At 51.9% G+C, this 66,467-nt stretch overlaps 5 protein-coding genes across 16 annotated transcripts in view; 4 read left to right on the plus strand and 1 right to left on the minus strand.

Moving 5' to 3' along the window:
- Positions 1-1,212: 1,212 nt before the first annotated feature.
- Positions 1,213-17,661, plus strand: ATP2A1 (ATPase sarcoplasmic/endoplasmic reticulum Ca2+ transporting 1). 2 transcript variants are annotated; one of them, XM_037140033.2, is made up of 23 exons: positions 1,689-2,032; positions 2,355-2,372; positions 2,772-2,854; positions 4,265-4,369; positions 5,082-5,220; positions 7,146-7,226; positions 8,077-8,162; positions 8,318-8,615; positions 8,790-8,956; positions 10,638-10,726; positions 10,986-11,088; positions 11,368-11,499; positions 13,406-13,528; positions 13,653-13,871; positions 14,582-14,917; positions 15,102-15,322; positions 15,446-15,648; positions 15,837-15,922; positions 16,007-16,140; positions 16,255-16,372; positions 16,568-16,685; positions 16,967-17,010; positions 17,376-17,661. In XM_037140033.2, the coding sequence occupies exons 1-22, from the start codon at positions 1,915-1,917 to the stop codon at positions 16,969-16,971; spliced, it is 2,982 nt and encodes a 993-aa protein (XP_036995928.1). In that variant the 5' UTR covers positions 1,689-1,914; the 3' UTR covers positions 16,972-17,010; positions 17,376-17,661. The 2 variants fall into 2 exon arrangements, with proteins under 2 accessions (XP_036995927.1, XP_036995928.1); XM_037140032.2 differs by lacking the exon at positions 16,967-17,010 and having other exon boundaries at positions 1,213-2,032.
- On the minus strand, positions 17,616-28,857 carry RABEP2 (rabaptin, RAB GTPase binding effector protein 2). Of its 3 annotated transcripts, none has more exons than XM_037140047.2 (13): positions 28,154-28,857; positions 27,479-27,688; positions 25,103-25,260; positions 22,911-23,021; positions 22,473-22,823; positions 21,487-21,582; positions 21,289-21,387; positions 20,336-20,491; positions 19,318-19,495; positions 19,164-19,175; positions 19,021-19,076; positions 18,716-18,793; positions 17,616-18,248 (listed from the first exon to the last, which is right to left on the minus strand). In XM_037140047.2, the coding sequence occupies exons 1-13, from the start codon at positions 28,212-28,214 to the stop codon at positions 18,147-18,149; spliced, it is 1,668 nt and encodes a 555-aa protein (XP_036995942.2). In that variant the 5' UTR covers positions 28,215-28,857; the 3' UTR covers positions 17,616-18,146. The 3 variants fall into 3 exon arrangements, with proteins under 3 accessions (XP_036995942.2, XP_036995941.2, XP_053527439.1); XM_037140046.2 differs by having other exon boundaries at positions 18,677-18,793; positions 28,154-28,846; XM_053671464.1 differs by lacking the exon at positions 19,164-19,175 and having other exon boundaries at positions 18,677-18,793; positions 28,154-28,846.
- A 2,910-nt stretch (positions 28,858-31,767) lies between these two features.
- Positions 31,768-38,262, plus strand: CD19 (CD19 molecule). Of its 5 annotated transcripts, none has more exons than XM_037140044.2 (15): positions 31,768-32,309; positions 32,577-32,819; positions 33,330-33,536; positions 33,659-33,952; positions 34,997-35,107; positions 35,398-35,446; positions 35,757-35,845; positions 36,212-36,352; positions 36,479-36,580; positions 36,671-36,742; positions 36,838-36,897; positions 37,009-37,065; positions 37,570-37,713; positions 37,814-37,915; positions 38,084-38,262. In XM_037140044.2, exons 1-14 carry the CDS (start codon positions 32,225-32,227, stop codon positions 37,903-37,905), a joined length of 1,746 nt encoding a protein of 581 aa, XP_036995939.2. In that variant the 5' UTR covers positions 31,768-32,224; the 3' UTR covers positions 37,906-37,915; positions 38,084-38,262. The 5 variants fall into 5 exon arrangements, with proteins under 5 accessions (XP_036995939.2, XP_036995935.2, XP_053527436.1 ...); XM_037140040.2 differs by having other exon boundaries at positions 31,769-32,309; positions 38,099-38,262; XM_053671461.1 differs by having other exon boundaries at positions 31,769-32,309; positions 36,239-36,352; positions 38,099-38,262.
- Positions 38,263-45,634: 7,372 nt separating this feature from the next.
- Positions 45,635-54,591, plus strand: NFATC2IP (nuclear factor of activated T cells 2 interacting protein). 3 transcript variants are annotated; one of them, XM_037140031.2, is made up of 8 exons: positions 45,635-46,005; positions 46,622-46,694; positions 49,689-49,809; positions 50,450-50,530; positions 50,622-50,808; positions 51,775-51,919; positions 52,050-52,159; positions 53,563-54,591. In XM_037140031.2, the coding sequence occupies exons 1-8, from the start codon at positions 45,688-45,690 to the stop codon at positions 53,719-53,721; spliced, it is 1,194 nt and encodes a 397-aa protein (XP_036995926.1). In that variant the 5' UTR covers positions 45,635-45,687; the 3' UTR covers positions 53,722-54,591. The 3 variants fall into 3 exon arrangements, with proteins under 3 accessions (XP_036995926.1, XP_036995925.1, XP_053527753.1); XM_037140030.2 differs by having other exon boundaries at positions 45,636-46,074; XM_053671778.1 differs by having other exon boundaries at positions 45,673-45,699.
- Positions 54,592-65,489: 10,898 nt separating this feature from the next.
- Positions 65,490-66,467, plus strand: part of SPNS1 (SPNS lysolipid transporter 1, lysophospholipid) — an 8,023-nt gene continuing 7,045 nt past the window's right edge. For 2 of the 3 annotated variants that reach the window (XM_037140024.2, XM_037140026.2), the window contains exons 1-3: positions 65,498-65,577; positions 65,783-66,088; positions 66,184-66,249. In XM_037140024.2, the coding sequence (XP_036995919.1) occupies positions 65,848-66,088; positions 66,184-66,249 (307 nt within the window). In that variant the 5' untranslated portion in view covers positions 65,498-65,577; positions 65,783-65,847. Of the gene's footprint in view, positions 65,578-65,782; positions 66,089-66,183; positions 66,250-66,467 lie in introns of all 3 variants that reach the window. The other variant, XM_037140025.2, reaches the window with a different exon arrangement.

Consider the following 66,467-nt stretch of genomic DNA (forward strand, 5'->3'; position numbering starts at 1 on the left):
CCCACTCTCCAAAAGTGGGGCTTCCCTTTCCTTTGCCTCGTTGTCTCCTGTACCACTGTCTGCTTAGGAACTTGAGCACCAGAGAGGGAAGTAGCCTCAACAACCCATTGAGTATACTATAATCCTCACTGTTCATTTCAGGAAATTGAGGCCTGAACCAAGGAAGGACTTGAGGTCAGGGTCGTGGGTGGGGCTGCATCCCCTCACTGACCTTTCACCATTACTGTCATCGAACCTGTCTCCTCTCTCTACTCTCCTTTACTGCCCCCACCACACCCCATGCTACCCTCCCACTGTTCCAGCAGCTGCCCTGGTACTAACCAAAAGATGCCCCCATCCCAGAGTGGGGGTGGGGTGGGGGGCTCAGAGCAGCTGCCTCTCTGGGGAAGCTGACACCAAGGCCAGCCGCTCAGCAACAACTTGTGGCTTTGCACCCAGCCCGTGGCCCCCACCTACCTGGCTGCCACATGCCAGCTCCCTGCTGTCCCTTTTCCCCACTGCTCCTCAGACTTCCCTCTGACCCTGGCAGCTCTGCTTCTGCTCCCCCAGCTCTGTTCTGGCTCTCTTTATTTTCCCTAGACTTGTCCCCATCAACCTGCCCCTGTCCATGCCTTTTGTCTGGAGCCTCTGCTGTATGCAGCTTCCCCAGGCCCCTTTCCCTGATGTCCCTTCTCCTGTGCGTCTTCCGATGGGGTGTGCCCAGGCCCAGGCTCAGAGCTCGGATCCTCCCTCTGAGGACAGATACTTCAGGGCCAGGTGGGGTGCAGACCACAGGCTGTCTGGGGGTCTGCCGGGTAAACCCCTTGGGTTAAAGAGAACAGTGTAGAGTGAGGTAACCCTTATTGCATGACTTGGGGTGACCCCCACCCCCATCCTAAAACACTTATCCCTCCCTCTCTGCCATCAGCACATTCTGTATGTAGCCTCTTGGGTTACCTTACTGCCTGGGTATCCCATTTTCTTCAGGGCGGGGATTCACTTTTAGGGATGGGGGGGCCCTGAAGGCTATGTTCCCAGAGGCTGAATTAGAGCAATGGGGGTGGGGGGGTTTAGGGGAGAGACAGGCAGTCCTGGCTTTGCTCGCCAGGGCCTGGACACTAAATCCCTTGTTGATGGCTGCAGCAGCCCCTCCCTGGGGTAGGGTTACCATCTTCTGCTCTGTCCCCTTGACCCTCTCCCCTCCCTGCTTCCCCTTATTCCTCTGGAGCCGCTTCCTCTCGCCCCCAAAGGATGTCCTCCCCCTCTTCTTCGATCCCCTTAAGGTTGGAGTTTCTCTGCTGTACTTTAAACCGACTAGGTGAGGAAGGAGGCCGGCGGGGACAGACAGGTTCAGGGTGGATGAGACGGGAAGTGGGAGCTGTGAGGAAAGTGGAAGGTGAAGTCCTGAGAGTAGCAGTGGGCTTAAGGGAAGAACTGAAGGGATGAGTTTGGAATAGGAAACTCAGTGCAATCGGGGAAGTTGAGGCCACTGGGGGAGGGGTCAGAAGCAGAAGACAGAAAGCGAAGTCTCTCCCTAAATCCCCCTCCTTCCCTGTGGCTGGGGCCACCTTAGCTTCCCTCTGAGTGACATCTCAGGCTGCAGCCCCACTGTTCCCCCTCTGTCAGCAGAAATATCTCTCTTCTGACCCCTCCTGCTGGAGTCTCTGCCAGCCAATCCCTGATCTGGGCGAGGGGGGAGCCCGGCCCCCCCCACTCCCTCATAAGGACCAGCTGGGGGCTGGGGGGTGGTGGCCGGCTGCTGCAAGTGGTACCGGGGTCAGAGCTTCGTGAAGGGAAGAGAAACCTGGGGGGGGGCAGGAGAGAAAACGGAAGAAGCCCAGACGAACAGGCAGGCGGACACACTGAGGAAGGCACCCCCCGCGTGAGGACCCCCCAGAAGGAACACCGCCCCCTGGCCCCCAGGACGGGAGCACCATGGAGGCTGCACACTCCAAGACCACAGAAGAATGTCTGTCTTATTTTGGTGTGAGCGAGACCACAGGCCTCACCCCGGACCAAGTGAAGCGGCATCTGGAGAAATACGGCCCCAATGGTAAGTGTTCTTTGAAGGAGAGGCTGGCAGTGCCCTCACGAGCCCCTGCAACACCCACACTCGCAAACGGTGGAGCCTCTCCCTCCAGGGTATCTTAGGGTAGAGCCGGGCTGGGCTCCAATGACTGCAGCAGGGAAGAGGGTACGGACGGAACAGGGTCCCTGAGAGCCAGAGTTCGGGGGGTTTATGGGATGACCTTGGTGAACCTCAGATGCCCCGTCCATGGCCTGATTCTGCTACCTTAGTCACAAACTCCTGGGTGTGGAGGCCATTGGACCGAACCCCAAATGAATATGTCCTTTTCTTCTTTTTCCCTCGATAGAGCTCCCTGCTGAGGAAGGTAAGTTACTGGAATCCCTGAGCTGTCATGTATGACTCCCTCTTCCCTCAGTGTCCCACTTCGTTCTCCCTGCCGTCTCCCTACCAACTCCTGTGCAAACGCCCCTCCCCAAAAGTTAGGGTCTGGTTGGGGGCAGAAGTTTCCGGGCACTTGCTCCTTGAGGCATCCAGCCCTTGAACAGTTGCCCGTTGCTCAGAGGAAGGAGCCTGTTTCTGAGGCCTTGGCAAGCCCCTCTGCCCTTCTGTAAGTTCTGGGCCCGTGGCCCCAGAGCCTCACTGTTCCAGGCTCGAAGTCAGGACACTCTCAGCCTCTGGACCCCAGCTCGCACCCGGAGTCCAAGCGGATCATCCACTAGGCCTTAACCCCGGGGCGGGCTCCTCCTCTTGCCTCTTCCCCCAGGGAAGTCCCTGTGGGAGTTGGTAGTAGAGCAGTTTGAAGACCTCCTGGTTCGGATCCTCCTCCTGGCTGCCTGCATTTCCTTCGTAAGTGTGCGAGCACATCTGGGGGACGGTGGGGCATGTGGGCTGGGGGATCTGGAGAGTGCTGGGGGTTGGGTTCCAAATCACAGGCTGCTGTGGCCCAAGCCCTCAGCATCCTATTCTGCAGACCAGACTGAGGGAGGTGGGGCTCGTTTTTGTCATCTTCTGTCCTTCCCCCACACCCCACAGGCAAGTTTTATTTTAAGCTTTAAGAGCGTTCTCAGCCAAAACACAGAAGCTAAGCCACCCCTGAAGCTTCAAGGGCTCTGACGGCTCAGGTTACCCCCTGAGCCGAGGGCTCCCCAGCTCAGAGACTGCTGCCACCCGAGCGAGGCACCACTACTCCCTGCATGCCCTGGGCACATGCAACAGCCTACCAATCCTGAGCATCCTAGCGCCCCTGCCCCGCCCTTCTGGCAGTGATTGGTGGAGGCAGACTCCCTCCCAGAGGCGGGAAAGAGCTGCTGGTGTGAGGGTAACTCCAAACGCTGGAAGGCCCAGACTCCTCACTCTGGCCTTGCCTCCCTACCCCTCCCTCATCAGGGCTGGAAGTCCTGAGATCCCCCTCCTCACCAGTGTGGCCTGACTTTCCCTTTCCCTGCCCTCCTCAGGCTCCGCACAGCCTCAGGGCTGGCCTCGCGCCCTCCTCAAGGTCCCGGCACCTCTGGTGTCCTGGAGTTCCCCTCGGCACCCACCTTCCCAGCAGTCCATTCTGCATTTGGGAATTTCTCCCTTAACATCTTAGTCCTGCTGGAAGACAAGACTCTGGAGGCAAATAAGCCTCCGTGTCCCCTGGTCTCCTTAATGGAGGGCCTGTGGGCCCCTGAGCACTCGTTGGCAGGGCCTCACTTCTCCCGTCTCAGATTTGCTCCTTGACATTTGCCTGTGGCTGTTGCCTTTGCCTGGCAGAGGCAACAGCTGGGGTGGGGTGTGTACAGGAGGCCCAGTAACACTATCCCCCCTCTTCTGCTCCCTCATGAAATTGGAGCTACCCTGGCTTGGGCTGTGGGGGAGGGGTGTGGGTGGGCCAGGCGCCTGTGAGGACCACAGGGTTTTTCCTACTGAGTTTTGGCTCCCGGGGGATGGATGTGGCTGTGGGGGTATTTGGCCTGGGTGTCCCCTGAGCTTCGTTTACAAGCCAACAGTCAGTCGGGGAAACCTGAAAGCATTCCTACTTAATCCCTGAGTTGTGCGTATCTGCGCCCGCCTGTTCGCGCTGACCATCAGCAGTGGCGGTGCCTGTGTGAGCATGCGCCTCAGAGTGCAGAGCCTCACGCCGATGAGTGATGCAGTACCCCTGTGATACCCGCCCCATGTGCTCCTGCGCATGTTCTCATCTTCATTTGCTTTTTTCTCTTTTTACCTCTTGGAGGGGCTCCGTTTCCTATTATTCTCCCTTTCCTTGCTTCCCAGGTGCTGGCCTGGTTTGAGGAAGGTGAAGAGACTGTTACCGCCTTTGTTGAACCCTTTGTCATCCTCTTGATCCTCATTGCCAATGCCATTGTGGGGGTTTGGCAGGTTAGCTTTGACCCCGCCTCACTCCTTCATATCCCCCCCTCCACACACTGAACAGGAAGCCGTCCTCCCCCCACCCTCCTCCATCACTTTCCTCAGGCTCACCTTGTTTTCTGGTCCTGTCGCTCCATTTGGAAATGAGACAGAGTATTGGAAAAAGTGGGGGACTGTCGTTCCCACTGTCACTTGCTGGCACTGTAACCCCGGGAAAGTCCCTCCATCCCCCTGGGCCCCAGTTTCCTCATCTGGAAAATGGAGCCGACAAGCCTGTCCCTCCGAGCTGTGGTGAACTCTCGCGAGATGAGGGGTGCGGAAGCCCTCGGCCCTGCGCCTGGCGTGCAGTAGGAGCTCGGCAAACACCAGTTTGAATTTCTTCTTTCTCCTACGGTAGCACCCTCTGCTTCTCCTGTCCCCTGCTTTCTGATTTTATTTGGTTCTCCTTTTTTGTCTCCCTAAAACCCGATTTTCAGCCATAAGTGACAGTTTACTCAACACAAGCACGCGGACGCTCACATGGAGCTTGTCTCTGTCCCTGTGCCAGGAGCCAGGCCTGCATGGCCTCCCTCCTCCTCTGTGATCTCCCTGTTGGCCCCAGGACTCTGGCCCCCGCTCCACCATCTCTACACGCCCCACGCACCCCACGCCCACCACAGCCTTCCCTCTCCACGACCTTCCTCCTGTGATGACCCTCCTGTCCTCCACCCTGTACTCCCAGGAACGTAATGCAGAGAATGCCATTGAGGCTCTGAAAGAATACGAACCCGAGATGGGGAAGGTCTACCGGGCCGACCGCAAGTCGGTGCAGAGGATCAAGGCTCGGGACATTGTACCCGGGGACATTGTGGAAGTGGCCGGTGAGTGATGGGAACGAGTGGTCCAGAATGGGTTCAAGGCCAAGAAGATGAGTATGTTGGGGGTTGGGGCTGGTCAGTCTGGTCCTGGTTTCCAGGAGGTGGCCAGAATGGTGGAGTCTTTGCTTCTCCTTCCCAGACTCCTCAGGAGGTCGCCCCAGGGCACTGTGGCCGAAGTACCCCCTCCCCATCAGAGTCTCAGCGGGAACAGCCAGTCCTGTCCCTGAAGCTGCAGGCAGACCCCCTGCTCCCCCCGCCTCTCACCCAATACTTGCAAGCAACAGGTGGAACCCAGTCCCTGCCAATGGTCCCATCTCCACCCCCCTCCTAAGGCCTGGCTTCCCTATCCTTTCACCCACCCCCAAGCTTGGTCAGCCTTAAATCTTGACCTCTCAGTGCCCTTGAGGCCTCTCAAAGGGGAAGGAGTGAGAGTAGAAGGGAGAGGGGGGGCCAAAGGCTCAAGCCCCCGACCATGTAAGGGAAACTCAGTCCCCAGCAGAGAACACGGGACCTGGGAGGAGAGCTCAAGGAGGGGCCCCGCCTCTCTGGTGAGGGACACTTAATGCCTGACCAGGGAGAGGTGGGGGCTGGGTGGCTAAGATTACTGGGATTCTGCCCCCTTCAGCGGTTTTTATATTTGCCCTTCGCAGGCCTTCCCACATCTCCAGGCCGCTGGCATAAGGGGATGTGTCTTTCTCATGGGCTTCCCTCCACCAGACACCTCCGTCGCCACCATGGGAAACTTGGAGCGGGGGTGGGCAGACTGAAGACCCCAGTGCCCCATCGCAGGGCTGTCTTGCTATGGAGACAGTTTAGAGTCAGCGCCATGAATGTCTATAAATATCACTTCAACTTGGGTGACAGGGTGTCCCGCCCAACTCCATGGCCAACCTCCTCCCGCCTCCATCAGTTTCCTCTGGCACAGGAGGTGGGACCTTAGCAATGAGGGAGGAAAGCAGTCAAACCCGGTCCCCAGAAGCATCCTCGGGACCAGGCAGGATTGGGCAGAGGTCCTGGGAGGCATTTAGACTCCTCGGAGGTCTCCAGTCTGGCAGGGCATCCGCTCCGAGGCTCGCCCCCAAGGTGGCTTCCGCACCGGGCCCTCCCCACGGCTTCTCGGCTCCAGGCCGCGTGCTGCTCTCCCGGTCCCTCCTTCCCTCTGCGCTGCGGGCCTCCCCTTCTCGTCTGCCCATCTCCCCAGGGCACTCACCCAGTCTCCTGCCCTTCCTCGGATGCTCGGACTAGACAGCGGTTTCAGACGTGTGTCTTCTCCATGTGGGCCTGTCCCCTCTGCCTCAGTGGCCCCCCCCCCCTCCTGCGTCTTCCCTTCTCACACTGCCTCTCCCTCACTCTCTCCTGCTTCTTGCTCTGCCTCGTGCCGCGGTTGATGTCGATTTTCTCAGTTCCCATATTTCCTCCTGTTTCTTCCCACTTTCCCTGGCTGTTCCACTTCACTCTCTTCCCCGACACATGTCCCTCCAGTCACCGTGTTTTCTTTAACTGTTCGCTTGCCTGTGCCTTCTCACCTTTCTCCCTCGTTTCCCGCTCTGTTTCGCGGTTCCGCATTGTCAGTTTTAGTTTCTCGTCATACAACAGGATTCTTCCTCATTTTCCCTTCAGTCACTTAACATAAGTTTACTCGGCATACCAGACAGTGTGCCAGACTCTTCCTTCACGGGGCTCAGAGCCCAGTGGCAAGGGGCACTTTCCACGACGGGGTCAACTGGCGTGAGCGTTAGGAGGGAGGTGCCGGGGCTACGGCAGCACCTGCTGAGGGCCTGGCTGTAGCGCGGGGGCGGGCACCTAGCCTAGGTGACCGCCAAGAGCTGAAGGATGAGGTGGGGTAGTGGGACGAAAATTGAGTATTTCTTAGGAAGGCAGAAAAATATTTTCTCAACTGACTTCACTCTTCTCCACTTTCTCCACAGTGGGCGACAAAGTCCCCGCAGATATCCGCATCCTCTCCATCAAATCCACCACCCTCCGGGTTGACCAGTCCATCCTGACAGGTCTGCGCCCGAGGGGGAGGGTGCATCCGGGGAGCATGGGGGAGGGTCTGAAGAGGAAGAGCTGGCAGACAGACAGGGATGAAACGCTAGGTGCAAAGAGAAGCCCCAGCAGCAGGGCCCGCTCCTGGCTCCACAGAGGCAGCAGGGGCAGCACCAGCAGCTTCATTCACTGCTGCAAAACTGCAGTATGAGGAGGGGGGTGGAGCGTTTGTGCCCATTCTCCAGACGGCCGTTGACCCGTCCCTTCCGCACAGACACACGGGTGCATATGCACCCAGAGAGCTCCTGTCTCCTCCAAAGCCCTCAAGTAAAGAGCTCCAGAAGCTAGGCCAAGGTGCACTTAAAAGGCAGCTGCCACTGTGTCTCCACTGGGAGAGAGGGTGGTGATGAGCCAGTAACCATGCCCACGGACCAGGGCGGCAAGGCTTGCCTGGCCTGGGCTGACTGTCTGAGCCCCTGCCGTCCGGGAGTGGCAGGTAGGATCCCGCGGGTCGGGGCCGCTCCCTCCCAGGAGCGTGCTCTTCAGTGGACAGTGCGCTGTCACATCAGTCAGCCTGTTTGATGCCACCAAAACCTTGTTTTGAAGTGTACATGTTGTCATCGCCACCTTACAGAGGACCGAATTCATGTAGCTTGTAAGTGGTAAAGCCAAGGCTGGGGCTGAGGTCTTTTTGCCCTAAGAGCAGTGACATTCCCATCTGCCTGCGGTGGTTCCTTCCAGATCCAGACTTCCTCTACGATTGCCACTTGGCCCTTACCAGGCCCTAGGCTGCCGAACAGAGTGGGGAGTTAGGGAAGAAAAGGGGAAAGACGTGACGTCATCTGAAACCCCCCATTGTCCCCTTCTCAGGCGAATCTGTATCTGTCATCAAGCACACAGACCCTGTCCCTGACCCCCGAGCTGTCAACCAGGATAAGAAGAACATGCTCTTCTCGGTGAGCCACCAAGGGCCGGCTGTTGCACACTCCTGCCGGAGGCCCTGGATGGGGAGACACACGTCAGTGTGACGAGAGATGAGCCCCACAGTTGAGGGACTGTTCCACGAGCACTGCCTCTCACCCGATTTCTCGCCTCTTCTTCACCCTCCCAGGGCACCAACATTGCAGCCGGCAAGGCCATAGGCATCGTGGCCACTACGGGCGTGAGCACCGAGATTGGGAAAATCCGCGACCAGATGGCCGCCACGGAACAGGACAAGACCCCTCTGCAGCAGAAACTGGATGAGTTTGGGGAGCAGCTCTCCAAGGTCATCTCTCTCATCTGTGTGGCTGTGTGGCTCATCAACATTGGCCACTTCAACGATCCCGTCCATGGGGGCTCCTGGTTCCGAGGTGCCATCTACTACTTTAAGATCGCTGTGGCCCTAGCTGTGGCTGCAATCCCAGAAGGTACAGCAGTCTCTCCCCACCCCGCCCCCTGCATTTGCTAATCTCACCTGCAAAGACCCTTTTTCCAAACAAGGTAACATTTATAGGTTCCAGGGAGCGGGGCCTGTTATCTTGGGGAGGTCACTCCTTCCCATCTCTGTTATTGTTCCTTAACCCCTCTTCTTCCCCCCACAGGCCTCCCTGCAGTCATCACCACCTGCCTGGCCTTGGGCACCCGCCGGATGGCAAAGAAAAACGCAATTGTCAGGAGCTTACCCTCTGTTGAGACTCTCGGCTGCACCTCTGTCATCTGTTCTGACAAAACAGGCACCCTCACCACCAACCAGATGTCTGTCTGCAAGGTCAGAGAAGGGTGGGCAACTCCCATTCAGAAGACCGCCCTTGGGTGAAACGAGCCTTCCAAAGATGGTGGTGCCCCTTCATCACTGACCACTCCTCATTTTGACCTGGGAAAGAAATGCTCGGAGGGCAGATAGAGCGCCATCCTGTGAGCTACGAGAGGGATCAGAGCGGCCCCTCTGTGCAGCCCAGTAGCTCTCTACAGCCACCTCCACGTGCCAGACATTGCCCTGTTCTCTCTAATCCTCCACAACAGCCCCATCAGGGAAAGGCCTTGTTCACCCCATTTTCTGGAGGAGGAAACTGAGGCTCTGGAAAACTCAGTGCACAGTTAGTAAGAGCAGAACTCGGTTTCAAACCCAAGTCTGTCTGGCCCAGAGCTCCTGCCTGTGCACCAGACCGCCCTCCGGAACGGTCATGCACCGCAGGGGCCGGGGGAGCCCGGCACACTCATCTCGAGAAGCATCTCCAAAACCGGGGCGCTTAATGTTTTCTGTGCCTTGGGCTCTGGCAGTCTGGACCTCTCGTCAGTATATTTTAAATGTATAAAATAAAAAAACATAGGATTCTGTTTTAAAAATACACCAGATTACAGAGGAAACGAGTGATGTAAACACAGTTACCAAAATCTTTAAAAAAGCAAATTTGTGATTTGGTAACACTTAGGCTTCTTTATGAAGACATTTAAGTAGCAAGTCTAGCAGGGGGTCTAAGCACTACTGCGATGCAGAAGCCGTAGTCCGCTGCCTGCTTCATGATCGAAAGGAGATGCTAACTGTTGGAGAGGCAATAAAAGGTGTCTTTTTTTGCCATCAGAGTTCACAGATCCCCCCCTTAGTGGGGTTGGGATCATCCATGGACTGACCCCTCAAGCCAAGAACCCCTGCCATAAACAGTGTTCTTGGAATAGCATGTCCATGAAAGATAAATTGTCGTTCCGGGAACTGAGGACTCTGTGGTCAGACCGGGATGAGAAAGGCTGTACCCTTGGCCCCTTGGGAAGACCCATTCACCTCTGGGCATTGGAAGGCCTCGGAGAAGGCTGACTGTAAAGAGGGTGGATTTCACTTTGTTTAACCCAGAGTTTCCCAAACTGGCTTTGACCACAGGACTGTTTTGTCTTGGAATATGTCTTAACCCCTGTCCCTTCCACACTTGCCCTGGTTCACCGTGGGCTGCTCCCCTCTGAGCACTACACACTCAACATCCTTCTAAAGCACAGGCTTCAAAGCCAGACTGCAGGCTTGTACAGCCTGGCTCTTGTCATGTTCCATAAAAAATGAATTCATTGCCTGCACTTGAAAGCCAAGAGATTCCATAGGAAAATAAACTGAATTTCCAGCTGTTACTGCAAAACTAGGAGATCTGGCCACAAGTGTCTGGACCTGTATATGGGCCATGTGCCAACAGGTGGACTGGTAGCCTCAGTCCCTGCCCCACCTTGTTGCGCATGTCTTACCTTTTGTCTAAGGCCACTGACCGAACATGGAGAATGATCGCAAGGGCGTGGTGGTAGAGGGGAGGATGCAGGGAGAAAAAGGAGAGGCAGGTCGGGGTGGTGGGAAGTTAGTCTGCACAGGGGGCCCGGCAGAGGGACGTTCAGAGCCTGGGCCCCCTCAGCGCAGACTGCCTTCGGGGCGTGGGGGGAGCTACACATCTGTGCACGTGCCCTTCCCCCCACAGATGTTTATCATCGACAAAGTGGACGGGGACCTCTGCGTTCTGAACGAGTTCTCGATCACGGGTTCCACTTATGCTCCAGAAGGAGAAGTGTAAGTTCCCCTGGGGTCTGCTCCTCAGCTCCTCATGCCCCCTCCACACACCCTGCCTTTCTCCTTGGGGCTCTCCATTTAGTTTTGTCTGCCTTTCTCTGTCTTCTGCCTTCCCCTGACCTCCTTCTCTGTCCCGCCTGATCTTGGTTGCCATCTCCCTGACTGCGCCTCGCTGCTTTCCCCTTGCTCTCTCTGTATCTCATTTCCTATTCTTCTCTACTTGTTTCTTTTCCTTCCTTCCTCCCCACCTCGCTGCCAGCTTGAAGAATGATAAGACAGTCCGGGCAGGGCAGTATGATGGGCTGGTGGAGTTGGCCACCATTTGTGCCCTCTGCAATGACTCCTCCTTGGACTTCAACGAGGTAACCTCTGCACCCCTGAAGCAGCCCCTCCTTCCCTTCCAGCTGGCTCAGAGTCCAGGTGTCCTCAGCAGGTCACAAGGAAGGGGTCATAGGAAGGGGGCCCCTGAACCGAGTCTTTCCTGGGTGGAAGAGGAAGGGAGTGGTTTGTTCCCTTCTCATTCTAGGTGGAAGGCAGGTATATTGGTGGGAGCAAGGGACCAGGAGCCCAGGGCACTGGGCTCTTTCTACTACTTTCTTCTACCCTTTCTACTACTTCCCCTTCCTCCTCTGCCCTCTCAGGCCAAAGGTGTTTATGAGAAGGTAGGCGAGGCCACCGAGACAGCACTCACTACCCTAGTGGAGAAGATGAACGTATTCAACACTGACGTGAGAAGCCTCTCAAAGGTGGAGAGGGCCAATGCCTGCAACTCGGTGAGTTTGGCTGCTCCCTCCCCTGGGGTCCTTCTTCGACCCCACTGCAGAATCCGGGCAGGACCCAATGAGCCTCAGGAAGCAGAGGCTGGCCAGGGTCCTTGTGCTTCATGCTGGGACCCCAGCCGGGACAGACAGGTGGCCTGTCCACAGGTTTTTCTCCGTCAGGCTGACTTCGAGTAGGACCTGCTGCCCCTGGACCAGTGCTGTTCTTTCCACTGCCCGGCCGCAGCATTCCTCGATGAATTTAAAATCACTTCCTCCTGTTCTGTCCCCAGTTGAAAAGGAATGGAGCTGGACACGGAAACCACAAGTGACCCATCCTGGGGCAGCCCCACCTTCAGCTATCACGCCTGTGTCTCTAGAAGCACATTTGTTTTTATAAGGTCTCAAGCCCTGATCTAGGGTTCGGGACACGTGACTACTGCACGTTCTTTCACTTCCCCTTGCCAGATAAGCACGCCCAGTTCTATTCCCCTCACTCTGAGTTCTTGCTCTTCGTATTTACTCAGTCAGTGTCTACACTGAACTCCTCTGGGGGCTATGTTCCCCGTATCACCCAGTCTTATATGTGTGCATGTGTGCAGGACACTCATGTGTATGTCAGTAGATGTTTGATATCAATTTTAATCATTGACAAATGACATTTTTACATTTAAAAAAATTTAAAAGTCCTAGCCCCGGCTGGTGTGGCTCAGTGGATTGTGTCGGCCTGCAAACCAGAGGGTTGCCAGTTCGATTCCCAGTCAGGGCACATGCCTGGGTTGCGGGCCAGGCCTCCAGAAGGGGGCACATGAGAGGCAACCACACATTGATGTTTCTCTCCCTCTCTTTCTCCTTCCCTTACCCTCTCCAAAAATAAATAAATCTTAAAAAAAAAATGTATAAGCCCTGACTGGTATAGCTCAGTTGGTTGGGCGTAGTCCTGCAAACTGAAAGGTCACCGGTTCAATTCCTGGTCAGGTCACATGCCTGGGTTACAGGCCCAGTTCCCACTCGGTGCATGAGCAGTAGGCAACCGATTCATGTTTCTCTCACACACTGATGTTTCTCTTCCTCTCTTTCTCCCTTCCCCTCTGTCTAAGAATAAATTAAGTATTTTTTAAAAACTTACAAGTGATAATATAAACACAAAGTTTATTTATTGTTATTTTTATTCTCGTTTTTATTTTATGGAGAAATATCTGTGATGCATTTGGTGAAAAAAGCTCTCATTCATTTTTTTTAAAAAGATTTTATTTTTTTTTTAGAGAGAGGGGAAGGGAGGGAGAAAGAGGGACAAAAACATCAATTTGTCGATGTGTGTGTGAGAGATATCGATCAGTTGCCTCTCGCACACCCCCAACTGAATACCTGGCCCGCAACCCAGGCCTGTGCCCTGACTGGGAATCAAACCAGTGACCTTTTGGTTCACAGGCTGGCATTCAATCCACTGAGCCACACCAGCCAGGGCTCATTTATTTTTATGGAGCACTTATTATATGCCAGGCACTAGTTCTGCACTGTCCCAACCGCACGTCTCAAGAAGCACACATGTGGTTAAATTAAAATTAAGTGTAAGAAAAACTTGATTCTGCAACTGCACCAGCCACGTGTCCCGTGCTCAGTGGCCGTCACTCAGTCGTACCACTACTAGATATTCTGTTGGGCAGTGCCACCCTACACATCTTCTCCTGTACTTTAAACAAGACACACTGTCCCACAGTGGTGGCACTAGCCTTGGAAATCTCTGTGTTGGTGCTGTTAGGTGCCACACTTGGCTTGACTGGGCTTGGGGTCCACTGGACCGCAGACCCTCTTGATTATGTTTGAAGGGGCCCGGGGCCATTCCCTTCTGGCACAGTGTCCTCGCTCTTTCACCACCCATCTCATGTCTGGCCTCCCCCTCCCTGTCTCCTCTCTACAGGTGATCCGCCAGCTGATGAAGAAGGAATTCACCCTGGAGTTCTCCCGAGACAGAAAGTCCATGTCTGTCTATTGCTCCCCAGCCAAATCCCGGGCTGCTGTGGGCAACAAGATGTTCGTCAAGGTCAGAAATCAGAATGTGCCCTGGCCCCTTTCCCTCCTAATCCCGGGTCCCCCTCCTATACCTGCCCGCTCACTGTGCCCTGGAAGGGAGATTGTCGTCTCTGAATGCCGTTCTGGTCTCCTAGGGTGCCCCTGAGGGGGTCATTGACCGTTGTAACTATGTACGAGTCGGCACCACCCGGGTGCCGATGACCGGGCCCGTGAAGGAGAAGATCATGTCCGTGATCAAGGAGTGGGGCACTGGCCGGGACACCCTGCGCTGCCTGGCTCTGGCCACCCGGGACACACCCCCGAAGCGAGAGGATATGGTCCTGGATGACTCTGCCAAGTTCATGGAGTATGAGGTGAGCAGCTGGAAGCCTCCCGTTGCCCCAGAGTCACCGCCTCACCTCCTCCACCACCCGTCACATCCTACTTTGTCATGGGCCATAGAATCACCAGGCATTAGAGTTTGAAAGAACCGCAGTGCCACTTTACGTGCGATCTGTGGACCTGTCTGTGATGAGGTGAGGTGCTTGGACACAGCAGGACAGAAATCAGCTATCACTAAATATACTCCAGTTCAGCTGACGTGTTTCCACAGTGAGATTTCCCTGATGCAAGAAGCAGCGTGTCGACCTACATTCTGGTACAAAGCTCCTTTTACCTGTAGTGGACTGGCTCTCTGGAGAGCACCAAGGTCCACACCCTTCCTTTTAGAGAGGGGACACTGTGGCATGACTGTTCACACAGATTCGCTCAGAGTTGTAGACCAAGCGAGTGGCCCTTCTGAAAGCAGAAACCACTGCCCTAACATTACATTCAGCTCTTCCTGTGACAGACACAGTCTGCCCCTTACAGTGGGTCCGGCGCTGCCAAGCCTGTGGGTGTGCGTGTGAACAAGGAGCTCCTCCTGCCCCTGAGTTTACAGGGCCCTGCTGAGGTTTAAACACCAGGCCCAGAGTCAGCTCTTCCCCCGGCTCAGGCCTTTCTCCCCAGCTCCCCAAGAGCACCCTCCACGGATCAGTCTTGGAGCCCCTCGCTGACCTTGCCACCCTCTGCTCTGTCTCCCCAGCTGGACCTGACATTCGTTGGCGTGGTGGGCATGCTGGACCCTCCACGGAAGGAGGTCACAGGCTCTATCCAGCTGTGCCGTGATGCTGGAATCCGAGTGATCATGATTACCGGGGATAACAAGGGTACAGCTATTGCCATCTGCCGACGAATTGGCATCTTTGGGGAGAACGAGGAGGTGACAGACCGAGCTTACACTGGCCGAGAGTTCGATGACCTGCCCCTGGGTGAGCAGCGGGAGGCCTGCCGACGCGCCTGCTGCTTTGCCCGAGTGGAGCCTGCCCATAAGTCGAAGATTGTGGAGTATCTGCAGTCTTACGATGAGATCACGGCTATGGTGAGACCAGTGGGGCTGCCCAGGCTGGGGCGCTGTGGAGTCTTGCATGGGGCAGTCTGCTTAGTGCCCACTGAGACCACTGTCTTCAGGAGCTGGGGGCCCGGGGAGGGAGGAGCCAACGGCCCCAGTCAGATGCACAAGAGGTGTGCGGGAGGGGCCAGGTCCCACCTCTGTCTCCCCTCAGACAGGCGATGGTGTCAATGACGCCCCAGCTCTGAAGAAGGCTGAGATCGGCATTGCCATGGGCTCCGGCACTGCTGTAGCCAAGACCGCCTCTGAGATGGTGCTGGCTGACGACAACTTCTCCACCATCGTGGCTGCTGTGGAGGAGGGCCGGGCCATCTACAACAACATGAAGCAGTTCATCCGCTACCTCATCTCCTCCAATGTGGGCGAGGTGGTCTGGTGAGCAGCCAGGGCGGCACCCACGAGGAGCCAGGTCAGGGTGGGGGATGGGCACAGGTCTAGGGGCAGGACGGACTTCAGGTCTAGGGGCAGGACGGACTTGTGACCACCTCCTTCTGGCAGCATTTTCCTGACGGCTGCCTTGGGGCTGCCTGAGGCCCTGATCCCCGTGCAGCTGCTGTGGGTGAACTTGGTGACTGATGGGCTCCCGGCCACAGCCCTGGGCTTCAACCCGCCAGACCTGGACATCATGGACCGGCCCCCCCGGAGCCCCAAGGAGCCCCTCATCAGTGGCTGGCTCTTCTTCCGCTACATGGCAATTGGGGGTGAGTAGGGTGAAACTGCGCGATCTTTTCCAAGCCCCCAAACTGACCCCTCTGGGACACCAGCCTCTCCAAAGCAGTTTCCCTGGTCGCTCCTTTTCCCCAGCCCGCTGTTTGTGGCCAACAGGTCCGTTTGATGCCTCCCATTTCCCAGCCCTAACCCCCCAACTCCCACCTTCTTTCTACCACAGGCTACGTGGGCGCAGCCACTGTGGGAGCTGCTGCCTGGTGGTTCCTGTACGCGGAGGACGGGCCTCATGTCACCTACAACCAGCTGGTAGGGAGGGACTGGTGAGGGAGGGTGGAGGGGCACAGGGTGGCCTGGAGGCTTTGGTGGGACCCCAGTTCCTTCCCGCTGCAGACCCACTTCATGCAGTGCACCGAGGACAACCCCGACTTTGAGGGTGTGGAGTGTGAGATCTTTGAGGCCCCTGAGCCCATGACCATGGCCTTGTCTGTGCTGGTCACCATCGAGATGTGCAACGCTTTGAACAGGTAGGACCCGCACAGCCTCCCCTGCCACCTTGCCCTCTACGCTCCTGTCTCCCCCTTCACCACCCGTTCTTCTGTGTTCTCCGCTCTCGCCTCCGCCTGGCCATCCACGTGCAGCCTCTCTGAGAACCAGTCCCTCGTGCGGATGCCGCCCTGGGTGAACATCTGGCTGCTGGGTTCCATCTGCCTCTCCATGTCCCTCCATTTCCTCATTCTCTACGTTGACCCTCTGCCGGTGAGCCTTCTGGCCAGGGTCACCCATTCCCCAGCTCACACGGAGCCTCTGTAGCGGCCCATGACCACTGTAACTACAAGCACTCACAAAGGGAAGGTGGGGTCAGGTTGGGGTGGCACTGGGTCCTCTGGCCCCTGCCTGCCCCCTCCTCAGAGGGGCACTTGGCCTTCTCACTGCCCTGACGGCCCCTCCCAGATGATCTTCAAGCTCCGCGCCCTGGACCTCACCCAGTGGCTCATGGTCCTCAAGATCTCATTGCCAGTCATCGGGCTCGACGAACTCCTTAAGTTTGTTGCTCGGAACTACCTGGAGGGTAAGCGGCTTCCCTCCTCTGAGCACCGCCAGCCCCTGGGCCCTGAGTACAGCCCCTTCCCCTCTGCGCTGCGAAGGCGCCCGCCCCCACCCTTTTCCTTTTCAGGTGGGTGTGTTATCGGTCCACCAGGGAGGAGCACCCCGGCCCCCTTCCTCCCCTCCCCACCCCTCTATGCCTAGAGCAGACACCTTCTCCTCGGTGCCCCCACGACCACCTCAGGCCTCTTAGCCCTACGTGCCCCCCTCCAATAACGGCTGTCTCTCTGTCCTCTCTGGCCATAGGATAACTCGTTCCCCCTCCTCCATCTCTTTGAACCGTGTCACAGGTATCTCCCTTCTTGCCCTCACGCCCAGCTGCTGTGGCACCCGAGGCCACTTGCGTTCGCACACCGCCACTGCCGTGCTTCCAAGCCAGGGGTGGGCTGCTGCCCTTTGTGGGTCGGCACTGCCCTGGCCTCCGGGCACCACTGTGCCTGCTGCGCTGCGCTGCGTTGCGCTCGCTGGGCATTGCGCTAGCTGGGCGCTGCGCTGTCTGCCGCTGGGGCTGCACTGGTTGGGCGTGGGATCTGGGGGCACAGGTGGCTAAGGGGGCGCTGGGCAACCCCCAGGTGAGTCTGCAGAGGGGGCAGCGAGCCTGAGACTGACTGTTCCCCTCCTGCTCCTCCCTCAGCCCTCCCTTTTCTCCTTCCAGATCCAGAAGATGAAAGAAGGAAGTAACCGGTCCTTTTGCCCCTTATCCCCACCCTGATAGTGACACATCTTCAGCCTGAGCTGTGGCACAGACCCCACATCCCCTCTCCCCCTCCACATTCTTGTTTATAAACACGGTGTCCCCTTCACTGTTCTTCCCCACCCCAGCAACCCTCCCTTTTACCCTATAACACCTCCCCTTCCCCAACCACGTGGGGCTTGCAGGGACAAGGCTACCGACTGAGCTGAGCTGCTTATTTATTGAAAATAAATGACAGAAAAGTCTGGCCTTGCCTCCATGCACATCTTGGGGCCTGGGTCTGGCCCTCGGGGACAAGCATCTTAGTGTCATGCAGTCCAGAAAGCAGCTGCCTGTCCAGGGCGCATGTAGGGACAGAGGCTCCCAGCCACCACCCACAGCCTGGCTATGCCTTAGGAAAGGGGGCGGGAGGGAGACTGGCAGTCTGGCTGGGGGACGGGGGCATGGGGGTGAGGGCCCAGGAGGCAGCATAGCAGCCAGAAAGTCACAGGGCTGAGCCTGCACCTTTGGTTCTAGGGGGTAGTTGGGACCCTCACACAGTGTCATCCTTGGGAGCAGAAGGCCCAGTCACTCCTGGGAGGAGGCCCTGGAGGGCCAGTGTGGTGGTGGCCCCATCCCCTAAACCCCAGGCTTGGAGAGGGGGAAGACTCCATCCTGAGACCCCCAAAGCTTAGGCTTAATGGTTCTGCAGTGGAGAAAGGCAGTCTCCCCATAGCGGGTGGGTTTGGCCTCTCAGGAGTCCTTGATGTCCCTGATGTCCCTGAGGGGCGCCTCATCCATGATGCTCCGCACTTGCTCCAGACTCTCTGCCTGGCGGATCTGTTCCAGGCGCACCTGGGAGGGTCCAGTGAGGAAAGCAGAGGGCCCTTGGTGCAGCCCTGACCCCACTTGCCAGCCCCCAAGGGGCAAGGGCCCAGTACCAGTGTGCCCAGGGGCCCCACCTACCCCAACCTATGGCAAAACCAAGTTCAAGGGGAAGAAACAGGTCCCAGGGGAACAGCCTGAGGAAGTACGGGGCAGGGGCAGATGATGTAATGAGCACGCCACATGTGTCCGTGGGCCAGGTCCTGGGCTGGGGGCTTCCCGTGACCAACAAAGATGCACACACAAGAGCTTTAACATTTTTGAGCAGCAGCTCAGAGGAAAGGACCATGCCAGCCCCAGGAGAAAGGAGACTCCCCTCATCGGGGCACTGTCCTTGCATGACCCAGGACAAGTCACCTGGAGTCATGGCAGCCTGGTGGTGAGGGGACATGCCCTACCTGCAGGGCCTGGGACAGTCGTACAAAATCCCTCTGCACCTGTTCACTGGTCTCCAGTTCGGCCTGCAGCCGCAGCACCTTTGCCCTCTGTTCTGAGAGGAGGTCTGTGAGCTGAGCCTGTGGGGACAGGACGCGGGCTGGGGCCTTGGGCCAGATGGGATGGTGTATGGCCAACCGGAGGGAGAGCCCCTCTACTCGCCCCCAACTGACCCCTCCTGTAGGGCCTGAGCCACAAGGCTTCCTGCTGCCTAATCTGAGACATGGAGGGCAGGAGGGTGTGGTAGGGTCTTCTCCACTCTGCCACCGCCTCCCTGTCATCACGTCTGGCCTGACTTCTGCCTCACCTTGCTCTGTTCCTGATGGATCCGCTCCATCTCTGTCCTCAGGCTGCACAGGGAGGCTAGGAAGTCAGGCAGGGACCAGGTGTCAGGCCCACGCCCTCCCTCCTTCACCCACTCCAGCCCCACCAGCTCCGGCCCATACTTACCTTCTAACACCTCTGTGTGCAAAGGAAAGAAAGAGAGGTCAGGTTCACTCTTGCACTGTCTCCTCTGTCCCCTCCTGGCACCCAAGTGGTCCACTGTGGAGAGGTCACCCTCCCAGAAAGCCGGAGTGGGGAGTCCCATCACTTCTTCTCTCACCTGTCTCCTCCCGCTGCACCCTCAGCTGCCCCTCCAGGCTGGCCCTTGCCGCAGTCTCTTCCTCCAGCGCCTCCCGCAGCGTCACAATCTCAATCCGAAGGCGCTCGGCCTCATGTTCCCGGGCCTGCTGATGGGCCCTTGCCTCCTGCCCCATGCGGCATACCAGCTGCTGCAGCTCCTGGAAGGGATGCAGTCACCTGTTGGGTGTGGGGTAGGAGGTGCAAAGGCAGCAGGGGCCAGCAGCTACATGGGATTATGGAGAGGGGAAAGGAAGGGAGGAAGGAAACTGTGAAAAGGGGAGATAACCCAAACCCCCAGTATGGGGCATCCATCGTCCCTGATAAAGCAAGTGGACAAGTACATTGTTCGCCAGTGACTTCTGCAGCAAGCAGCCCTGCCCTCAGCGACAGACGCCGAGGAATGGTGCAGGAGGTCACCTAGAGCAAAGATCCTTTAATAGAGCTCAGAAACACTGAAGTTAGCACTCCACTGTTTAGGCAGGCACATATTTGTAATAAAAATGGTAGCAGAGAAGAGCAAGGGAATGGTTGAATTCAGGAAGGTAGAAACAGTCAAGTGGTACAGGTACACATAAGAAGATTTAAGTTGTATTTTCAGGGTGGGCAAGGCTTCCGGGCGACCTTCATATTTTTAATACATTAATTTAACAATGTCAACAAAGATGGCGCATAGATCAATGAGGACAGATTACTATGAACCATGATGAATTTGACCTTGTGGATCTCGTGTTGCTTAAACCAAATTACTGCTTTCAAATTAAGCATTCTGTTAAATTATTTTCTCCTCATGCCGAGGCTGGCAGGGGGGTTTGGTCCCATTTTCAGATAAGGAAACTGAGCCTTAGAAAAGTTAAGTGAGTTGGACAAGGTGATGCAGTTAAAACAGCAGCCTGGACCTGTCCCCAAGCCCCAGGGCCCCAGGCCAAAGCTTTTCTGTGTATGAAGAGGAGGTGCCAACAGGGCGAACCCCTGGCTGTCAGTGCCTGCACCGCCCTTACCGGGATAGAGCTGGGCAGCGCCTGGTCCTGGCCCTCATCCTGCTCCAGGACCCAGGGGGCTGCAGGTGGCGGCTGCTCAGCCCGGAGCCCTTGGTTTTCTTCTGTCAGCCGCTTTACCTCATGGCTCAGGCACTTGTGGGAGGTGGCCAGCTCTGCCTGGGTATGGAGTGTCAGTTCAGGGAAATGAGGGGGGAAGGGTGTCCCCGTGCCCCATGAGGCCAAACCCTGTACCCTCCTCCAGACGTGCTGACAGCCAGAAAGCCCCCACCCCCCCTCCTCTCCTGAGAAAGGAACGAACACCCTTTATTATGTGTCTTTGTCTCCCAAGTCCTTTATACACTCAGTGACATGGAGGTCACACCATGGCAGCCACAGGTCAGGTTGGGTATTTTATTTGGTCGATGTTTTTTTTCTTAACGTTAAATTAGTTTCTAACTTTAGAAATCTGGAGACTACACACCAATATTCAGATTTCTGGCTTCTCTTGGCAAATCAGTACACCTGGCAGCATCGAGCTCAAATTCCCACCTGGGGAAGTCGAGGAGCAGCTGCCCCAGGGACCGGCGCTGTTCGCCACGCCACTCCTTCCGGCCTCACACCCAGCCCGACACAATCATTTACAGCTCTGGTCTGGCCTTGGGAAGTTCCTGATTTTATAATCCTTGCCTTTAATTGTCATGACTCTCTAAACTAGGTCCCATTATCTCAATTTCAAGGCAGCAAGGCGAAGGCTCCCTGATTGTGGGATCAGCTCAGGATCATCGAGCAGGTGTATCATGGGCTCTATCTGAATGCACAGCCCCAGTTCTGGCCACAGTGCCAACCCCTTTACCCACCAGGCACCATCTCCAGGTACAGCCCACATAGGACGGGGGCCTCCACCTTCCATGTGCCCTTCTCAACCAATTCCCATCACTCTCCTCTCCCTCTTGCCCCAGCTCCAAAGCCCTCACCATCTGCAGCTGCACCCGCTCCTGAGCCTGGCTCACAGTCCCCTGCAGGGTCTGCAGCAGCTGCTCTGAGTTCTGGACCTGGGCCAGGAGCACCTGCATCTGTGGGTGGAAGGGGGGCAAAGGCGAGGTGAGGCCGGGGCCCAGGAGGAGGCATGCAGCCAGAGGTCTTGCTGGGGCTGGAGTAGGGGCTGGACCCACCTGCTTGGCACAGTCCTCATTGCTTCGTCTCAGGCCCTCTTGCAGCTCATCCCGCTCCCGGCTGACGCTCTCCAGGTCCTTTTGCAGCTGCCTCCCCTGCCAAGACCTTGGCCTCAGTCTCAGCTTCCAGGAGAGGCTTCCCTCCTCACCATGCCTCTTATGCCTTACCTTTTCTCTTTTTGCATCTCAGTGGATGGTACCATCATCCTCACAGTTGCTCAAGCCAAAAGCCCAGGAATCGATGCCCTTCCCTTTCCTCCACTCCCCCTGTCTAACCCACCAGCAGGTCCTGCCAGTCTGCCTACAAAGTAGATTCTAAAACCACTTCTCTTCATCTCTGCTGCCATCTCCTGGTCCCAGTCACAACCCTCTTCTAAACTAGGTCAAGTGTCTACCAGCTGGCCACCCCACTTCCCCTGTTGCCCTCTCCCCCCACTAGCGCCCATTCCTACAGCAAGGCCCAAGTGGTCTCTTAAAGCCTAAAGCACAGCAGGCCTCTCCCTGGTTTAAACCCCTCCGAGGCTTCCCACTGCTCCTTGTCTGAAACGTGAGCTCCATGGGCCTGAGGCTGGCCTCGGGGACCCCGCCTTCCTTCCTGATCTCATCTCTCTTTTCCCTCTTGCTTGCCTTCCTGTTCCTCAGACACACCACAGTCTGCCCATCCTCGGGCCTCTGAACTTGCAGTTCCTCTGCCCCCAATCTTCAAAGATTACCTCTTTTCTACTATCCAGGTTAGTTTCCAGCATTGCCATGACCCTATATGTTAGTTCTGGGCCTGTCACCCTGTGACACTGACTTCCTCATGTGCTCATGTGCACGTGTGGGTCTGTCTCCCTCACTAGGAGGAAGCGCCAAGAGTGAGTTTTCTCTTCACTGTGAAATCCCCGGCTCTAGCTCAGCCTGGGCATAGTAGGAGCTCAGTAAGTACCGGTGCAGGGACAGATGGATGCATGCATGCAGACAGGTACCCCATGCACGCCACTCACCTCCATTTGCAGCTGCTCCCACTGGGTGTCTGGGACAAGCTGGTAACCAGGAGGTGGCAAGTAGATGCCCTCAGGGACCAAGGTGCCCGTGGACACCAGGGAGGCTGTCTCTTCCTGCTCGGGGCTCAGGGCCTGGCGGCTACGGGGCAGTGAAGTGCTGCTGCCAGTCCCGCCGCCAAGGGAGAAGGAGGAGATGGAGGCGCTGTCGTCACAGTTGTGGGCGAAGGCCTCGGCTGCTGCACCCCCATCTCCGCTCAGCTCCTCGAGAGGCTCCAGTGGGGGAGACAGGTCTCGGGACAGAGGCAGCAACTCCGTGGAGCCGTGCAGGGAAGGGGAATGCCGGGGACGTCTCTAGGGAAGGGGGTCAGGAAAGACGCTGGGGGGCCAGGGTCCTGCAACGCCCCTTCTTCCCTCAGTGCCACCTGGCCTCCCCCTTACCTGGATCTCTTGAATCAGCTCCTCCGCCCTCAACAGTTTCGCCTTCAGCTCCTCTATCTCCTGCTCCATGGGCAGCACAATCTCTCGCAGCTTCTCCGAGTCCTCGTGGGCCTGAAGTGGGTATTGGGCAGCAACATTCCCTCTCCTGACTTCACGGCCCCTCATGTCTGTTCAGAGCTTTCTTTCCAAGCACTTGTAATCCTCCTAAGAAGGTTCTGTCCACCCCATTTTAGAGATAACAAAGGCTACGGGAGTTCCACGACCCACCCCAGATCACATGGCACATAAACAGGTCAGAGTCACAACCATCTTCCTGTGGCCCACGGCCTCACCATACTTTTCTTCCCCAATATTCACTTTTTTCCTTTATCAAAGAACTTAACATTTTTACTTGGACACACAAGCCTACATTTTAGAAAGTCATCTCCATTTCTTGGCCTCCCTGTAACTGGGCCTGGCCATGTGACTAAGTTCCAGCTAACAGATGGAGCAGGTGTGCCAGTGCAACTTCCAGGGCAGCTCCTTCAAGGGAGACGGTGTGCTTTTCTTTCTACCTCACTGGCTAGAACCTGGATGAGGCTGGCACTCAAGCAGTCAGCTTAGACCCCGAGGCAGCAAGCCCCACCTACAGCAAAATAGCAACACAGAAGGAGCCTGAGTCCCTAATGGCTTTTAAAAAAATTTGTAGAGCAGTTTGAGCCAAACTGAAGACATATGCTGGGGAGCAAGATCTCAAATGCTCTGGAGAACAGCAGTTTTGCAGCTTCCCTAATGACTTGATGAGCTGCTGTATCAGTCCTGAAAATGTCTACCTCTGGACTTGAAGAGAAATAAACATTTACCTTATTTAAACCACCACTGACTTGAGTTTTCAAAGCTCATCCTAACTGGTATGTCCCCCCGCACTCCCGATCACCACCATATTGCTATTTTTTGGTCCCTTTTCAAGTTCGGGATCCTGCTGAACATGCACAGCCAACAGCTGCTGGACAGCCCCACTTGGCTGGTGTACAGGCTCCTCCATCCCAGTGTAGCCAGGTCTGAACCGAGTCACGGTGCCATTTCTCCTCCCATGAGTGCTAAGGCAGCAAGAATGGCCCTGCCAGCCACCCAGATGTCCAAGGCAGAAACCCTCTTCCAACTCATGCTGCGTTTACTTCTTGAACCACTAACAACCTGTGTCAAACAAGTTCAGTCTAACCCTCCCATCTCTTCTGCGAACCACTGCAACAAGAGGGTACGCCTGTGTGGCCCAAATGAAACACTCCCCATCTGAAGCCCTGGAATCCATGCTCTGTAGACACCTAGGCCATGGACGGACAATGGCTGAAGGCAGGAGTTGGGCCAGGACTGGAACTGCCCAACCCCAGGCCTGTAGCCCCTCCTGCTGTCGCAGGTGGCTCTCCGTTAGCAGAGCCCTCCTTCACCGCCCTGGGCGGTGGCTCCTGGAGGAACCCTCTGAGTGCAAGCAGCAGCCTCTGCTGGGTGTGGGTCAGGCACCCTCCTTTCTTGGGCTCCTGTTTTGACCTTTGTCTTTCTAACCAGCCAATGGACTCCATCTCTCTGGGCATAAAATGAGCTAAGCACCTGCTTCACAGGGCTTCTGTGAAGATTAAGTGAGGTAACGATGTGGACTTGCTTTGAAAGATGAAGGGTTCAGTAATATGTGTGTCCTACTATTGTCAATAACAACAATAATAAAGGAGGTGATACACTATCTTCACAACGAACTTTACAACCAGATTGCTTAGATTTTTAAGCCCCAAATCTCCTTTCTATGTGCAAAACCTGGAGAGAATTACTGGAGAGAATGAGCCTCACCTTTCTCATCTGTTCCACGGATCTAAAGGGCCTTGTTTTGGGGAGAAAGGCTGGGCAGTCTGAATCTGACAGGCAGTTAGCAGAGTACCTAGTGCATGAGAGGCATCCTTGAGTGTTAGCTCCCTTTCTTCTACATGACTGTCCTTAATGTTGGAGGTAAATAGACCTAATGAAGCCACTAGTAAGTGGCAAGCCAGGACCTTGCTGAGTATAGAGCTAGCGTGCGCTATGCCTAGAAGGATGACTTGGTACCCTGCTCCTAATGATCTGGGAGTGGCACGCCAACAATCCCTCTGCCCCACCGTCACCTGTGGCTGCCTCAACATCTTTCTAATCTCGGGGGGTTGTAGGAAGGCTACCCGAACCCCAACCTTTTCCATCTGCTTCTCCAAGGAGTCCAGGGGGTGAGCCCGGGACAACAGCTGCTTCAGGCGGCCCAGCTCCCGCTCCTTCTCCTCATAATCCTGCTGCTGCTGCTGCCGCTCCTGCTTCAGGGAAGTGATCTGGGCTTCGTAGCTGCTGATAGAGTCTGGCAGGGCAGGAGGGCAGAGGAGGAGGGTCAGTGCGCTGGCCCTACCTGTGGGTGAGTATGGGCTCTCCAACACTGATGCACTCTGTGAGGCGATTTACCACAGAGGACCACAGGGGCTTTGTGGAGAGATGGCCCTGGCCACACAGCCAGCCTCTCTCCATCACTGTCTTCAGCTGCAAAACGGGCACAGTATGACAGCCTCACTGGGTTGTTACAGGATCAAAGGAAATGACATCTGGAAGGTGTTCAGCCCTCTTCCTGAAGATATATGGTCTCTATTCCATATATATATATATACCAATAACAATATATACATATATATCAATTGATATATGTCAATATATATCTGTATACACCAATGCCAATCAATAATAATAGTAATAAACTTTTTATGTGCATGGTTATTTTAACAGGTACTATTAGAAGTAAAGGTTCTGCTATATCAGAACTGTTCAACCCCTGGCTGGTGTAGCTCAGTGGATTGAGCATGGGCCTGCGAACCAGACAATTGCGGTTCGATTCCCAGTCAGGGCACATGCCTTGGTTGCAGACCAGTTCCCTGCAGGCCAGTTCCCAGCAGGGGACACACGAAAGGCAACCATACATTGATGTTTCTCTCCCTCTCTTCTTCCCTCCCCCTCTAAAGATAAATAAAAGATTTAAAAAAAAAAAAAGAACTGTTCAGCCAACAGCCAGGTAGCAAAACTTTATCAGGAAAACAAACAAGAATATGAGAAGAGTTTCAGCCATTGCGGAACAAAGCCGAGTGACACATAATAGACCCTTGGTGTGCTTTCTTCTTCATCATTGTTGTGTGTAATCTACCCCTCAGGAGAAAGGCTAATACATTTCAAGTGCCACAGGTGTTAAGGATTCTGCAGGAAAAAAAGAATGTTTAGAATCTACAAAAGCTTGCGTTTCTAGATTAATGTACTTTTTATTGCATGATGTGAACTAAGTTATTGCCTCCCTAAGTTTATAATATATCCTGTTTAAAAAAAAAAAAAAAAAAGGGTTCTGCTGCCAGACTGCCTGGATTCAAATCTGCTGCTTTCTAGCTACACAACCCTGAGCAAGTTACCTAATGTGCCCAGGCTGCGGGGCTTCCTCTGTAAAATGGAGCTAGATAATAGCTCCTACCTCATTGGGGTTGTTATGAATACTCATAAAGCATTTAGCTCAGTGCCTGGCATACGGTATATGTTAGCCATTATTATTATCACTGTCGTGATAATGATTTGGGACAATTTCTCTTATAAGGACAGGAAATTTCCTTTAAAATAACTGTAAGTATTTAAAAAGTGGCCCTACTTAAAGAACAAATATTAAGTAGATAACAGGGTAAATCATAGGAGGAGACAACCGTGTCAGGTCGTATGTGGAAGGGAGGCATCATGTTGGTGGAAAGGGTACTGAGTGAAATACAGCCCCAGGAGTCTGGAGGCAGGAGCAGGTGTCTGAACGGAAAATGATGTGGTGGGATGGGAATTTGAGAAAGTTTATTCTGGAAGCCAATGTCAAGGCCCAATTACAAAAGGAGACCTGTGAGAAGTCCAGGGGAGTTGTCCGGAGCTTCACTATAGCAGTGGCAGTGGAACCAGAGGTGGGACAGGACTGGAAGCTATTTTAGAGACTTTGGCTTCCCACTAAAGGAGAAGGGGAAAATGAGGAAAGAAGCAAGGAGATCTGGAGAAAGCGATGGTGTTGCATCTCAAGTACATACAGAGGATACAAGGGAGGGAAGGAAGTCAGTACATGTGTGTGTGATGGGGTGGGATGTGGGGGGGCAGGTGCAGGGATGCTTGGGAAAGGAAGGAAACCAGAGGATAAGACTCACAGAGACCAAGCCCAGGGCTGAGTCTGAAGCCCAGAGGATCAAGTGAAGGTGCTTCAGGGAACCGAGAAGTGGCTCATCCTCAGGGTTGATCAATCATCAGGAAGGAACAAGAAATGACAGGGGGCAAGGGAACAGGTAAAAGCTCAGAACTAAACTTAGTTAGAACTGACACAGCTGCTGCGAGCACAGGCAGCATCCCTGTGCAAATTAGAAAAAGGCGTCCCCCCACTAAAATGAAAAAAAAAATCTCTGTCCTTTGGGTCCATAGGCCTGCCCTGCTAACTTACCCAGTAGCTTATGTGTCCCCTTGACCCTTTTCTGGTCATGCACTCCCCTCTATGGGGCTGACGGGGAGTCTGGGAAGAGACCCTGCCTCACCTTTCAGGATGGCCTGCAGGGAGGCCACCTCCTCTTGGCATTGCCGCTGCACCGCAGCCACAGCCTCGGCCTTCGTGCTCTCGCTCACCTCGGCCACAGCCTTCATGGTCTCCATTTCTGCCAAGGCGCCTGCCAGCTCAACCCGAAGTCGGCCGAGCTCCGCTGATTCGGCCTCAGCCTTTGCCCCCTCCTGGGGCTGGGGATCAAGGGCTGTGGGGGACAAGGATCAGCCTCACTTCCCATCACTCCAACATCCTCAGTAACCCAAGTTTCAAAATCCGAAAGTCCTGCAACCTAGTTGTAAAGCAGCCGCGGTCCTCGCCTCTTTCCCGAGACCAGACCCGCTCACCTGGCCACGCCTCCTTCTCACCTAGCTCTGGCACGCGTTGCTATAGCCCCGCCTTCCCCCCCACACACACACGGTTCACCCAATCTCCTTTCCTCTGACACGACCCCTCCCTTCCAAAGGTCCCGCCCCTTCACTCGCTAGGTTCCACCGCTCGCTCACCTGGCCCTACCCCTTGAATCGCCAGGCCACGCCCCCTACTGGTGGCTCCAGACCCCGCCCCTACCTCCAGTATCCCCCTCACCACCACCCCCAATTTCCCGGCTGCTGAGCTCGGCCCCGCCTCTGCCTTTGCCGCTCCTCTAGTGCACGGACGCGCCCTTACTTACCAGTCCCCGGCTGCCGTCGCAGGCCATCCTCGCCCGCGGCCGCCGGCGCAGCTGCCGCCATAGCCTCCGCGCAAACGGCGGGGTCCCGCACTCCCCGGTGACCGCGCTCACCGCTTCCGGGTCCGCTCGGCTGTTTCCGGATCCGCTCGGCTGTTTCCGGATCAGCGGGGCTTGAAGCTGAGGACGAAGTTCGCTGAGGGATTGCCGAGTTCCGCCGAAGATATCTGAGGCTACGCCGGGCCCGACGCCGGGCCCGGCCCCGCCCCACCCGTTTACGTCTTCCTTCCTGAATAGCGCTGTTCAAGGACAATACTAGTCCTTCAAACCCCTAAGAAGTTCTCTTCATCAGAGGCTTCCTAGTGTCTCCGTGTGACTTTAGAAGCTCTGCTCAAATTATACTTTCTTCGGGACCCCCGCCGCGCAGAGGACAAAGCTCTCGCGGTCTTTCCCGAGCCGCGGAGCTGAACCCTTGCGCAGCCCCTGGTCGTCGTTTCGCTGGAGCATGGTTCACTTTACAGAGAATTGTGGCCAGGCTTCTGTGCACCTCTGCCCTCGTGGAGCGTCCCTCAGCGCAGGGCTGGGTTGGCTCCACTTTGGGGGTCTGTGTCCCAGCGCAGTCGGTCGTAGACGTCAGAAATTTACACGTCCCCCCACTTGGATATTCAACCATTCACCGCTTCCTGCTAATCCCCACCGCGCCTGTCCAGTGCCTCTCAAATCCCTCCTCTCCTTCCGTGGCCACTGCCCTAGATTAAGCTTTTATCTGTGACCTCTCCCTCGAGCAGCGGACCAGATATCTCAGTTTGGACGGGAATAGGCAACTCAAACTTAGGTCCAGAGCCTTGATTTCCCTTCTCTCAAGCCCGTTTCTTTCTCTGTAAGGTACACTCCAGGAGCCTGGAAGTTCCGTAAACTCTACCTCCGAAGGACTGAGTATTCCAGAATCTGCCCTCTTTTCTTCAACTCCGGTGCTAAAAACCCAGTCCGTCCCACTTTTCTCGCTCCTGAACTTTCAAAACGTCTCCTAGCTCTTCCCTCGTATGGCCTTTGGTTCCCTGAGTTATTTTCAAAACAACCAGAATCATTTCTGTAAAACATCGTGTCCCGTCCCTGGGATGGGATTAAAATCCAGTTCAGTCAAATTTGGAAATGGGCACAGGACAGGAATAGACATTTCACTGATGTCACAGATAGCAAATATTCGCATGAAAAGATGTTCAACATCATTAGCCGTCAGGGAAATGCAAAGTAAAACCACAAGGAGATACCACTTCACACCTACCAAGATGGGTAAGAGACTGATAGTACCAAGGGCTAGTAAGTGTAGAGAGAAACTGGGTTTCTCATATATTCCTGATGGGAATATAAAATGGTATAGCGTGTCTGGGAAAGAGTATGACAGTTTCTAAGAAAACTAAACGTGACCTTACTTGAACACGCCAAGCTTTAAGACCCCTCAGGTCTTAGCTCAGAAGTCTCCTCCTCAGTGGGGCCTTCCCTAACCACCCTATCCAAAGGAGCCTTCCCCAATCATCTGTCCACCATTAGATTACATCAGAGACTTTTCACCATCTGAAATTGGTTATTGGTTAGCTTATTTATTATCTGTCTCTCTTTACCTTTCTGTGGCCCCCAAACTTGAATCAAAGCTCCATGAGATCAAGAACCTTGTCCTTCTTGTCCCCTGCTGTTTCCCCAGCACCTAGCAGAGTGCCTGAGCATGAATGAATCTGGTGAGTGAATGAACACTTTCCTTACTGCTTTCTCTGGCCTCCCTCCAATTCCCTACCACACTGCAACCAGGGGGAGTTTTTAGAAAGTGCAAACCTGGCCAGGTCAATGCCTGGCTTATAAATCCCCAATAGTTTACTGCCTTCGGTAGCTTCCTGTCCTCAGGACTCCCTGTGTATGCGGCAGGGTTTCTTGGGAAGGGGGTGAAATGATGACTAGAAATAAAGCTCCAGTCAACTATCAGACTTGGGTTTTATCCTGAGGTCTGTGAGGCCACTGAAGTCTGTTGGGCAGGGGAAGCATATGACTAATCCCCAGGAAGCTCTCTCTCTCTCTCTCTCTCTGTGGAATGTAGATGGGAAGCAAAAGAGGTAGAAGACAGAGCCCACAGAAGAGGCTGTTGAAATGGTTCTGGTTGGAAAGGGTATTGTCCAAAAAGAGGAGAAAGTTGATTCTAGAAATAGACTAGAAAATGGACTAACCTTGGTAAACAGTACATGGGGGGAAGATAAAAGAGAGCTTTCTTTCGCTCTTCTTAACTTCCTTCCTTTATGCAAAGAAACTGAGCAAGCAACTTCTAGATGTCAGTGAACAAGACAGTCAGGATCCCCATCGCTGAAGAGGGGCCATTTAGGGGCAGGAAGCACATGAGAAGACTAACAAACAAACACACTTTGGGATTCGGGAAAATGCCAGGAAGGAGGTGAACAGGGTCAGAGAAAGCCTGTAAGAGCAAGCAACACGAACTGACGACATTCGAGGGATGAAAAGGAGCTGTTCAAAGGTGCAGAGTGAGGGGCAGAGTGGTAGAGGGTTGAGGTGGGAAGTATTGGTGTGGAAGCATCACTCGGCCCTTTGGGGGCCATGGTTTGGAATGTTTCTTTTAGGTAGATGAAAAGCCACTGAACTGTTTTAAGCAGGAGGCTGATGTGCTCTAGCAAAGAAGACTGCCTGTGAGGTGGCTGGGAAGCTAGTGACGGGGTTGGGAAGATGCTGTTGAACAGAAAGCAAAAAAAAAAAAAGAGTCCCGTTTCGCCCCATTCTTCCCCTGCCAGCCACCCCAGCCTGACCAAAGGGAAGTGGAGGCCCTACCAGATGGAGGGTCCCCTGGGGTTTGCCTGAGGCAAACAGGAAGCTGCAGCCCAGTGAGCCGACCCTGGGAACAGGCAACTGAGAAAGCAGGTCTCCTGGGTCCCTGGCCCCTTTCCCTGAGTGACTGCAGCAATGAAGGGCACACATACGCATATACATACGAAGAGAGACAGACAGACAGAGAGAGAAGCACAGAAGAAGGAAAAAAAGAGGAGCAGGAGGAGGAGGGGGAGAGATGGGGGTGCAGAACAGATTTAAGGGTCAGGACTCCTGGGTTCTAGTGCTCATTTCACCACCTGTTTAATGTATGATCTCAGGCAACACCTGGGGCCTCAATTTCTTCATTCCCAAATGGGTTCCTTCCGTAAGTGAAGAAGGGGCTTTCTGGGGGAAGAACTGGGAGAGAAAGAGGGATTAATCAGTCATTGCTCAGGACTGCTGCGAAGGAGCTACAGTGGCACTCTGGCCTGAGCTCTTAGCTTTTAATTGATACTGTCTCTCACTAACTGAGGGCCTACTCTGTGCGGGAGCTGGGCTAGTATGTTATACATCTATTGTCCTGTTTAATCTTCACAAAAATATTTTAATAGTACTATTATTATCCCCAGTTTACAGAGAAAGAAACTAAGGCCGAGTAGTAGAGGTGGAGGATTCAAACTCACGTCTGTCTCTGTGGTGGGCTGGTTGTATAGAAGTGGACAGTGGCCTGAGAAGTGTTGGTGGTGTGAATAAATTAGGTGAGTGTGTGTACGTGCGTGCGTGCGTGCGTGTGTGTGTGTGTGTGTGTGAGAAGAGGGACGGATTTAGAGCCGGAGGTTGCAGAAGGGAGCCTGAGGTCAAAGGAGGGATGAGTGACTGGATTCACTCATCCAATAAATATTTGGGGGGCATCTGAAGTGTGCCAAGTACTGTTCCAGGGCCCCATGCACACAGTGGTGAACAAGATGGTCTGTGCTGCAAGGGGCTTACTCTGGTGGGGAAATGGAAAGTAAGCACTAGACTCAAATAAGATAATTTCACTGGTGGTAAGTGTTGGGATGAAAATAAGAGTGTAGCAGGCAGGAGGGGAGTTTTGTGGGTCTGGAGAGGTGCATGGAGAAGGGGGCCTGAGGCGTGACCACCCCTTCCTCCCCTGGGGGACTGCCCACCCGCCCTCGCAAACACCCACGGTTCAGTGCCCACCAGGCCCCCACCTGCCCCAGCATCCCCTGCGCAGGGAAGCTGGGTGCCTCAGGGAGTCTGGCCACCATGACACCTCCTCTTCTCTTCTTCCTCCTCTTCCTTATCCCCGTGAGAGTCAGGTCCCAGAAATCACAGCTGGTTCATGCTACAGGTATGTCTGAAGGGCACAGACACAAGGAGTTGGGGTTGGAAACCTGGGTTCTGGCTGGATGCCCTCGCCCAAGGAAGTTACCTTCTCTGAACCTCCATTTTTGTCATTGTCGAATTCAGGCCAGGGCTGAGAGGCTTCTGAGGGCTCATCCGCTCCCAGTTGGTGTCCCAGTTGGTGGGGTCTGGGGTCACTGGGTTCATAGACTCCTCAGTGTGAGCGGTGAAGGGGCTAGGGGCTCCTCTCTCCCCACCTCGTCTCTTTCCACAGAGGGAAGGAGTGCTGTGCTGCCGTGCCTCGCGGTGTCCTCAGCCGGCCCTCCCGACGGGCTGTCCTGGTACCCGGAGTGCCAGTCCGCGTTTTTGCGGCTGAGGGGAGGGCTGCCAGGCCTGGGCGTCCTGCTGCTCATCTTCAACATCTCTGACCAGATGGGGGGCTTCTACCTGTGCCAACAGGGGCCACCTTCCAAGCAGGACTGGCAGCCTGGCTGGACAGTCAGCGTGAAAGGCAGCGGTGAGGTCTAGGGTGGAGTCCGGGGGTGGGGGGTGGGGGGCGGAGGGTCTGAAGATCAAACCGGAAGCCAGCTGTAGGCAGCTCCTAAAAATTCCTGTGGCTCTGTGACTTCAACACTGAACTCCTTGCTACCTCTCAGTCTCACCTCCCTCCGAGACCCTGTTTCTCTGTCTCTCTCTGGGTCTTTCTTTCTTTCTTTTTTTAAAGATTTTATTTCCTTTTATTTTTTAAGAGACTTTATTTATTTATTTTTAGAGAGAGGGCAGGGGCAGGGAACTAGAAGGGGGGAAACATCCTTCAGCCTCCTCTTCCACGCCCCGCAGCCCAGGCATGTGCCCTGACCGGGACTCAGACCCGCAGTCGTGCCCTCTGCAGGGCCACGCCCAGCTCACTGAGCCACACCAGCCAGGGCTCTGGGTCTTTGTTGTTATTGATCTCCATCTTGCTGGGCCTCTGTATGTCTCTGACTCTCCTGGATGTCTCTGTATCTGGTTCCGGGTTTCTTCCCAGAGGAGCTGTTCTGGTGGAATGCCTCAAACATAGATGCCCCACACTGTGACCTGAGGAACAGGTCCTCAGGGGCCCGCAGGCCCTCTTCTGATCACCTCACAAGTTCCCAGCTATATGTGTGGACCGAAGACCACCCTGAGATTTGGGAGACAGGCCCCGAATGTGCAGCACACATAAAGGGCAGCCAAAACCGGAGCCTAGACCAAAGTAAGGAGCTAGGAGAATATCGGGAAGTGTGGGAGGGGGGTGTCCAGGGATGGGCGGTGGTGGTTGGATTTGTGGCGGAGGAGACTACAAGGCCTGTACCTTCTCGGTTCTTCTTGCTCCAGACCTCATGGTGGACCCTGGTTCCACTCTCTGTCTGCCCTGTGAGGTGCCTTCTGCCTCCGTGGCCAGAGGGCCCATCTCCTGGATCTACATGCACCCCAAGAAGCCTAACATCTCATTACTGACTGTAAACCTGAGTGAGGATGCTTCAGTCAGAGAGACGAGGGTCTTAAACACTCTCAGGGGAGGGGCTGTTCTGTGGCTGCCCCGGACCACAGCTAGAGATGCTGGCAAATATTACTGTAACCATGGCAACACTACCACTGAGGTGCAGCTGAATGTCACTGCCCAGTCAGGTAGGGTTTCTCTCGATTGTGGGGCCTGTGCGTAGAGCTGTTGGGGAGAACTGGAAGCCGGCCAAGCTCGGCTCCCCTTGGCTAGTACCAGCTTTAGCCTGAACCCCAACCACCACCTCTTTCCCTGTCCTTCCAAGATACTACTTTTCTGGGTCTTCTCCTACCACCGATTGCACCTTCCCAGCAGCTTTGGTAGAGTCCTCCTTCCTCCCCACACCTCACCACTGGCATCCTGAGCCCTCTTCTTATCCCGTCTACACTCTCTCATTCTTGTCTACACACCCTTTCTATTTGACCTCCTTCACTCTTTTGGCTCCTTGGGCCACCTTGCCTTGGTGCCTGGATTCTAGGCTCCAAACCCCCACACCCGCCCATCTCTTGGAATTGCCATTTGATGTCCCATGGACACAGCAGGCTCAGCATATACCAAAAAAAAAGAAAAGAAAAGAAAAGAAAGAAACTCGACATTTTCCTAAGCCTAGTCTTCTGGGTAACCCCGCATAACTGAACGACACTCCCACCTGACCATGTGCCAAAGCCAGGAATTTGGGCGTTCTTCCTTTGCCTTCACTTATCCATCAAATTTGTCAAGATGATCTGGCCCATTGTCTCCCCTACTATGACCCTACCATGCTACCCTAAACACAGTTCTCAAACTTAACCTCAACTTTCACTCCAAACTTACCTCAGCACCTTGCTGCATCCCACCTTCAACATTGTGAACTCGCCGCGCCCTTCATTTTGACCATGCCTGTTCTTCACCACAGCAGGAAGCTCATAATCAGGCTCACCTTAATCCCAACATTGCCTCAGACTATAGTCATGGGTTTTCATGGTTTGCGTAACAGACACCGCTCCAGGCCCCGTGCCAGGCTCTGAGGCCCCGTCCCTGACCTCAGAGGGGAGGAGTAGAGAGCCCTTCTTACAGCTTGGGACTTCGAGGATCTATGTCTCGCCCCCGTCCCCCAGATTTATGGCCCTCTGAGGTCTTGAGGCTGGTAAGATGCCAGCCCTGGTCCTTGTCTCATAGCTCCTTCCCCCTAGCAATACGACACTGGCTGCTGGAGGCTGGCGGCTGGAGAGTCCTGGCTACAACTTTACTTTATCTGATATTCTGCCTGGGTTCCCTTGCGGCCTTTCTTTATCTTCGAAGAGGTGAGTTATGTCCTCCAAAGGATCTGCCAAACCTTGACATTATCTCCCTCAGGAGAGTCCACACTGGCCAGTCAGACAACTGTCTCTCTCCTCCCATACCTTCCCCACAGACTTCAGAATCTTGCCCCCCTTCTCTAAACTCCCTCCGAACTTCCCTAGCCCCTTGGAACTTAAACTCCCATCTTTTCCACTGACCCAAGTGACCTCCCAGCCGCTCCCCCCCCCACAAAAAAAAATCTTCACCTGGCCAAGGAGCCCCTCCTCTGATCACTCCCATTAACTCCTGCCAGCCCTGGTCCTGAGGAGGAAAAGAAAGCGAATGACGGATCCCACCAAAAGGTAATGATGCAGTGCCCTCAGTGTCCAGCTCCTGCACTGTCAGCTGACGCTCTGCACCTACTGTGTCCTCTGCTGAGGGTGTCTCTTCTCCCTCTGCCGTTGAAATACCTCCTAGCCTTCAAAGCCCAGCTCCAAAGCTACCTCTTCTGGGAAGACCTCCTGGGAGTGATCCCAGAGCCCTCTGTCGGCTCTCCCAGAACAAAGGAGCTAATTACAAGTGACCACATTTTAATCTCTGAGGGCATGGCCTGAGTGTCTCCCAGGACCCTCCAGGCCTGGCCTCACATTGCATCTTCCCTCCCTCCTCCAGGTTCTTCAGAGTGACACCTCCCCCGGGAAGCGAGGCCCACAACCAATACGGGAATGTGCTCTCCCTTTCCACACCCACCACTGGCACAGGTAGGAGGCCCGGCCAGGTCTCTGACTCAAAGCTAGGGCCCCATCCATTTGACCCATCCCTGAGATCTCCGGAGTTCCAGGCCTTCCCGAACTCCGAGGCCCCCCTTCAGAAAAGAGGCTGCCAGGGGCCCGCAGAGTCCCGCCCAGATTTGAGCCCCACCCCTAGGGCCATAGCCTGCCTCAGGACCCCAGACCGAAGTCTTGTTACAAGAGCTAGACTTTGCCCCTAGATTTGAGGCCACGTCCCTAGATTTAGACCCCGGGTGCCTAGAGTCGGAGTTCTCTGGCTGATCCCGAAGCATCCTCTCCCGTCATCCAGCTGCACCAGAGACCCTCAGCTCTGACTGCCCCATCTCTTCTCACCAGCGCCCCCAACAATGCTCCTCTCTCCAGGACGCTCCCTGCAATGGGCCGCAGGCCTGGGGACCGCAGCCCAGTCCTACAGAAACCCGTGCAGCGATGTCCAGGAGGCTGGTGCAGTGAGGTCCCGGAGGCAGACAGAAGCTGGTGATGGCGGATGGGTCTTTACTCACATGGGGGTGTTGGAGCAGGCTGTGTGTGACAGGAGTAGTTGGCCGGGGCCTGGAGGAAGGGGGCCCTGACTCAGGTCCCACCCCTGTCCCCCAACCCCAGGCCCAGAAGAAGAAGGGGAGGCCTATGAGGAGCCAGACAGTGAGGAGGGCTCAGAGTTCTATGAGAATGACTCCAACCTTGGGCAGGATCAGCTCTCCCAGGGTAAGACTGCCCTCCCTTGTCTACCCCACCTTCTCAGCAGGCGGTGGGGGTGCTGGGGACACTCCCTCGACCCCACTCCTTCTCCACCAGATGGCAGTGGCTATGAGAACCCTGACGAAGACAAGGCCTTGGGTGCTGAGGATGAAGACTCCTTCTCCAACGGTAATTTGGGTCCTGGTGGAACCTCAGAGACTCGGGAGGACCCACAGGGCAGGAGTGGTCCCTGGAGTTCTCTCTCTTTTTTTTTTCCCCTGCAGCATCTGAGTCATATGAGAACGAGGATGAGGAGCTGGCCCAGCCAGTCGCCAAGACAAAAGGTGTGTGTGTGAGGATGGTCACATTCCAGAGGAGTGTGGGTGGTGGTGGTAGGGTTGGTGCGTGTGAGCTGGGGGCCGGGAGGAACAGTGACTCCCCTCTTTCTTCTCCAGACTTTCTGAGCCCCCATGGGACTGCTTGGGACCCCAGCCGGGAAGCAACATCCCTTGGTGAGAAATGCTTGGGACCTGCCCAACTTTCCTGGACTGGGTTGACCTGGCCTTAGCAGTAACTCCAGGCAGAACCTTGACCTTGACCTTGACCTTGACTTTGACCCCGAACCCAAGCCCAATCCTGACCTTAGACTTAACTCTTACCTCTAATATCAACACTTAGACGCACCGTAATCCCCTGATTCCAGTATTTACCCCATCCCTGCCCCAAATCTGACTCGGGCCTGGACTTTGACCCCCACCTCACCCCAGCCCAGCGCAGACTTCAGCTTTGAACCCAGCTCTCTCTGCAGCCAACCGCTTCATGACTCTTGGACTCCTTCCAATTCTGTTCTTGACTATTTCTCTGACCATGACCATAATCTAACCATACCTGACTGACACTACAATTAACAAGGGCCCGAACCTTATGCTGACCCTCGTACAACACGGGTCAGTCCTTCCACCTCTCCCCTCCCCTCCCACCCCTTCCATATCTTAGGCTGCACTCCCCTTCCCCAGACCCCCAGCATGGCTCCCAAGCCTCCAGCTCTCCATCACCTGCCCACACAGGGTCCCAGTCCTATGAGGATATGAGAGGAATCCTGTATGCAGCCCCCCAGCTCCGCTCCCTTCGGGCCCAGCCCAGTCCCAGTCATGAGGACGGTGGGTACTTCTGCTATTCCCTGTTGTCCTCTGAGGCTGACCCTGTCCTCGGGCTACTTTCAGCTCTACCTGTGTTTCACTCCTCCCTGGTCCTAACCAGACGCAGACTCTTATGAGAACATGGATAATCCCGATGGGCCAGAACCAGCATGGGGAGGAGGGGGCCACATAGGGACCTGGAGCACCCCGTGATTCCCTTCAGGTGAGCTGGGGACTGCTCTCTGCGGAAAGGGGAGAAGGAGGGAGACGATAAGCAGGGATGGAAGTGGGGTTCTGACCCTCAGGGTGGGAGAGGAGAAAGGGTTCCCAAGGCCCGGTGGGCAGGGGGAGGGCTCCTAGACCCCTCCCCAGTACGGTTTCTTCTACATAGCCTGGCCCTCCTCAGGCTCCTGAGATCCACACCGGACTCTGACATCTGGTGACCCAGAGCAGGTGATGCCAGCCTCGAGTGATGTTGCCCAGGACGTGAGAATCTGTGTGCGTTCATGCACACAAGTGAGACTTCCAGTTCCCTTTGCACTGCCCAAATAAACTCTACGAGTTCTTGCAGTCCTGTGATGTGGCACCCTTGCATGGGAGGGAAAGGGAAGGTGAGAGAGGCTGTACTCCCATCCTCTCTTGAATCTGGTAGGGGAGGGAGGGCTGCATTCTGGGTACTACAGGACCTTTTCCTTCCTGTTGCTTGGCCTGAACCCATGTCCACTACTCTCCTGCCATTGCCACCATCCAGTTATTCAACCCTTGTCCGTTCAGCAGTTGTGTTGTGGGTATGCAGTGTAAAGGAAGCAATCCAGGAATCGGCAGGCATCACTGACATTTTTGAACACCTACTATGTTCTAACATCAACTAGCTTGTTTAATAATCTTTATAATAACCTCACGAGGTTATTATGCACTAATGTGCCAGGACTGTGTCAGAGTATTTTATGTGCTTTACATATATATTATGTATGTGCGTGTTTATGTATATTAGCTAATTATATCTTCACAGACATCCCTATTACACAGATGAGGAGACTGAGGCAGAGAAGCTAAATAACAAGCCCAAGGCTTGCCTACTAAGTAAGTGCTGGGGTCTGGTCTTGAACTCTGGCAGTCTAATTCTGAAGCCTGTACGCAATCTTGACACTCTCCCTTCCTAGGTGCAATTCTGCAGATGGGAAACCAGGTGTCAAAGGGCCAACTAACATGTCTAAGATCACACAACTAGCACCTCACAGAGCTGGATCTGAATCCAGAAATCTGGCTGCAGTGCTGGCCGCTGTGCCTCCCTCCTGATCCACTGCCTGCTTCTGCTATAGACCATGAACACAGGGACTATCAGAACTGAAAGTCTCCAGGCCCTGAAACCATTATGCAGCAAGATTCACCACACCCAAATTCTTGTCTCAGGCAGAGGCAGAATCAGTCAGTGATATTCCTGTTGTCGCCTGCCTGGTCTTCCCAGCTCCAGTGCCCTTCTGAGGCCCAGGACTGGCCTCTGATACCCAGAGCAGAGGTCTATACTCTGAGCAGACAGATAGTCCCTCTCTGCTCAGGCAGTGTCCGTGTTGTCTATGGCCACACCACCCTGAATGCACCGATCTCATCTGATCTCAGAAGCTAAGCAGGGTTGGGCCTGGTTAGTACTTGGATGGGAGGAAGTGTCAGTGTCTTTGCAAGGCTCTAGACTTTTTCAATGTCTACGTTTTTATTTCCAGAATCTCTTTTCCTAATGCACCAGCTCTTTCTTCCTAATATCCTATTTTTTGTTTTAGAGATGCTACTCCTTCTTTATCTGTAACCCTTTAAGACTTACTTCATCTCTGACCCTTTAAAACTTACTTTAACACTATTATTACGTGCCAGGCATTGTTCTATGAAATGCTTTACAGCTAGCATCTCATTGTATCTTTATAACCGCCTATGAAGGAGGTACTCAAACTCTTGTCAATTTACACCCAAGAAGACTGAGGCCTGGAGAAATTAACTGCTTGCTGACCTTAGGCTACATACCTAAACTCAATGACTCTCAGCTTTCCCAGTTATAAAATAGCAGTAGGGAAGAGGCGCAATGTCGGTTACTACTATGTGTACAGTGGCATGAACTCTCCTGTGGCAGTGTCACCATGGAAGGTTTCTTTAACTTCTTTGTGCTTCTCCAACCTGCAGGAATCCCATGAGTTACCCAGGCCCCACTGCCACTCCCTGGGGCCACCTTGCTTTGGCTCATGCCACAGTCTTACAGGCTACACAGGTTTCTGACTATTATATTCATGAGCTTCTCAGCAGGTTTTTGCACCTGAGGCTTGGTCTGAGTCCAAGTTCATACTTTGGTGGTCCTTGGAATTCTGATTTTCCACCATGACTTTTTCCATCCACTGCCTATTGGGTGTTTTACTTCCATGTTGCACCTCAAAGCATATAGATGGATTCTTTCCTCTGCATTCTCTGCCTAGAAGAGCTAGCCCTGTCTCAGCTCCCAGCCTTGTGCAGTGCACTCAGTTTCAGCCTCCACCTTGACCTCTGGCACCGTGTGGGGGTTAAAACTCCAGTCCTAGGCATCCCGGCTTCCCTGTGGGTTGCTTGACTTGAGCCCACTCTCACTGTTGCGACGTTGCTTTCCTTCTTTATTTTTAGCATCAGGAAGATTCTTTCTCGCTTTTGAGCTCAGAGGTATCTTTAAAAAGAAAGCAAGAAAACAATACTCCATGTTATATTTTGTGTAGTGTATGTTTGGAGTGTGAGTGGTGGCATACGAACCTCCAGCATTTCCTTGGGTTTTTGTCTTGAACACTCTCCCCATGGCAAGAAGTAAAAAATAAAAATGAAAATATCCAGTTCAAGGACTTCCAGCCAAGATAGAGGTGTAGGTGGAAACACTGTGCCTCTTCGCATAACCAAAATTAAGGACAACAACGATTTAGAAACAAAAACACAACCAGAAGAGACAGAAAATTGAACTGTCCGGAAGTCTGACAGCCATTTAACCAGACTGGTAAGAGGGGTGGAGTCTTGGCCAGTGGAGAGGGGAGAAGGAGGGAGATGGGTCAGGGCAGGAAAAGTCAGTGGCAGCCAGACCCAGGAGCGCAGGCTTACAGGGCCGACTGTGGTCGCACATTCGCGTGCAGATAAACTAGGTAAAAACGGGCAGCGAGACAGACCGCGCAACACAGGGTCTCAGTGCCAGGAAATAAAGTCTAAAAGCACCAATTGAAAAGGTGCCGGCTTGTGGGAAGCAGCAGAGGGGGCTGAAATTTGAGAGAATGTGGAACAAGCACCATTGCTCCCTCTCTGACCCCGCCCTCACATAGAGCATCACAACCCAGCAACTAGGTTTCCCCGCCCTGGTGAACACCTAAGGCTCCACCCCTCATATGTAACAGGTGTGACCTGACCAAAAATGGCTCAAACAGAAGAACAAATCAAAGCCCCAGAGTCAATACTTTTAAGTGACCAAGAGACAGCCAACTTATCAGATGCACGGTTCAAAGCACTGGTGATCAGGATGCTCACAGGACTGGTTGATTTTGGTTGCAGATTAGATGAAAAAGTGAAGGCTATGTTAAGTGAAATGAAGGAAAATGCACAGGGAACCAATAGTGATGGAAAGGGAACTGGGACTCAAATCAATGGAGTGGGCCAGAAGGAAGAAAGAAACAACCAAACAGAAAAGAATGAAGAAACAAGAATTCAAAAAAATGAGGAGAGGCTTAGGAACCTCTAAGACATTGTTAAATGTTCCAATATCCAAATCATAGGGTACCAGAAGGGGAAGAGCAAGAGCAACAAATGGAAAAATTATCTGAACAAATAATAAAGGAGAACTTCCCCAATCTGGCAAAGGAAATAGACTTCCAGGAAGTCCAGGAAGCTGGATAGGCAGAGAGTCCCAAAGAAGTTGGACCCAAGAAGGAACACACCAAGGCACATCATCATTACATTAGCCAAGATTAAAATGAAGGAGAGAATCCTAGAAGCAGCAAGAGATAAGGGGACAGTCACCTACAAAGGAGCTCCCATCAGACTGTCAGCTGACTTCTCAAAAGAGACCTTACAGGCAAGAAGGGGCTGGAAAGAAGTATTCCAAGTCATGAAATCCAAAGACCTACATCCAACATTGCTCTATCCAGCAAAGCTTTCATTTAGAATGGAAAGGCAGATAAAGTGCTTCTCAGATAAGATCAAGTTCAAGGAGTTCATCATCACCAAGCCCTTATTATATGAAATGTTAAAGGGACTTATCTAAGAAAAAGAAGATAAAAATATGAACAGTGAAAGGACAACAAACACAGTTATTAACAACCACACCTAAAACAAAAGCAAACTAAGCGGACACCTAAAACAGAAGCAGAGCCACAGAAATGGAGATCACATGGAAAGTTAGCAACAGGGGAGTGAGAGAAGGGGGGGGAGGAGGTACAGGGAATAAGTAGCATAGACGGTGGGGAGAAAATAGGGGGAGGGCAAGAGTAGTGTGGGAAATGTAAAAGCTAAAGAACTTATGACACATGCATATGAACTAAAGTAGGGGAAGGTGGGTGGGAGGGCGTGTGCAGGGTGGAGGGGAATGAAGGGGGAGAGTGGGACAACTGTAATGGCATAATCAATAAAATTTACTTAAAAAACCCATCCAGTTCAGCATCCACACTCCCACCTTACCTTTCAGCTAAAATAAGCTGTCCATATTGCCATAATCCCTGCTATTCCCTGTGACCTTTCATCTAGGCTGCCTCATTCCTTTAGGTTTCCTTCCTGAGCCTGAAGCATTTGAGTACGTCATTCCTGATGAAGACATTACTGTCTTCTTGAGAGTAAACCCTGTCCGTCTTCTCTGTGTCTTGGTACCCAGCCAGGGAATAGAGTGGGAAAGGAGGAGTGAATGGAGGAAGGCCCTGAGATTCAGGGTGCAGAGCGTGGAGACACTCTTGAGGGCTCTGCCGCCCAGGGAAGTCTCTGGGGCAGTTGAGGCACAGAGATGTGCCTACTCCAGCCCAGTGTTCTGGAATCAGACTGTCTGAGTTTGAATCCCCTCTCTGGCTGTGTGACTCAAGCTCTTTGTGCCACAGGTTCCTGGTTTCTAAAATAGGGATGATAAATATAGCTACCTTAATGAGTCTCAGACGTAAAGCACAGCCAGTGGCATAATAAGCACTGAAACATTAAGTATTATTATTATTATTAGACATTAAGTCTACTGTGTGCCAGGAGCCAGAGGGCACCCAGACCATTGGGACTGGGCCTTCCTTTTAGGGGGGGTGTCTACCCAGGAGAAAGCCATACTCCAGAGCAAAGCCATACTCTCGACTTCCCACTCTGTTAAGACCTGGTTTTATGACAAGGGCTAGACCACTTACAGTTATTGAGGAAGGTTTAGGGAGGAGACTTGAGGGAAGTTTCAGGCCCTTACAACCACTCCCTTCTTCCCTAGTTTGCAGTGGCCTCCCAGGTGGGCCCAAGGCTGGCAGAAGGGCTTTTGGTGCAATCTCTATCCTTCTGGCCTGGCTATAAAAAGTGGCTGAAGATTTCCTGCGTGGGGGAGGTCCTTGGTGCCCCCTATTCCACAGCCTAGGAACTTGTTCCCTGGGAAATAGCTCCACCTGCTGGGGATGTGCACCTCTCGTCTTGGCCTGGGCAAATCCACACGGAGGGTTTGAGATGTGGGCTGATTCCGTTGGGGTATATGTGTGGGAGATCATCAGTGTGGTGGAGGAGAGGGATGGGATGGGATGTGCGTGGTGGTCGAGATGCTGTGCTGGATGTGAATATGTGAATATTATGTGTGTGAGAGGCAAGTGGCATTGAGTCTATGCTGTGTGGGTATCATTGGTGGAGTATGGTGTGAGATGTGTGAGGCCATGCCTTTGGAGGTGATGCTGGAGACGTGAAGTGTTGAAGAAGTGTGTGTGCTGTGTTTGGGTGCATATTGTGCAGGAATTGTGAACCAGGTAGATGTATGGAAGATATGTAGCCTCTGAGGTGTGCAATGTTGTTGGTAGGTGTTGGGAAATACAGTGAGAAAACAGAATCTTCTCCCAACCCAGAAAACCTCTTCATAAAGGTGAAGAGGTATTTTGCCATGTATAATGAGCACTTTTTGCCCAAATTTTTGAGGGAAAAATAAGGATGTGCATTATACATGGGTAGTACTGATTCTGTATCCATATAAATGTTTTAAATTATTTTATTTATGCTTATTCGTTAAAAGTGTAACTCTAGAAAGTAATAACGATACCCATATGCAAAATAATACCCTGGAGTATGATAATCAGTTTTGTTTCTAAGTATAAATAAATAAATACTTGAAATAAAAAATTGAATGTCTTTTTCCTGAAAATTTGGGCCACAAACGTGAGTGTGCATTATACATGGCAAAATATGGCAGTAGAGACTAGGACACTTTTTTTTTTTTAATTTAAATAAGTATTTTCCCTGGTGTGGCTGGTGTGGCTGAGTGGATTGAGTGCCCGCCTGAGAACCAAAGGGTCATCATTCATTGATTCCCAGTCAGGGTACGTGCCTGGGCTGCAGGTCAGGTCCCCAGTAGGGGGCGCACAAAGAGGCAATCACACATTGAGGTTTCTCCTCTTCCCCTTTCTCTAAAAATAAATAAATAAAATCTTTAAAAAATATTTTTTAAAAGCTTAAAATAAAATAAGCATGAAACCAAAATGCGATGCACATCACAGGTAATCCACTAAGAGATTGCAAAGGCAGAAAGAAATCTCACCCTTTTACATAGCCAAACAGGTACATCCCATTATCTGGTTTTCGAGATAAATAATGACTATGCTTGACAACACCTTTAGTCTCACATAGTTCATCCTAACTTTATAATGGCAATCGGCTTTTACGATAGGAGGGGGAGAAACAAACTTCTCCTGGGGAGGTACTTTTGTGTATCGCAACAAGGCTCTGACCAAAGTTAGGTAGTTATTCTTCCGCAGGAACTGAGAGGTAGAGAGCTACCTCCCGTGATGTTTGCATTTCACAAAGATGGCTCCCAGTCCCGGAGTTCAGGGGTTATGAGACTGGCAAGAGGCTTATTTAGCCATTATACAGATTTACATACATTTGAAAAGTTCTGAAAGAAAAGGGAGTGGAGAGGAGTCACGTCCCTTATTTTCAACGGCGGGAATCGAGGCTCTTATTTTTCATTTGTATTGTGGGAGGATGCTGCAGGGGTGTAGCTATGTGTTATGTGAAGCGTGTCTGTGAGGATGTCCGGTGTGAGGGAGGGTTTGTATGCTTTGGAGGCAATTCAGAGTTGAGTGGTGTTAGGTGGTCCAGGGTGTGTAGTGTGTGGATTCTGCACACGAGGAGGGTGTGTGTGAGAGAGTGGGTGACATTGCGTGGAATTACCTCAGATCGTGGAATTACCTCAGATCTCGCGTTTGGGAGAAAACACTAATGGGGATATGGTTAAGTGTAAAGCCTAATTCCAAAATTCCTTTTTTTTTTTTTTTTTACTTCCCTAAAACCTGTAGATAATTTTTATGAGTTTGAGCCAAACTGACCACATATGCCAGGTGGGGGTGGGGTGGGGGCGGTGGTCCGGCAAGATCCCAAATGCTCTCCTACTTGCACGATTCCTGATAACAATTTCCAGTCCACCTTGTTTTATCCTTTAGGCTTGAGGACTACAATTCCCAGGCTGCCGGTCTCCCCCACCAAACAGGAAAACGGATCTCTGAAATGGGCGGGGCTGGGAGAAGGCGGGTCCAGGTGAGCCAGCCAATGGGTGTTCCCCAACGAATTGAAACCTACGCTGATTGCCCTCAGGCTCACTGGAATCTTTGGCGCCTCGGTTTTAGTGGTGGATGTGTGTTGAGCGAGTGAAACCACCAGTGAAAAGGCGGGGAGGTGGCTACAGAGCTCGTGGGCGGGGAGGAGTGAAGACTAGCAGACGGTTCCGCCAATGAAGGGCGGCGGGAGCGGGAGGGGGCCGGGTGAATAACCTAGAAGCGGGCGACTTTGGCAGTCGGGGCGTGTGCCATGGCGGAGCCGGTGAGGAAACGGGGTCGGTGGGCCCGAGGCAGCTGTGTCGGCCGAGGAACTCGGGGGGCCCGGGGCGGCCGGGGCCTGCGACCTGTCGCCCAGCGGTCCCCAGCCCGGCGCTCCGTGGATTCGGTACTTGTGGACTTGGTCAGCGACAGTGATGAGGAAATCCAGGAGGTTTCAACGGCGCACGGCGCAGCGGACCCGGTCGAGGTCCCGCTCCCCGAGTGCCCCGGGCCGGCCGCGTCTCGGGACGACAGCGACAGTGACAGCGAAGGGGCGGACGCACGGCCGGCTGGAGCCCCTCCGGCCCTGGTCAGGCGACGGCGGCGGCTACTGCTGGATCCGGGGGAGGCACCGGTGGTTCCAGTGTACTCCGGGAAGGTGTAGCCAGGTTCCCGGGAGGGTTAGCGCGGAAGGGCTGTTTAAGAAGTAAACCCTGAGGCTAGGGTTTTAGGTTTGGTCCTGGGAGACTAACCCAAGCAGGAGCTAGGGCCTTGGAGGCAGAGAGATGCAGGGTTCTTGGCGTTTCTGCAGACTGGGGAGATGGAGTTTGAAGTGTGTTGGCAGTTTCGGGGGCGTAGAGAGGCTGTGGGGCTGGCATCCCTGAGGATTGAGAGGCGCTGGGAGGGACTAGGGTTTGCGGCATGTTCGGTTTTGAGGTTGGGGCCCGTTGCTAAAGCAACCTAGTGAAAAAGTAGAACTGAGTCTGTATTCTCAGAGTGCCTTAGGGAAAGGGGTCGGGGGTAGGAGTAAGGACACTCCGATTTGAATCCTGGGAAGGCTGGGCTCCTGAGTCCTGGGAGAAATCTGTGGTATCTATATACTTAGAATTTGGGAGCTGGAGGAAGCCTGAACGTGAGGGAAGAATTATCCCATTTTCCCTTTCAGTGAAGGGAGGACTTGGGCTGATCCACTTTTGTCTTTGCAGGTGAAGAGCAGCCTCCACCTTATCCCAGATCACCTGTCCCTCCTGAAACTGTGTCTCCCAGGGACAGAGGAAGGTAAGGTAGGGCTTCCAGGAAGAGATACGCAGGGCTGGCCCCCCTGAGGAGACTTGGGGGGTTCAGTATCCTTGCAGTTAGCTGTTGCCTGTGGCTCAGGGGAAGGTGTAGGAGAGGTGACTCCTGCATCCTGGCCAGAAAAAAAACCCCAAAAAACAAAAAATGCTCCAGTCCTCCCCAAAAGGGCGGAATTGTTAATCAAAAGGCACAGGATGTAACTGTCAACCATTCTTCTCCCAACTCTAATAGGCATGAGTCTGTTAATAGATACATTTCTGGACCCCTTCCCTGGAGATTCTGATTCTATAATCCTGGGGACAAGGGAGGGAGAGGTGTCGAGAATCTGTAACACCTTGTTACATCTGTAACTAGTCCTTCGGGAACACTCTGGAGCCAGCAGGGTGTTCTTTGAGTCTTATCAGGGCTTCCCAGCATTTGTCCTTCCCCCGTAATGTGATTTTTGCCTCCTGTCCAAGGACAATGACTAGGAATCCAGTTTCATAAGGAAGCAGTCCAGTGGGTAAATGCAGACCTTGGACCATGCCTTCTGTATCTTGGGGGAGTATGGTAGGGTCATGAAGAGCTGATTTAGGAATTGGCTGGTCTGGGTTTAAATCCTAGCTCTACTCTTTATTAGCTGTGTGAACTTGGGCAAGTTAATCTCTCAGTGTTTTCATTTCCTCATCAGGAAAAGGGATAATGGTGGACCTATGTCAAAAGATTTTACTGAGAATTAAACAAAGAGAACCTCTTCTTGGGCTACATATATAGTTTAGGACAGTACCTGGCATGCATGTAAAATGTACCTCTTTCCTTGCTTCTCAAAAGGTGGGCTCAGCCGAGTCCCACCAGTGCAGTGGGAAGCTCATCAGCCCTATACTTAAAATGTGAGCCCAGTAGTGTTGGTCATCCCCTGGGAGCTTGTCAGAAATGCAGAATCTCAGACCATTGGCAGCTGCCATATTTAGCTAGGACAAGGTTTCTTAACCTCAGCACAACTGACATTTGGGCTGGATAATTCTTTATTGTGGGCGTCTGTTCTGTGCATCAAAGTATGTGTAGCAGCATCCTGCCCTCTACCCCTAGGATACCAATGCCATAGCCCGAACTCCTCCCTCCCCCCGTTACGACAACAAAAATATTCTCCAGATACTGCCACCTCTCCCCTGGGAGGCAAAACTGCCTCATACTGAAAACCACTAATGTAGGATTTATTATCATTGTTTTGTTTACACAGTATTTTTTTTTATGGTTAATGATGGTCTTTTATTGGTGGCAAGCAAATGGAAAAGAGCCTCTATATTCTAGAATAACACCTGATTTCTGATCATTTGACTATGCACACAAATACTGAATCATTATGCTGTATACCAAAACTAATGTAATGTTATATGTCACTTATACCTGAATAAAAGGGAAGAAATACCTAGTTTCCCTTTATAAATAGGAATTACTGTATTTTGCTGTGTATAATGCATTCCTGTGTATACTGTACACTGTGGTTTTGGCCTAGGCTTTCAGGGAAGAAATTTGTTATTTTAATTTTTTTAAGATTTTATTTATTTGTATTTAGAAAGAGAGGAAGGGAGGGAGAAAGAACAGGAGAGAAATGTCAGTGTGTGGTTGCCTCTCACATGGCCCCCACTGGGGACCTGGCCTGCAACCCAGGCATGTGCACTGACTGGGAATCAAACTGGTGACCCTTTTGTTCACTCAATCCACTGAGCCACACCAGCTAGGGCTTGTTTTAATTTTTAATTCAATTACTGATTTATTTATATTTAGAAGCAAAACTGATTATCTTATTCCAGGTATTATTTTGCATACGTATATCATTATTGCTTTCTAGAGTTACACTTTAATGCATAAGCATAAACAAAAGAATTAAAAACATATAGATATGGCTCTGGCTGGTATAGCTCAGTGGATTGAGCTTGGGCCTGTGAACCAAAGGGTTGCCGTTTCGATTCCCATTCAGGGCACCTGCCTGGGTTGCAGGCCAGGTCTCCAGTAGGGGGCATGTGAGAGGCAACCACACATCGATGTTTCTCTCCCTTTCTCCTCCCTTCTCCTCTCTAAAAATAAATAAAATCTTTAAAAACCATTAATACTGCCCATATGTAGATATGGAATTAATACTATCCATATATAATACACATCCTTATTTTTTCCTCAAAAATTTGGGTGAAAAAGAGAGCATTATATACAGCAAAATATGGTAAGTGATTTAAAGAAAGATACTTTCCTAAATGGTGCGGTTCAGTTGGTTGGGCATAGTTCCACAAAGGAAAAGGTTGCCATTTTGATTTCCAATCAGGACACATGCCTAGGTTGCAGGTTCGATCCCTGGTCAGGACACTTACAAGAGGCAACTGATCGATGTTTTTCTCTCTCTTTCTCCCTCTCTTCCCCTTTCTCTAGAAATAAATAATTAAAAAAGAAAGATACTAAATAACAATTTAAATAAAATAAAATTAAAAATTATACTTTGACAACATGTTTTAATGTCCGTTTTGTAACATACATAACAGTGTAGTGGTACATAATACTAATAGTATTATAATTGTAGTATTCAATCATATAATAATATTAGTTAAATATATTTTTCTGGATTGTGTGCTTGGTATTTTTTTTTGTGGGATACAAGTGACCCTAAAAAGCAAGGACACTGCTTTGGCTGGAGCCGGCCGCTTCTCCACTGTCCCCGCCTGCTGCGCTGTCTTGTCCCTTGCGTTGCGTGCACGAGCCTCAGACACTCTCCCGCTCTCGTCTTTCAGACTCTGGCTCGTGCTTTTGTCCGAGTCGGGCACTTCCTTTCTGACCCGCGTCCCTTCAGCACTTCCCCAGCATTGTGATGCGGTCCTGAGTGTCGGGGCCCCACACTCCCCTCCTTTCCGAGACCTACTGAATGAAGCCAGGGACTTGTGTCTCCTCTCCATGGCCTCTTGCTGTCCTCTCTTGGCTAACCCTTTGCACTGTCCCCTCTGTCCCCAGAGGGGGATATGGCAGATTCCAGCAGTCCCCATGCCGAGGATCCCCCCGTTCCAGATTCTCCCTGGAAGAAGAAGCTGAGGAGCAAGGCTGAAGAAGGAAAAAAGAAAAAGAAGGAGTCTCTGTGAGTGAGGCCGGGGCACGGAGGCCCCGGGAGCGGGAGAGGACTGGGAGGGGCAGGCTGAGGCTGCAGGACCCTTGGGCGGCTCTTGAAGGAGTAAGGAAAAGGGATAGAAGGAGTCTTGCGGCTCAGGTGAGGAATGAGGCTCTCGGGAGAAGAGGTGGCCCACGTGAGAGGACGACAGTGGACCCTCCAGGACTGCCATGGGAGTGGGGGTGTTTCTCTGTGTCTGAGACGGCAGTAACGCAGGGGGAAGGGTGTGGCTCTGGAGACCGCTCTTGTGGTGCATATCTAACCAGTTGCCTCTTGATTATGCTCTCTGCTTATTTTCCTATTTTGTGAAATGGGGATCCTAGCGGCACCTGTGTCGAAATTTTTGAGTAGATTGAGAGTTAATACTTGGCATACAGTCAGTGGTCGACATTAGAAGACACATCCATCTGCAAAATGACTTGCCTAGAAGAATGATGCTCAGGTCTCCCCTCTCCTTTCCTCTCTTTGTCTTCCAATACGATGGATGTTACTGGAACGTGTTCCCTCTTGATTCTCCGACTCCCCTCTGTTCCCAGGGGTCCATAGCCCATGAGGAGAGGTGTGGGGCTGGGGTCTCTTCCTCCATCTTGCCTTTCTCTTCTCTCTGCAGGACTCAGGACACCTCCCCTTTGCCCCCAGCTCTGCCTAGGACCAAAAGCAGAAAACATACCCGGGCGCTCCGGAAGTTAAGGTGACAGGGACAGGAGGCTGTGGCTGGCGTGGAGAGGGTCAGTGTGGAAGTGTCCCACCCCAGTTGACATGAAGTCCTTTTTGCACCGCAGGGAGGTGAACAGGCGCCTCCAGGATCTCCGTTCCAGCCTGAGTCCCAAACAGCGCCAGGGCCAGGACCACCTGAGCCAAGACGATGAGGTGGTCATTTTGGAGGGGCCCGTCCTCCCAGGGAGCCCCCGTCTCTTCCCACTCAAAATCCGGTGCCGTGCTGACCTGGTCAGGTTGCCCGTCAGAATGGTAAGTGCCTGAAGGACCTCAGGAGGAGGGCCCCAGGCGCTGCCCACGGAGGGGCTGCCGTGGTGTCTGGGCAGAAGGGACTGTGTCATCCGTTGCCCGTCCTGCTCTCTGGATCTGCCCAGCGCTCCTGCAGGCTTCCGTGCCTTTGTGCTCACTATTTCCCTCCTCTGTGTTGTCTTCCTTACTCTCACCTCTCTTGCTGGCACATTTTCCACCCATTTTTCAAGGCTTCATGTAAGCATCCTAAGCCTTGCTTGGTAGCCCCTTCCCCAGGGTATGTACCCCTCTTTCCTTCCCTGAGACGCTGTGCTTCCCTCTTACTTAATGCTCTTAATGTGCTTAATGCTCTTATTGCATTAAACACAAATGTTTCAGTCATTCTGAGCTCTCCCACCTTCCTGGTAAACACTACTATTTTTGTGGGGATAACTCTATCCAGAAATAAGACAGATAATGGAAATAAGCCATAACCGTGCATTGGCAAGTAACTAAGCCAGAGGTTGCAAACTGGCAGCCCACAGCCTTATAACAGCATCTTCTTTTTTTCCCTGTAGAGTGGTTTTAAAACGTAGGGGTTTATTGTTGGCCTTTGCATTGGGTGATTTCACTAGATTCCTTCTAGTCTGGCTTCTCTTAAATAGGAAGACGTAGCCACAGCAGCCGAATTCTCACACGGCGCCAGTCAGCGGGAACAGCTGGCCCGTCTGGACGGGGCACGTGAGCTACACTTGGCTGCAGTGCCCCCAGTCCCTTTTTTCCTCCAACCCATGGTTGCTTCATTTCTTTGTGTTACTTGCCTGAACCCCTTATTATGATCAAACTCCATATTTTCTCAGGTAAATATGATGAAACTCGAAGCTAAGGAGCTCAGCCAGTAGCAAAGGCCATAAACTTGTTTCGGGAGTGGGCTGGGACGGGGCACTTCAAGACAGGAAGTCCTCCTTCGCTTCTTATTTCCCTTTCCAGTCGGAGCCCCTACAGAGTGTGGTGGACCACATGGCCACCCATCTTGGGGTGTCCCCAAGCAGGATCCTCTTGCTTTTTGGAGAGACAGAGCTGTCCCCTACTGCCACTCCCAGGACCCTAAAGCTTGGAGTAGCTGACATCATTGGTGAGAGGAAGGCAGGGAGGCGGAGCCTTGAGAAGGCTTTTGCCACAGGGAGGGGGGAAGAGGAAAGGCCCAGCGAGGGCCGTGGTCCGACCCGTGCTGAGGCCTGGCGTCCTGCTCCTGCCTCCCACAGACTGTGTGGTGTTAGCAAGTTCTCCAGAGGCCACAGAGACATCCCACCTGCTGCAGCTGCGGGTGCAGGGGAAGGAGAAACACCAGATGCTGGAAGTCTCGCTGTCTCGAGTGAGTGGAAAAGATGATTCTCCACGTCCCTTATCCTTTCCTCTGCCGTCTGTCCTGTCAGTTAACTGAGGATAGACTCCTTCTAGTCCCGATTTGCCAGAGACTGCCCTCCCTGGCCTTGGGTTCCGCCCGTCCTAGATAGTGGAAAAAGCCCATTGTTCAACTTCGCTTCTCCCACTTCTGCTGGGAACCTCTGCTCTAGTCTCCTGTCTCCTCCTCCTGGTTGAAATGGAAAGGACCATCCCTGGCTGGGTCCTCAGTTGGTTAGAGTGTTGTCCCAGTATGCCAAGGTTGCGGGTTCGATCGCTGGCGGGGGGACCTACCAGAATCAAGTAAGTAGAACAACAAGTCAATGTTTTTTCCTCTTTCTCTGTCTTCCCCTTCCTCTTTCTCCCTAAAATCAAAAAATAAAATAAAATAAATTTAGAATTTAAAAAAATGGAAAGGACCCTTGGCAATAACCACCAAAATCCATCAAAATAACAAAGCCACACTTCTAAGTGACAGGCCCAGCTCCAAGAATAAGCAATTCACATTGAGGAGGGTATTGTTGACTTTCACAACAGTCTTGTGTGGTGAAGCACCGTTACTCTCAATTAACCAGTGAGACAGTGGGGACCTGCCTAGGCGGGGTGACTTCCTGTACCGGTGTCCTCTGGCTGCTGTCACAAAGCACCACAAACTGAGTCACCTAAAGCGACAGAGCTGTGCTCTGTCACCGTTGTGGAGGTTAGGAATCTGAAATGAAGGCACCAGCACGGTCATGCTCCCCCCGGACCTCGGAAAATCTTTTCTTGCCTCTTCCAGCTCTGGCAGTGGCTGTGGGTCCTTGGCAGTCCTGGGCTTGCAGCTGCATCACTCGATCTGCCATTTTTGTCATGGGGCATTTTCTCTTCTCAAAAGGACACCAGTCCTGTTGCATCCCTGCTCACCCTGATCCAGAGTGACCTCTTCTTAATTCGACTACATTTCCAAAAGCCCTCCTTCCAAGTAAAGTCACATTTACATTTACCAGGAGTTAGGACCACAAAGTGTCTTTTTGGAGGGGACAGTTTGAAATTATAACACTTGCTTGAGGTCACATGATCAGGGAATTGGGGGAGCCTGGCCTCAAGCTCAGACCATCCCCGCCCTGGAGTCTGGGTGCTCCGCTCCGCTGCAGGATGCGCCTCCGTGGTAGGCGAGGAGACTGGGGCGTGGGGGTCCTGCCTGACCCGGCGCCTCAGCCTGAGCTTTGGGCTCTGTGGCCTGGGTCCCTAGAGAGGAACCAACCCTACCGGCCTTCCCCTCCATAGGCACTGACTTGACTTGTCCCCCTACCCTCCCTGTCCCAGGTCCTCTGTCCCTGCAAGTTTTCCCCAGCTCCTCTTTTCATTTACATTCATTTTTTCCTGCCTCTCCAGGATTCTCCTCTCAAGACCCTCATGTCCCGCTATGAGGAGGCCATGGGACTCACCGGCCACAAGCTCTCCTTCTTCTTTGACGGGACAAAGCTCTCAGGCATGGAGCTGCCAGCTGATCTGGACATGGAATCCGGGGACCTCATTGAGGTCTGGAGCTGAAGCCCCACTCCTTATTGGGAGGCCCAGCTCAACTTGGGGAGAATGGCTGCCCCCTCGTGACCCTGTAAGGGCTGGCTGGAGCCGAGGTGGAACTTAGCTTTAAGCTGAAGCAAAATCAAGGCATGGTATTCGATCTCCTCTCCTGCCGACCCTGGATTTAAGCTGTTAGTTACCTAGTTAGTTGTGTGGTCCTCACCCCGCCTCGGGCGGGCTCTGTCTCCATTCACACAGTGTGCCGAGTTTCGCAACCTCCTGGGACACCCCTCACTCCCACCCTTCACCACCACCACCACCACCCTTTCCTTCACCTGAATGTCTGTTTTGAAATCAAACTGCTCATGTTTGAAAAGGGAGTTGATAAATTAGGGCTGAGACTGGGATTCCGGACCTGGGACCCACGCCACATCCAGGGCCAGCAGTGGCCTTAGCTTCATTAGCGGGTAGGAAGTGAAGTTTGCTTGCTGCACATACACCTGTGTGGTTCCTTGGCTTGCCTGAAAATAAATGATCAAGCGCACACATGCATGAGTTTAAGCATAGGCTGACTGTGGGTTACTCCTTTGAACAGTATTGAAGGGCCTTGGCCTTGGGTGTCTAACTCACCCCAGGACCCTGTACAGCCCCCTTTCTGATCACACACATTATTTAAGGCACAGTTGAGTACAGGGGGCCTTTGGTTTCAGATCTCAGATTCTAGTCCATGCAAGGCTTCTCTGGTCTCAGTGGTTTTTCTCCCCTTCCTCACGCCACCGTCTCCCGTGAGCACCACACTAGGGTGTTGACTGCATGCCTTTGAATATGAATGTGTCCTTGTAAAGCGTGATACTATACATGTGAACATCCTCCTTATATATGTGGGTTTGTGCTATAGATGTGTGCCTTTTTCTTTTTGACTCAATGCGTGCTACTTGTTTTACACCTGCTTCGAACTCATCTCCAGCATTCCACAGTGGGCGTCAGCTGCGTGTTGCTCGCCAGTATACTGGCGGACTCCCAGGTGACTGCAGCCTCGGGTACCTACAACATCTTAGCATGTAGACAAGGCCACAGAGAACGTCCTGTTATGTGTCCCCTTCCGTGCTTGTGTGGAAAGTTCTCCAGCATAGGTACCTGGGGTGGGATTACAGGTCAGACAGGTTAATTTATCTATGGTCCTGCCAAATATCTCTTTTTTTTTTTAACATATTTTATTGATTATGCCATTATAGTTGCCCCATTTCCCCCCTTCATTCCCCTCCACCCTGCACACCCCCTCCCTCACCATTCCCCCCCTTTAGTTTATGTCCATGTGTCACAAATTCTTTAGATTCTACATTTCTGGCCTGGCTGGTATAGCTCAGTGGATTGAGCAAGGGCTTGGGAACCAAGATTCTACATTTCCTATACTATTCTTGCCCTTCCCCCTGTCTATTTCCTACCTACTGTCTATGTAGTAGGTAGGTAGGAAATAGTAGTAGCTACTTAATCTCTGTACCTTCTCCCCGCTTCTCCTTCTGCTCCCCTGTTGCTAACCCTCCATGTGATCTTCATTTCTATGGTTCCGCTCCTGATCTAGCTGTCCTCTTAGTTTGCTTTTGTTTTAGGTGTGGTTGTTAATAACTGTGAGTTTGCTGTCTGTTCACTGTTCATCTTTTTTATTTTCTTTTTCTTAGGTAAGTCCCTTTAACATTTCATATAATAAGGGCTTGGTGATGATGAACTCCTTGAACTTGATCTTATCTGAGAAGCACTTTATCTGCCCTTCCATTCTAAATGAAAGCTTTGCTGGATAGAGCAATGTTGGATGTAGGTCTTTGGATTTCATGACTTAGCTTAGCTTAGAACCCACCTCAGCTTAGAACAGGGGTCTAGCTCAGCAGACTCTTACACCCACTGGTTTTTGTCCTTCTCCCCCACTAAACTGTAAGATCCGTGGAAACAAATGCAGTCATGCACTGCCTAATGACATGTGCTCAACGATGGACCTCATATATGAGGTGTGTCCAGAAGGTATCCAGCCATGTAATATGAAAAATAGATACATTTACTGAAGAAGATACAAGAAACATTGTACATAAAACAGTGACACCTCAGTCCCCTTCAAAGCAGGCAACTTGGAACCTCACACAGTTCTCCCAGCGTCTCTTCCACTGGTCAAAACACTGGAAAATCCTTTGTTGAAATCACCATCAGCTGCCTGATTGTATTTTCCTGAGTCTCATTGAAGGTCTGAAATCTCTTCCCTTTCAAAGGTGATTTTAGTTTTGGGAAAAGTCAGAAGTCACAGGGCACCAGATCTGGGATATAGGAGGGCTGCGTCACCTGGGTGACTTGATGTTTCACTAAAAACTCTGCACAAGACGTAATGCATGAACAGGCGCATTGTGATAAAGCTTCCAATCACCAGTTGCCCACATCTGCAGCCATTTTCTTTGTATTGCATGTCTCAACCAACAAGGAACATTAAGCTAGCCCTCCTTATTAATTGTTTGGCCTTGAGGGGTGTACTCGTGATGGACACCTTCCCAGTCAAAAAACAGTTAATATGGTCTTGATCTTGCTGCAACTTTGTTGCACCTTCTTCATGTGTGGAGAACCAGGTGACTTATATCGGGGGGCAACAAGGCCTTCATTTCCAGATCATAGCTGTAGACCCACCATTCATTTCTGGTTGTGACCTTGAGGAAATGTGGTTCATTGGTAGTGGTTTGAATCAAGTAATTAGCAACTGCAGCGTGATGTTCCTTCTCCTCTGGTAGCAGAAACCACAGAACAAATTTTGCTCTGACACGTTTCATGCCCAGATCCTGCATTAAAATCTCGGACATAGCAGCATTTGGAATCCTGGGATCAGCTTCCAGTTCTCGCACAGTCAGTCACTGGTCTTTGTTGACTGCAGCCTGTACACATTCAACACTCTCAAGTGTTCTGCTTGTTGCAGGCCTTCCAGAATGTAGATCACTTTCAACAGATTCTCAACCATCTTTGAAGTGTTTGTGTCATACTTTTATTTGCAATTCACTCCTTATGTTGTCCCTGAAAGCCTTCTGAATCATCTGAACAGTTTCTACAGAGGAACGTTCAAGCTTAATGCAAACTTTGATGCAGATTCGTTGTTCTGCTTGCTCAGGCATTTTGAATGTGATGGCCACACAGTACACATGCTCACTCAATGGCATCTACTGCCTCCACTGACTAGTACAGTGAAGTTGTCATTGTTCATGCCTGCACATACCAGTCCACTCTCCTTGGCTGCCAGGTTACATCAACATCGTGCAAACCATTCTTGTTGTATTAACAATGACTGGACTTTTTCTGGCCAAGATGGAGGCGTAGGTAGACACACTGTGCCTCCTTGCACAACCAAAATAAGGACAGCAATTTAGAAACAAAATGACACCAGAATTGACAGAAAGTTGAACTGTATGGAAGTCTGACAACCAAGGAGTTGAAGTAGACACATTCATCTAGACCCATAGGTGGGGTGGAGAAGGATGGCCTGGCAGAGAGGAGTTGCAGCAAAGCAGTGGCTGGCGGACCCAGCGAGGTGGTGGATTGTGGAGGGGTGCAGTACACAAGGTGGCTGGTGGACTAGGCAGTTCCACATTCGTACGCAGATAAACCAGGTGAAACTGGGGAGCAAGACAGACTGTGCAACCCAGGGCTTCAGTGCAGGGAAATAAAGCATCAAAACATCGATTGAAACCATGTGTGGGGGTTGAGGTGCTGGGAGACACTCTCAGCCTCACAGGAGAGTTCACTGGAGTGACCCACAGAGTCTTAGAACATATACAAGACCACCCACCTGGGAATCAGCACCAGAAAGGCTCAGTTTGCTTGGGGGAAGCAAGGGAAGTGACCGAAATCCAGCAGGGAGTGGAGCAAGTGCCACTGTTTCCTCTCTGACCCCTGCCCCACAAACAGCATCACAACCCAGGGACTGGGTTGCCCAGCCCAGGTGAACATCTAAGGCTCCACCTCTCACTAGTAACAGTACATCAAGACCAAAAAAAAAAAAGGTCCAAATGAAAGAACTGATCAAAGCACCAGAAAAAATACAACTAAGCGATGAAGAGATACTCAACTTATCAGATGCACAGTTCAAAACATTGCTAATCAGGATGTTTTGATTACAGAACATCCTGTAATCAAAGAATTACAGAACAGAATTGGTTGCATTTGGTCACAAATTAGATGAAAAAATGAGGGCTACACTAAGTGAAATAAAGGAAGATGTACAGGGAACCAATAGCGATGGGAAGGAAACTGGGACTCAGATCAACAGTGTAGACCAGAAGGAAGAAAGAAACATCCAATCAGAAAAGAATGAAGAAACAAGAATTCAAAACAATGAGGAGAGGCTTAGGGACTTCCAGGACATCTTTAAACGTTCCAACATCTGAATTATGGGGTACCAGAAGGGGAAGAGGAAGAGGAACAAGTGGAAAACTTATTTGAACAAATAATAAAGGAGAACTTCCCTAATCTGGCAAAGGAAATGGACTTCCAGGAAGTCCAGAAAGGTCAGAGAGTCCCAAAGAAGTTGGACCCAAGGAGGAACACACCAAGGCACATCATAATTACATTAGCCAAGATTAAAATGAAGGAGAGAATCCTAGAAGCAGCAAGAGATAAGGAGGCAGTTATCTACAAAGGAGTTCCCATCAGACTGTCAGCGGATTTCTCAAAAGAGACCTTACAGGCAAGAAGGGGCTGGAAAGAAGTATTCCAAGTCATGAAGTCAAGGACTTACATCTAAGGTTGCTCTATCCAGCAAAGCATTCATTTAGAATGGAAGGTCAGATAAAGCACTTCTTATTATATGAAATGTTAAAGGGACTTATCTAAGAAAAAAAAGGTAAAAAATATGAACAGCGAAAGGACAGCAAACTCACAGTTATTAACAACCACACCTAAAACAAAAGCAAACTAAGTGGACAGTGAGATCAGGAGCAGAGCCACAGAAATGGAGATCACATGGAGGGTTAGCAACAGGGGAGTGGGAGAGGGGGGGAGGAGGTACAGAGAAGAAGTAGCATAGACAGTGGGGAGAAAATAGACGGGGGAGGGCAAGAATAGTATGGGAAATGTAGAAGCTAAAGGACTTATGACACATGGACATGAACTAAAGGGGGGGAATGTGGGTGGGAGGGGGTGTGCAGAGTTGAGGGGAGTGAAGGGGGGAAATGAGACAACTGTAAGAACATAATCAATAAAATATATTTTTAAAAATGTCTAAAGTCTAATGACATGGCCATAGAGGCTATAAAGCCAAAGCCAGTGCTTTCTGAAAAAAGTGCCATGTGCCTAAGAAAAGCCTCAGGCAGGCCCCTCAGGGTGTATCACAGAAAGAGACTTTGCTATGGTAGAGGACGGCTCCATCCTGGTGTGGCCCCGGAAGGCCTTCTGGTGGGATGAGATGTGGAGACAGAAGACAGCAGTATTGTATTGACGATCCTGACCTTGGACGTGCTGAGGCTAACATGCGTTTGTCTTTGTTTTTAAGAAAAAGTTAATAAAAATAATAGAAAAAAAGTTTATAGAATCAGGACATAAAAAGAAGATTTTTGTATAGCAATACAACGTGTTTTAAGGTAAGTTAGTACAAAAGAGTCAATTTTTTTTTTAAATAAAATATAAAGTGAAGTTTACAGTAAGCTAAGGTTAACATATTACTGAAAACAATTTTAGAATGGTGTGTAGCCTAAGTTTACAGCATTAATAAAGAATACAGTATTAGAGCATCATCCTGTTAACCCAAGGTTGTGTGTTCGATCCCCAGTCAGGGATCATACAGGAATCAACCACTGAACGCATAAATAAATGGAACAACAAATTGATGTTTCTCTCTCGCCCTTTGCCCCTCTAAAATCAATTTTGGAAAAGACTACAGTAGTGTACCGTCAGGACCTAGGCCTTTACGTTCACTCACTTAATCTTACAGGATTCATCATGGTAAGTGTCCTATATAAGTATACCATTTAAAAAAATTTTTAAATATTTTTAAAAGACTTTATTATTTATGTTTAGACAGAGTGGAAGGGAGGGAGAAAGAGAGAGAGTAGCATCAGTGTGTGGTTGCCTCTCACATGCCCCCTCCTGGGGACCTGGCCCACAGCCCATGTATGTGCCCTGACTGGGAATGAACTGGTGACCCTTTGGTTCATAGTCCAGTGCTCAATCCACAGAGCCACAGCAGCCAGGGCCCATTTATTATCTTTTATATTATAATTTTACTGTAGCTTCTCTATGTTTAGATATGTTTAGATACACAACTACTTTGGGTTATAATTGCCTACGGCACAGGCGGCAAACACAAGGCCCGCGGGCCGAATCCGGCCCTCCACTTTGTCTCGTCCAGCCTGGCACCTGGTTTCTATCTGGCGGCAGCGACAATCTCTCGCTTAACTGTTAAGGAGCAGTTACATTTATACAGCCCTAAAACTGCATTCGGTCCTTTGAAGGCAACAGCGAGGCCCATGTGGCCTCTGGTGAAAATGAGTTTGACAGCCCTGGCCTACAGTATTCGGTACAGTAACTGGCGGTACAGGTTTGTAGCCTGCAGGCATGAGGCTGCACCACAGGCCGAGGTGTGTAGCTGGCTCTGCCATCTGTGCCTCGTAAGGGCACTCACTCTGTGATGCTGGCACAATGAGACCACCTAGTGACCCATTTCTCAGCCCTTCTCCCCCTTGCTAAGCAATGCATGACTGTACACTATCTTGCTTTTCTCAAAGATCCATGCTCAGCATCTGGCACAGGAGTTTCCTAACAAATGTTTGGTGAGTGAATAAACAAGCTCTTTGTCTGAAAGAATGTCCCCACCACCTATCTCACTGCATAAGCTGGGTCCAGGAACCTGAGTTTCACTCCTGATACTTCTTTTACCTCATATCCACTCCATTACCAAATCAACTTAATTGCCCCAGATGGCTCTCAAAGCAGTTTAGTTCTCTCCCTCCATCCCATCCTGGTGCAATCAATCTACCACTGCCTGCAGCCTGAGCTAATGTAGCAGCCCTCTGACAGGTTGCTCTGCTGGCCCTTGGTCCCCTGCAATCCATCTACACTGCGGTCAGAGTGATCTCAAATGCAAATCTGATTTTTAAATGAAGATCCTTCACGTGGCCCCAGCCCCCTCCAGCCTGGCCTCCGATCACTCCCCGCAGACCTCTCTCTCTCTCTTTGCTCTTCACACTGCCCTTCTTTCAGATCCTTCCTTTTTTCAGATGCTTCCTTCTTTTTTAAAGAAATTATTTGATTGAATGAATTTTTTAAAAGATTTTATTAATTTATTTTTAGACAGAGGGGAAGAGAGGGAGAAAGGGAAAAAGAGAAACATGAATTAGTTGGCTCTCACACACCCCCAACTAGGGACCTGGACCACAACCCAGGCATGTGCCCTGACTGGGAATCGAAGTGATGAACTTTTGGTTTGCAGGCTGGCGCTCAGTCCACTGAGCCACACCAGCCAGGACCGTCATGCTTCCTTTGGTGGCAGCACCTTTGCATGTGTTTTCCACTGCCTGAACTGCTCTCTCTCCTTTCCCTGGGAAGTCAGTAATTGCCCATCCCCCACATCTGAGCTCAAGTACCACTTCCTGAGAGGCTCTCAACCTCCCTGACCAGGTCAAAGGCCCTGTTATCAGGTCTTTATAACATCCGTATATCAGACTTCTTTTTTTATTAATATTTTATTCATTTATCTTTAGAGGAGAAGGAAAGGAGAGAGGTAAAGAAATATCAACGTATGGTTGCCTCTTGTGTGTCCCCCACTGGGAACTGGCCTGCAAGCCAGGCATGTGCTCTGACTGGGAATTGAACTGCGATCCCTTAGTTCGCAGGCCCGCGCCCAATCCACTGAGCTACACCAGCCAGGGTCAGACTTCTGTTTTGTGGCACTTACTGTAAATGAACTTTTTTCCAAGACATCGATGTATGCTTACAATACAAAAACCACAATTTTCAAAGCAAATAGAGCAAAAGGTAGGCTCCAGTTTAACCCTAAAGACCTGTACAGACATACTTATGTATCTGACCTTAAAGAAATTTTAATCGAGAGATCCATCAAGTTTTAAAAAGCGCCTGGCTGTGGCCAGGGTGGCTCAGTTGGTTGGAACATTGTCCTGCAGACTGAAAGGTGGTGGGTTTGCTTCCTGGACAGGGCTCATACCCAAGTTGTGAGTCTGATCTCTGGTTGGGTGGGTATGGAAGGCAACTGATTGGTGTTTCTCTCTCCGACATCGATGTTTTTCTCTCTCTCTTTCTGCCTTTCTTCCTTTCTCTCTAAAAACAATGAAAAAAATTAAAAAGTACCTGTATTCAGAGAAGAACTGAATATTTCCCCCACTTGGAAAAGCCAATTAGCATCAAGATATTTGCCTTTATAACCAGAAATTTTTATTTTCATTGATGTCCAGTGGTATTGTGTTTGGGTTACAGGCTTCTTAAAATTCATGTTATTGGAGTTTCATTTATGTGCTTAAACATTCACTCATTTTAAGTCTACATTTCAAGAGTTTTAGTAGAGGTACACAGTCCTGTGTTCTTGGTGCATCTGAATGGATATAAGTCCTTTGCCAGATACATGCCTTGCAAATATTTTCTTCCAATCTGTGGCTTGCCTTTGCCTTTCACAGGTGCAATTTTACATGTGTATGGTTATCCTCCAGATAAGATCTATGACAGTAGGGACTAAAACTGCTTTAGTCTGATACAGTGCCAGGCACATAGTAGATGCTCAATCATATTTAATTTTTTTAAAAGATTTTTAAATTTATTTATCTTTAGAGGGGAAGGGAAGAAGAGGGGGAAAGAAACATCAATGTATGGTTGCCTTTTGTGGGTCCCCTGCTGGGAAGTGGCCTGCAGGGAACCAGCCTGCAACCCAGGCATGTGCCCTGGCTGGGAATCGAACCTTGATTGTCTGGTTCTGAGGCCCGCGCTCAATCCACTGAGCTACACCAGCCAGGGGCATATTTAATTTAAAAAAATTTTAAAGGGCCCTGGCTGCTGTAGCTCAGTGGATTGAACACGGGACTGCGAACCACACAATTATGGTTCAATTCCCAGTCAGGGCACATGCCTGGGTTGCAGGCCACTTCCCAGCAGGGGACTCACAAGAGGCAACCATACATTGATATTTCTCTCCTTCTCTCCTTCCCTTCCTCTCTAAAGATAAATAAAACCTTAAAAAATTTTTTTAAAGGTTTTATTTATCTTTACAGAGGGGGAAGTGAGGGAGACAGAAAGGGAGAAAAACATCAACATGTGGTTGCCTCTCACGTGGCCCCCTGGGAACCTGGTCCACAACCCAGGCATGTGCCCTGACTGGGAATTGAGCTGGTGATCTTTTGGTTCATAGCCTGAACTCAATCCACTAAGCTACACCAGTCAGGGCTAAAAAAATTTTTATTGTTGTTCAATTACAGTAGTCCCCATTTCCCCCTCATTACTCTCTGCCCTACCCACCCTGACCTTCCAATTTCAATTCTCCTCCCCACCTCGTTTTCCTTGTTTATAGGTCCTTTATACATGTTCCTTGACTTTACCCTTCCCCTTCTTTTTTTTTAACATTTATTTTTTATTTTTTAAATTTTATTTATCTTTAGAAGGGAAGGGAAGGAGAGAAGTAGAGAAGTATCAGTGTATGGTTGCTTCTGGTGCATCCCCTGCTGGGAACTGGCCCCTGCTGGGAACTGGCCTGCAACCCAGGCATGTGCCGTGACGGGGAATTGAACCTCGATCTTTTGGTTTGCAGGCCCTTGCTCAATCCACTGAACTACACCACTCGGGGATACCCTTCCCCTTCTTTCCCCCATTATCCCCCTCCTCCCTCCCCTCTGGTTACTGTCAGTTTGTTCTTTATTTCCATGTCTCTGGCTGTACTGTGCTCACTTGTTTGTTTTGTTGATTAGATTCCACTTATAGGTGAGATCATATGATATTTGGTATTTGGTATTTGTCTTTTACCGCCTGGCTTGTTTCACTTAGCATAATGCTCTCCAGTTCCATCCATGCTGTCGCAAAGGGTAGGAGCTCCTTCTTTCTTTCTGCTGCATACTATTCCATTGGATAAACATACCACAGTTTTTTTCTTTTTTTTTTTATTGTTCTTCAAGTATAGTTGTGTCCATTTTCCCCTAACCACTCTCCCCCACCCTAGCCATCCTCTGTACCACAGTTTTTTGATCTATTCATTTACTGATGGGCATTTGGGCTCAATAATATTTTGTTGAGGAAAGTCAGTGAATACAATCTTAAGTTTCTTTCCATCTCCTTTTTTTAAAAAACATTTTATTTATTTTAAAAGATTTTACTTCTCTATTTGTAGACAGAAGGGAAGGGAGGGAGAAAGGGAGGGAGAGAAACATTAATGTGTGGTTGCCTCTGGCGCACCTTGGCCTGCAACTCAGGTATGTGCCCCGACAGGGACTTGAACCTGCAACCCTTTGGTTCCAAGGCCAGCACTCCATCCACTGAGCCACACCAGGCAGGTCTCCATCTCTTACCTTTAAATTCTCAGGGGACACCTAGTTTAAGGCTCTAAAACATAAAGTATCTCCTGGAACAATGCCAACGAGGGGTACCCATGACTCAAAATAGTTTCTGATAAACCACCTTGGGGGCCTCAGGTTTCCCTCATAAGACTCCAGAATTTCAGTGGGTCTGGTTGGAAGAGGGATCTTGAAGCAGCATTTGCATAGAGCTATACTAATTTTATTTTATTTTTTTAAGATTTTATTTGTTTATCTCTAGAGGGGAAGGGAAGGAGAGAGGGAGAGAAACATCAATGTATGGTTGCCTTCGTGGGTCCCCTGCTGGGAACTGGCCTGCAGGGAACCGGCTTGCAACCCAGGCACGTGCGCTGACTGGGAATCGAACCGCGATTCTGATTCGCAGGCCTGCGCTCAATCCACTGAGCTATACCAGCCAGTCTAATTTTATTTTTAATAAATAAAAATGTTTAGCAGCTGTATCTTCTAGATTGGGGCGGGTTTACATAAGGAACCACTTCAGGCCCTCCTTTTGGTGCCAGGGCTCTGTAGTCTTTGTCCTTAGGCTTCAAGTCCTGGCCTGCCTTAAATGAGACCACCAGAGAGCGCAAGAGAGAGAAAAACCGCTGCAGACTGTAGAGGCAGTTCTTGAGATTGGGAAACCTCAAGGTTTTACAGCTGCTGGGTTGGGGGATCCAAACAACAGACAGGGGGGCCGAACGAGAGGCCAGGGCCGAAGGTTCTGCATTCATTCATTCACTCATTCATTCATTCATTCATTCACTCATTCATTCATTCATTCATTCATCACTTAGTGGATGTGTATGAAGCCCAAATCAGACAGTGAGGAAGAGAGAATAATTACTTAGAGGTAGAACTGTCCATTGGCATTTCTAAAGATATATCTCCAGAGCCTTTTAACATTCTATTACCTAGTTTGGAAAGAGGTCAGCCAAGAGGGTGCTGCAGATAAGGCAGGCGAGATTCAAAGGGTTGGGCAACTTCAGCAATTCCCCTACACGGCTTCTGGGAAGGCAGTCTTGGCGGGGACGCGACCGCTGGTTGCCAAGTTTGTGCAGCAGCTGAGCGGCTTGGGGTTGGAGGAGGAGCGGGGCGCGCGGAGTTTGTGTCCCCTCGATAGTTACCCGGGCCACTAGGCGGCTGTCACGTGGTTCAGGAGCCTGCGGCTGGGCAGAAGGATCCTGCGCAGCTCTAGGCCGCTGCTTTGGTCGTCTGGCAGCTGGTCACGTGTCAAAGGCTTCAAGCTGTGGCAACCTACTACGGCTCCGCCGTCACATGACCTGCTCTCAAACATCATGGCGGCGGCCTTGGTGCAGCGCTGGGGCTGAGCTACAGCGAGTGCAGTGGGCTCCTACTCGGGGTGAGGGGTGGCCTCCCCCTGGGGAGTGGGGAGGATCAGGTTCTCCTCACTGTCCTGGACATCACCCGAATTCCACTCGTCCCCTTCGCGCAGTGTCTGCCTGGACGGGAAAGCTAGACAGGGCCCGGGTTCCTTCGGGACAAGCTCCTACCCCTCTCCGCGCGCACCTCCGCCGCCTGAGTCCCCTCCACCCTTCTTTCTCCAGCTTCCTCCCTTCGCAGGTAGGATCATCGGTGGACCGGAGCGCGGGCAGACGCGGCCCCGGGGACCATGTCCGGGTCCGAAACCGAGCCCTTCCTCAGCCAGGCGGATGACACAAACGACAGGCCGGTGCCCGGCACCTCGGCATTACCGAGTTCCATGGGGAACCCGAAGTCCGAGGGTCCGGAGGTCCCGGACCGGGAGGAGCTGCAGCGCATCACCGGCTTGTCTGCGAGCCACTCGGCTCTCATAGTCGCCGTGCTGTGCTACATCAACCTCCTCAACTACATGGACCGCTTCACCGTGGCTGGTACTGACTTTTGGGAGGAAGTTAGATGAGGGGAAGAGAGCGGGGTCCCGAAGGTGAGGCTGCCTCGAGGATCCCATCCTGAGTCTTCTTCCCAGGCGTCCTTCCGGATATTGAGCAGTTCTTCAGTATCGGAGATAGTAGCTCCGGCCTCATTCAGACCGGTGAGTGGAGGCTCCTCCTGGCTGCCCAGCAGCTATTTTCCCTTTTCTTACCCCGGTAGGGACCACATGCTGGCGTGGCTGGGGCCTCACTGATGGAGGAATAGTGGCCAGAGCTAGGGGAAGAGATGGCCCTGGTGCTCCGCTGAAATTATTCTGGTTAGTTAGCACCCCTCATTTAAAGAGGGAGTCAGCTTAGTGTGATAGTTAAGCCAGACCTA

The sequence above is a fragment of the Artibeus jamaicensis genome, unplaced genomic scaffold (assembly GCF_021234435.1).
Source record: "Artibeus jamaicensis isolate MK-2021 breed Jamaican fruit bat unplaced genomic scaffold, CSHL_Jam_final contig_700, whole genome shotgun sequence".
NCBI lineage: Eukaryota > Metazoa > Chordata > Mammalia > Chiroptera > Phyllostomidae > Artibeus > Artibeus jamaicensis.

What these genes read in the sequence shown, in the direction of transcription:
- ATP2A1 (XM_037140032.2), top strand. Translation starts at nt 1,915, where the DNA reads ATGGAGGCTGCACACTCCAAGACCACAGAAGAATGTCTGTCTTATTTT. An exon ending in TATGCTCCAGAAGGAGAAGT is followed by an intron (nt 10,727 to 10,985) that starts GTAAGTTCCCCT and finishes CCTCGCTGCCAG; the next exon opens with CTTGAAGAATGATAAGACAG. An exon ending in GCAACAAGATGTTCGTCAAG is followed by an intron (nt 13,529 to 13,652) that starts GTCAGAAATCAG and finishes CTGGTCTCCTAG; the next exon opens with GGTGCCCCTGAGGGGGTCAT.
- RABEP2 (XM_037140046.2), bottom strand. Translation starts at nt 28,214, where the DNA reads ATGGCGGCAGCTGCGCCGGCGGCCGCGGGCGAGGATGGCCTGCGACGG. An exon ending in TGGAGAAGCAGATGGAAAAG is followed by an intron (nt 23,022 to 25,102) that starts GTTGGGGTTCGG and finishes TACCCACTTCAG; the next exon opens with GCCCACGAGGACTCGGAGAA. An exon ending in CGCTGCCCAGCTCTATCCCG is followed by an intron (nt 19,496 to 20,335) that starts GTAAGGGCGGTG and finishes CATCCCTTCCAG; the next exon opens with GAGCTGCAGCAGCTGGTATG.
- CD19 (XM_037140044.2), top strand. Translation starts at nt 32,225, where the DNA reads ATGACACCTCCTCTTCTCTTCTTCCTCCTCTTCCTTATCCCCGTGAGA. An exon ending in ATGACGGATCCCACCAAAAG is followed by an intron (nt 35,447 to 35,756) that starts GTAATGATGCAG and finishes TCCCTCCTCCAG; the next exon opens with GTTCTTCAGAGTGACACCTC. An exon ending in CCGGAGGCAGACAGAAGCTG is followed by an intron (nt 36,353 to 36,478) that starts GTGATGGCGGAT and finishes CCCCAACCCCAG; the next exon opens with GCCCAGAAGAAGAAGGGGAG.
- NFATC2IP (XM_037140030.2), top strand. Translation starts at nt 45,688, where the DNA reads ATGGCGGAGCCGGTGAGGAAACGGGGTCGGTGGGCCCGAGGCAGCTGT. An exon ending in TCTCCCAGGGACAGAGGAAG is followed by an intron (nt 46,695 to 49,688) that starts GTAAGGTAGGGC and finishes CTCTGTCCCCAG; the next exon opens with AGGGGGATATGGCAGATTCC. An exon ending in CGGGCGCTCCGGAAGTTAAG is followed by an intron (nt 50,531 to 50,621) that starts GTGACAGGGACA and finishes TTTGCACCGCAG; the next exon opens with GGAGGTGAACAGGCGCCTCC.